The sequence below is a fragment of the Phaenicophaeus curvirostris genome, chromosome 6 (assembly GCF_032191515.1).
Source record: "Phaenicophaeus curvirostris isolate KB17595 chromosome 6, BPBGC_Pcur_1.0, whole genome shotgun sequence".
In the NCBI taxonomy this organism is placed as follows: Eukaryota; Metazoa; Chordata; class Aves; order Cuculiformes; family Cuculidae; genus Phaenicophaeus; species Phaenicophaeus curvirostris.
Window position 1 is genome coordinate 57,753,476 of NC_091397.1, and position 60,948 is coordinate 57,814,423.

Consider the following 60,948-nt stretch of genomic DNA (forward strand, 5'->3'; position numbering starts at 1 on the left):
TTTTTTTAAATTTAGTTTACTGATTACCTACCTATCTGTCTGTCCTAAAAGACTACAATAGCTTGGTGGCACCACTTCTGAGGACATAGCCATGTCGCTTTTAGAGCAAAGCAGAGTTCAGCACCATCCCAAGCTGAAGAAACCAGTCCCAGTCGCCTCCCAGGGAGGCAGGAGTAATCTTTCTCTAGGCAGGTATGAAGGACTAGCCCATAAAACATGATGAGGTGTTTTTCATTTCTTACCTTAACACCTGTTAATTAGAGCTAAACTTATCTCTGTTGCAGTCTCACTGGTTTCCCTCTGCCAGCCCTCATGAGACGTGACCTTTTGCTGCTGCCACAGCTTCTAGATTCATGAATGTTTTTATTCTTCCAGCTACGTGAGTCCAAGTGCTAACCTGACTAGCCTTCCAAGAAAATGAAATAATTTAATGGGAATGATGTAATGCTGTGAAAGTATGTTCAGGCTCTTGCCGCTGTCCTGCAAAAGACTTTCCTCCCAAAGAATAAATTATAGATGACGAAGTCTCCTGCAAACCACCCACCCACACTCAGCCTTTCTCTCCTCTTGTCAACAAAATGGATCAGAAAATAACCCATGTTTTCATTGCTTCAGTCAACCACAGTGTCTGCATTATTACTATGCATGTGAAAAGTAGAGGACATTGCAAGCAGAAAAGCATAAACTTCTAGAGCCAAATATTTGCACACCACTTTAAAGTTATTTTTATCCACAAAATGAGATGCTAAATGTGGTTTACTTAACATATTTTGCTCAAACTTCATTCACCTATAGACCACTATGTTATATGTATAGTAAGTAAAATAAAGATGAGGAAGTGGAATATATGCATGTAATCCTTTTCTTTTTTAGAAGAAACGAGGAAATACTTATGATTTTTCTCAGTATTAGAGCCAACAGTTTAAAAACCCCAAAACATACAGATGTTGAAACAAAAACTGTGATGTTTATGAAGAGTAGTAACTATTGAATGAAGGTAAAAATAGAAGACAGCAATATTTAAAACTTTTGCTGGTTCTTATTTTAGAAGATGACTACACAAAGCAAATCTAAAGAGCGGGATAGGATTTCACGTTTTATTGGCATTTGGGGAAACTTTATACTCTGTCTCTGGAAAATCAGAAAGGGAAGTGGTTGCAAGGAATCCAGATAATAATGTATGGGAAAGCCAGCTAGAATTTACAAGGGAGTGGACTGTGCTGGTAAATCAAAAGGTTGCAGGTCACATGGCTAACAATTAATAATAGTGGGGTGTTCCACCAGCAAGCAGTTTCTCCATTTTCTTTTCCTTTATTACTATTTCATTCCCACTAAGCTACTAAATTATTTTTCTTAACTATTGGTGCAAAATACATGCTGTTAGTAAAAACATATCAAGTATATAATGAGAAGCAAATAAGCCTACTGCAGTTTCATAAAAAGACAGGAAAGTTCCAAACTATAGGGTGTTTTGTTTTTTTCTTGCTGAGAAGTAAGATTTTATGGCCAAATGTTATGAGAAACAAGTATTCACAAGAAGCAGAGTTTCAGTGCTCAGATCGGAGGCTCATTTTTAGCTATATAGTGCAAACCTCGCAGGCTGTGCTCTTGACTTGGTGCCAGTTCTCCAGCTATAGTCTCAGAAACGGATGTTAAGAGACAATTACTGACAGCATCCAACTACAATTTGGAAATAGTTTTGGTTGCATTCCATAACACCAAATATCACAAATGTCACCCTTGTAACCCACCACATGATTCTTGAGGAACTAACTAAGCAGTATCATTAAACAAAACACATTGCCTTATAAAGTGAAAAGGAATACCAGCTGCCTGTGTGATTCCTCTTCCCCAAATGTTTTGCCCTAAACCCAAAGTATTTTGATGTATTAATTTATAGGATCAATATCCACAAGACTTTTAAGCAGAGAAGCAGGTAAAGAGTGCTTTTCAAAGATTGCTCTGGAGTACGTGGGGAGGAAAAGCTCACAAGAAATTGGGTATCCAAGGAACTATCCTTAGAAACAGGCATCCACACCACTACTGAAATTTGTCTGTCACGGGACTCAGGTTTACATGGTTCAAAGTGCCTTCTTATTGACCACAAATAGTGCACATCTATGGGTTTTTGGCCTTAATTTTATGTAACAAGTGAGCTCTAATGAAGCTGTTAAATTCTGCTTTCAGAGTTCCTGATGTAAAGGACTTTCAAACACTCTTGCCAATACTAGTAATGAAAACTTGAAAGCAAACATCAGCAGCAATGGCATTTTGTCTGGGTTGGACTCTGAGTTCACAGCTTAACTCTACAGTGGTTTCATTGTTTGCTTCTAGAAAGGAAATGGTAATTTGTCAGAATTCATCCTAGTTTAAAAAAAAGTTTAGGAAGTGCACTCGAGCAAATTAATTCTGAATGTATTTCTAGTCAAAACTGAGCTAAATCATTCTTAAGGTTTCAGGGGTGAAGTATTTCCACAAAGCTCTCAGAATACTGTCCATAAAGATAAAACTCCTACTGAATTCAATGGAGAAGAGATTGACACTAGACATTTCTGTAAAGATTTACACATACCTTCGTTTCTCTAAAACTTTTTATTCATTGTTTAAAATGACAGCATACCATATGGCATAAGTAATTGGACTGAAGGTAGTCCAAGGTGGGAAATTTATAAAAGAATTTGAGAAGATTTACTGATGCCCTGATTAATATTTTTGTGTAAAGGAGAAACTCAACAATTTTTCATCAGCTAAAGACAGTGTGGTCCTAAGAATGAGTTTGTGTGTTCAGAGCAGAATGGAGAAACAGAATTCCTCATATAACTTTAGAGATGGCTGTTGTTTTATAATAAAAAAACCAGTCATGCTAGTACCTTTTAAGCCCACAGCACCTTTTCTTCCATAGAATTTTAATGTGCTTTTTTCCACTCATCAATTGTTTTATCCATTCTGGAAGGCTCTTTCATTAAGCATAGCCTGTAAGTCATGTTTAAGACTATGTACAACACATGAAACTTCATTATTTCCGTTGCTTTAAAGTATGCCAGATATGCCTAGAGATTTCAAAATTTACAGAAGAAAATGTAAGCTTTAACTTTGGTTTTCACATAGAGTTCAATGGGAATTGTGTATGTCAGAGCAAATATATTGCACAGATAAGGTCCAGAATTAAGGTTTTGGACATATTGGACAAATAATAAAAACATTTCAATATGGATCACAAGCTCACTATGCATATACACAGGGAATAATTGAAACTGGCATGCAGAAACAGAATCGTACAATTATTAAAGAACAGTTCAGAAACTAGGGGCATAAGCTTAATATAACTTAGGAGTCAAGGAAGGCTTGGAGCAGAAATATATCATTCAAAGTACAATAAACTTGTGGAATATGTTGGAAACTATAGATGACTTTGAGACAGCTAGATACTTTTTTTGGGAGAGAGAGATGAATGAAGGATACTGTGTCAAAGTAAAAAGATAAAGATAAAATTGAATAGAAAGATATTAGGTTCTTGTACAGCTCCCTTCCTACTGAAATGTCCAAGATGTGGTGTAATCATGCTATTCAGTCTTGAGAATCTAATCTAAAAAATTACATTATCTATAATGACACGGGAAATTTGCTGATTGTACATAAAGTGTCTTGTCAGAATATGCTAATGGTTGGATTTACAAAAGCACTCAGTAATGCTCTAACTTTGTTCTTATTGAAGATAGTGAAGCAGACTTAGGCTGATGCTTTGTTAAATTCTAAATCTGATGTTCATACTGTTTCATTGCAACCTTTTCCCTGAAATTTAACCCTAACCTTAGCCTTTCCCTCAGCAAATTAACCTTGGCCAGTGTCAGATCTAAACCTAGACAGAAAGTTCTAAGGTCATCAAGCAGAAATCCAGTCCATCATTATCTTCCAGACCCAGCTTTAGCCACTGGACATTGCAAATGAAAACATGATACTTACTCCAAACTTAATCTCTGCCATTTTGCACAATTCTGTGCATTAAACTGGAAAGGTGAATCCCACAAATCTAGGTTGAGAACCAAATTCAAACAACATTCAAAACTAATTAATTCTTTCAAGGTCGAGCATCTGTAACATTTGCATTTGCTTTATTTCATTGTAGAGTTGCTTCCCAGCACCAGACCCAAACCAAACCAACTTTTCCCTTCCAGCACCATTACCAGCTCTTAGCCATTGATGTCTCTTTACTTGACATAGAACCTTAACTTTGTTCTTGACTATAGTCACATCCCTTAGCGCAAGTGGTTTAGGCAAGTCCAACCACGTGACTCTAACAAGACTAGATTGAAAGTTAACAATCTCTCTCCCTAGCCCCTTGTCCCCTGCCATCTCCAGAGGTACCTCAACACCTATTTCTCTTCCAGCAGTTGCTAAACCTGGCAGTATGACTCATTCACAAGCTCTCTGAGTCCATATTCCCATGTGATTTGTCCTGGTATTGATGTTAAACTAATATATACAGATAGCTTCAAACCTGAGTCAAATAGACTGATGCCCACTAGTATGGTCACTAAACTTGGATTTTGCTGGATAATTTAGGTCTAGGGATTGGAATTAAATTACAGTTGTGCTGACTACTCTTAACCTTTCATATATTATGTTCACAGCTAAAGTTGGCAGGAATATACTGAGCTGGTGTGAAGGCTTCATGGATCAGTAAGGCTCCTTGCTTCACAGCCAGATTGGTTTTGAGACTAACACTGGAAAGAAACAAGGAACTATGTTTTGATCCACCAGGACTGAAGAGAGACAAAAATCTTTAGTTTGGGCTGATTTTTCTTTTTTAGGCAGAAAGACTGATCAGCTAAATTTCTGTCCAGTTAGTGTTTGAATTGTCACTTGTAACCCACCTGCATGACTATAGGACTGAGAAATCCAGAATTGCCTTGAGGTAGAGTAGGTTAAGGGTTAAGCTATGGAACACATAGGTGATATGATATTTGCCTTTGTAATACTCTTGGCACTCGAGGAAAGTATTTAGCAAGTAGATTTCTCAAAGAGATAGCTGCAGAGAGAGGAGGAACCTGTGTCCACTTCTTCTCTCTGAGCCTTTCAAAACTTCCTCCAAGACAAGACAGGCTCTTAATGTTATCTCTCCAAGCAGAGGTGATACCGACTTGAATTCCCCAAAGCTTAAGAGATAAAACTGAAAAACTTTGTACTTCTGACAAATACAATGGAAATATTATTTTTTAAAAAGTATGTGAAAAGGAAGCCCAAATTCAGAAGATCTTCAGAAGCCAAAGAAAACCAAATGTAGCCTTTCATTCCTAGGCTAGTCAGAAGTTGGCTTTTTCTAAGTGAATATTTTTTTGTGTCTTCCATCATCGCTTCTTCTGTAATAGGCTTTTGATTGACAGATGAGTGCAGGAATATCCAAGAATATGCCTGCTAACACACAGTTTTGTAAGAGCAGGCTGCAATCAGAGCCTGAGCTCAGCTTGAGTCATTGTTGTTTATGAATGTAAGCCAGAAGCTCTGGAAACCTTATTTAAGAAGAGCTAAAGTTTTTGTGGCATCCTCCTGGCAACAATAGCACATCAGAGGTATAACTTTAAGACTGTGTTGGCAAACGTGTTGTAACATTTGTGGTAGCCACTTGACAATGGAAAACCTTAGGATGTATTTTCAGCTCATAAATAAAACAAGAAGGGCTCATGCTTACATGATCATGGCTGTTGAACCTTGTCGTCTGTATAATGTTCCCACTTGCAATGACATTCCTTAAGATGAGCGGTCCGTCATTACAGAGCAAACACATAATTATGGTTACAGGCTTGTTTTGACAATATTTCCAACATTACAGCAACCTGCTTCAGAATTTCTTTATATCAGCAGATCTCAGGCATTTCACAAGTGACATGCCTTCTAAACGCATACAGCAGCTCCCTCATCTCAGAAATAAGGGTAGTCCAGTGCCATTTACCGGAGTTACTAGAAAATGATAAAAAAAACTATGCAATGTTAGTGGCTGACTTCTAATGGCCTGAAGATTTCTGATCTCTGTCATTTTGAGAATAGAGACAAACCTATGAGAGTGATTAATGTACTAGTGCTGTCACTCAGGATTCTTATTAATCAATTCACAATTTGCCCTAGGAATAGACCATGCATAATTAAGTTCAATATATCTATAAAGATACCCTTTTGAAGTGCAATATTTTGTTGCCTTGTAGCAATAGAAATAAGACATTTACATTGATCTGAGGGGAAAATTCTCATTCCCCATAAAATGCAGTACTAAATTCAGTTCTGGAATGAAACAATGCATTTCAAAATATTATGAAAACTTTCATAAACTTGTATGATATCATATGAGTTCTTTATAACCACTTCCAGTATTTAAGAAAAATTTCAGTAGAAAAATAGCCCCAAGTACATTTATAGCGATGCTTACATATTTGCAAAATATTTTTCTCTAGTGCACATGATATGTAGAGAGTATTCAACAATGTGTTATGGTTTAAAGATCTTTTTGGTACTTGCTAGTGATCAGTCCTGATTTTATTACCTGTGAAGCTATTCCAGACTCACACAGCCGTTCCAAACTCTATCTCTTAGAATGAGAATATTTACTGTTTATACTAGTTTCATATCAGTAATCCCTTGCTCTTTTTATTGTGTGTATTCACATCTGTGTACAAGAAACCTGTGTCTGGGAGATATGTACTTATGCTTGGTGTAAGTACATACATGTCTTTGCACTTTCTTTCTTATATATAAATATGTATATATTTAACAATTTTGTTTAAAAAAAAGCTTTCTACGTCAGAAATTAAATATGAAATATTTAAGACGGTGGAGAAGATCAAAGTTTGAAGATAATACACATGAAGTCTAGGTAATGTAAATGTCAGTATGGGAGCCATTAGTAAGTATTAGCTTTTTTATAGTAACCAGAAATGTATCTGTTTTATTTTCGGTTGTTTCTGTTGTAGTCTTATAGTTTCCATTCATGAATTCTGGATTGTAACACTTTAGGTCATTTCCTTATCATACTGAGGGCCTCCAAATTTATTTCCTGTCATAAAATTCTTGGCGCATTCTTACTATTTTCTAATTTAGCAGCCTTACCAGTTATCAAAGTTTTGGATGACAGTCCACAGTGTGTGAGATTCCAAAATTAAGCACCTTCCTGGTAGAATCAGGAACCATTTGCCAACTGTACTGTCATTTTTCATAATGGGGGAGCAGTTTTTTCAGCAGGAAATAAAACTGCCAGCTCTGTTTAGATCTGATTTTAGCTCACAGCTAGTGATGTGGTTCTATCACCTTGCCAAGACTTCACTTGACCTTCTATCCAATTCCAGGGCAAGTTCCAGCTATTTTAGTTTTTAGTTGTGGCTGCCCCATCCTTCAAGGTGCTCAGGTCCAGGTTGGATGGGGCTTGGGCAGCCTGATCTAGTGGGAGGTGTCCCTGCCAGTGGCAAGGGGGTTGGAAGTAGATGAGCTTTAAGGTCTGTTCCAACCTGAACTATTCTATGATTCTATGATTTGCTAAGCTGGCAAGACTAGTGTGCAATGGGCTAGTGTGAAGTGAAAAAAAATAGGACAGATCCTGGCTCTGAAGGCAAAACAGGAGAGTCTTCTTGGAACTAGACCCCACCCAGCTACCTTGCTCCTGCCCAGTATGTCTTCCCTTTCCTATTATTTTTTATTCACTGTACCACTTGAAAGTCACCTAATCTAAGAAGGATTGAATGTGAAAGTTTGGAAGATCATTGAAGGAAAGATGCAGAATAGGATATGTCCTATTCAACATTACATTGAGAAAATACATACTATGAACTCCATCTGTTCATCAGGAAATAGTATGTGAATATTTTAAGGGTCAGATTGGAAGGAACATAAATGAGAAAAGGAAACAGTGAGGTAGTTGTAAAATGGTGTAGCCAAGGTTCAGTGAACACTTCTGGCCACAGCAGATGGTGGAGTAGAAATTTCTGAAATTTTTCTGTAACATGTGGTGTTTTTCTTACTAGGACATTATCAGAAGCATGTAATAACATAATGCAGCCCTATATAGTCTTGGGGAGGAACAGGGTCTTGCTCAGGGTTGGTACCCTCACATGCTGCCTCACGGTGTTCCATTACAAGAGTGGAAATTCATTAAAACACACGGTGGTCCAAAAATGTGCACAGAAGGCAGTCACAGAAGGAGTTACTTTTATTAGGAGTAAAATTTTCTGTGTAATATAATATTTCCCACCCTCACTACTAAAAGGGCAAGAGGAATCTAAATGGAAAATGTAACTGCACTCAGGGTGCCACATTTGTGTGCACATGCACACACATTCACTCATTACATACTGAGAAAATCAGAGAAAGAGGTTAATGCATGGGAAATATACTATATAAAAGCTTATTAGCAATGGCTACTCAACATCTGCGGAAAAGTTGACAAATTCTGTAATGACAATTCTAATTTTAAAAAATATTTGGGGTTTTTTGCTTTGGTTTTTTTTGGTTTTTTGGGTTTTTTTTTAATTTGCAAGCAGTGCCTTGGGATTAGTTAACAGCATAAAAAAGCCTTTGAGTTGCAGGATATAAATATTTCAAAGCAGTGGCTATAATAGAAGATAAAAGGTTACATCCTGATGCTACTTATTTCAGTATGCACAGTCTTACTGGTTCAGCCACAGCAGTTCTGACTACACAGACAACCATTCCCCACACTGAATCAGTGAGTCCTTTTTTTCTCTAGCTCATTTTACGTCAATGTTGACAAAGTTGGCTCAGGAGGGTCGTGTTATGGGACTGCAATCATGGCAAGCTCCATGCTGTTCCCTGCTGTTCCCTATGACATTACATCCATGGCATTGTTTAAAATAGCCATAAAATTCTGATTACTCCTTACAACACATTTTTACCATTTTTGTATCAATTTCCTAAGTTCAGCAGCTGCACCATTCCACCAGCGATTCCCTGCGCTGTGGATGAATCTTGTTCAGTTTTTTAATTAATAAAAAAAGGATTCAGTAAAATCCATTCAATAAAATGTATTCAATAAAAATTCATTTTATTTAATATAAAATCATTTGGATGGAAAAGTGACAGCGGAATTTGTGATAATCAGTGTTTATAAGGAAGAGACAGTTAATCATGTTTTTCAGTGCTTGCATGCTTAGTTTTATCTTTTTTTTTATAAGTGAGTAGTATGTATACTGATAATTAAAAATCCTGCATAGTCAGATTGCTTGACTTTTATTGCTTTCCAGTATAAGCTACAAGCTCAAAGGCAAATAATTACCCTGAGCAGCAGACCACATAGTTTAAATGCAACTCTGGCACTGCTGGAAAGCAAATTTGGCAGGGTACTGATTCACTGTTTCACAAAGTCCCAGAAGATTCCCCGGTATACATGTGCTTCATTATTCATAGAACTTTGTCAGATTTGAATGGTAAAGCAGTTTTTTGTAGGTTCAGGGTTGCTTTTGAGTTCATGTTTGCAAATCTGCAGTCTGGCTTTTGTGAGTAGATTTATGATAAGTTTTTTGTCCAGCATAAATAAAATATTCAACGTGCACTTTTTTATATACCAATGACTTCACTATTTCAGCAAATAGGTTTTCTTTAGATTTTATCTCTCATTCACTCGTGTACTCCATAATGCTCTGCTTTCCACCAAAATCATGTTTAAGGTTTCATTGAGATACACCTATGTGTTGAAATCTTTGTAACACAGGAGAATTTCAGGCTAGTCATTAGTTAAAGCCCTGCAGAAATATTGCCTGGATGTGTGACATATTTCAGGTTCTTTATCTATAGTGTTCTGTTAGAAAAAGTGATCGTATCTCCTCAGGGGTATGTTTCTGTTTTGTTATCTTCCTGAGGAAAGGATAAAGTTCTTTCATGTTTGCTGGTGGCAAGAAAAGTAGAGGCTGAGCGACTGCAAAATACAATAGCTCAATTTGTACCAACACAGAGACATGGTGGGTTTGAATCAGCAGAGTAAGAAAGCCTGAAGGCTCTTCTTTCAGGTTCCATCAAAGCAGCTGGAAGATAACTAAAACCCAAGACAGATAACTTAACCCAAGACAGTGAAACAGAGAGAAGAATCTACCTTCTGACAAGAGAAAAATATTTTAAATATGAATAGAACTCCTGTCTGCCTTTACAAATAAAGAAAAAAAATTGTGTGCTAAAAGAATTAATACTATGACTATCAGAAATTGTGAAATGAACTCTAGATAGGGGTGTCAAACTTGTCTCTTTTCAAGATGATGTCTTTGTAACGAAGCTTGCAGAGACAGGTAATTACTTTTCAGCCACTGAGATCATTACTTCACAAACTCTATCATTTTTACAAACTTTTTTTTTTTAAAAAAAAAGGCTCTAATCTAACGAAGAGTTTGAGCTTGTGAGTATGAAGTGTCTTGTTGATTTGAAGACAATGGATAGAATAACGATAGCAGTGAAGTCAGTAACAAATATTGCCTCATGCTGAAAGCGTTGGACTGAGCCTTCTGTTGGTGAGGTGTCAAGAACATTTTAAATAAATGACACCAAAAAGCATCTTTGCCATCATAGATAGTCTTCTGGGATTTATGACATTTTTGAAATTTCTGCCAGGATTCAGTTTTCAAGCTACAAGGCATATAAAACATATAACCTTAACATGCCATTTGCTGATTCATATAAAACATGTAATGTTTAATTCCCCACCCCCTAATAGGGGAACCTTTATTGACATATTCATAAGTAGCATTTCGCCACTATATTTATTTGCCATCACTTAGCTTTCCTGACTTCAAAGACAGAGGGGTAGAAGGGTTTTCATCATTCCTTTCTCAGAGCTGAGCACAGGAAATGGGGGATTTGTGTGTTTTATTAACTTGGCATCTGTGTCACTATGGCACATGGGGAGAAAGAAATGTCACAAGATCTAAAACTAAAAGTCCTAGACAAGCAGATGAGCCAGGAAAGGATAACCAAGAATTCATTCTAAAATGAAAGTTTACTTTTCATCATGATTGTGTTGGGGAGAGGGGAGAATTGGTTTGCTGTGAGACTCCAGGCTACAAACTATTACAGCCAGGCATCAGGAGTCTGATTCAGCTGCCACTGAAATTGGTGAAAGGAGTCTTGACTGGCTTTACTGGCCATAGGTTCACCATATTCCTCGGTGGTATTGTCTATCCTACTTAATTGCTATCAGTCCCATCTCACCACGCTTTGTTTTAGTTTTTTAGCCTAAACCAAAATCAATTATCTATTCTCCCACAGCAGCGTACAAAGAAAGACAAGAAAATCCATGGCCATAAAAACAGGCATTTAATATCAGAGAGGAAAATCTTCTGGAAATAGCTATCTTTCTCTGCTAATGACTGAGGAGGATTTGATGACTACCTTTGACCAGGCAGTTAACTTCTAGACAGCTAAAATTAGAGGACATGAAACTAAACCTTAGTGTATATGAGACAACATAATTCAGAGTTGAGTTTACCCATTTCCTGTTTTTCAAGTGATTTATATTACCCACCTAATGCCCCTTTTGCTGTGCTTGACTAGAGCAGTATATTTGCCTAAAGAGGCAAGCCAGTACATTCCAAAATATATCCTGAATAGTGCTTTGCACAAAGTCCTTATTTCCTACTCTAAAATCCTGTATTCCTATATGAATTCTAACTATATTTCTTCTTGTAAGACATTTATACTTTATTAGAAGTCAACTTCTTACCTTAAAAATTTTACAAGATTTGCTTTTGTCGTTTCTTAAAGGATGAAATGAGGCAAGATGTATCTACTTCTTTATGTCACCCACAGGTATGACTAATGCACATGTTAGTTTTTGGTTTCTTATAAACATTTTTTGTCAGATTCCTCTACAAAGAGAGGAATCAGAGACTATTGTCTTTTTCCAAGCATTGCATGAGAAGTGCCATGCTTAGCTCTGACTTACTGATTCATAAATACAGACAATGAAAATGAGCAGTAGACTCAAATCATGTAACACCAAAGGCTTTCAACTGGATCTCATTCTGGGCTTGGCACTAGCTGCCCCACTGAAATGATCTCAGGCTGGTGGTAAATTGTTAATTCCATGAATCTTCAGGTGAAGTTTTGCCATGGAGAGTGGGATGGATCTCACACTGCTGTGGGAGACAACACATGGTGCCAAATCCACAGGGATTGATTTCTCTTGTCCCTCAACAGTGCTATGTTGAATGCAGAGAAGGATCAAGACAGTCTCCTCTCTCCCCTTCTGACCAACCTCATCCAGAGATGGGGTGAACTGTCAAGGGGAGGTACCTTCTCCTCTCTTACTCAGCATGCTAGGGGCTCCTGGTGTGCTGGGGCTCCCAAGGTCAGGTTAGTTTGGCTCTTCCTTATCCAGGTTGTACCTTCACTGCTAACCGTTTGCATTAAGTCTTTGGCTCTGGACAGAAACTTCAATGCAGAGAGGTCAAGACTAAGCCAATTTGAACTTGAAATCAAGTATTTAAATCCTGAAGGGTTGCAAGGATAGGGGGCAGGGAGGTGAAATGACTGCTGTCATATAAATACATGAAACCCCATAAAAATTTTTACAAGACACAGCTAATCTCAAGATAACGTCTTTTGGCCATTGTAAAATTGACTCATCAATATAATGGAGTATTTTTTTGGTTACTTTATTTTAACTTTCTTTTTTACAGTTAATGTTTACCAAGTCTCTGGGGCCTAAAATTACCTCACCCTTTTGCTTCAGGTCTACAGCTGCAGTTTCTTGCCTCACCATAGAAACGCCTGGAATGCAGCGTTTTGTTTCCTTTCCTGTTAGGAAAATGAGGGAAGCTGAAGTAGCAACTGCCACCAAGAGACAGATAAATGCCTTTATAAATGACTAATTAGTAATTTAAAACTACGTTACTGGGTGGAACATAGGTGACTTTTAGATACTTTGATACTCCAAAACGCTACAGTACCTAGGGTATCTTATTGTGTCCTCAGAATATACATTCATCTGGGTTTATCAGATCAACAACATCTAAAATTCATTTTTCATAGTTACTTTGGAGAGGGACTTTTTGTCTTTTCAAAGCAGCCAGTGATTACAGTTTTTTCTTTATTCAGAAGTTCAACATAAAACCTACAGGAGATTTTAATTTCTAGTCAAGTTGAGTCCCCAGAGACTAAGACACTGAAAGTCTTGAGTTCTTTCACAAAATCTTGGCACCTTTTTGTTTAAAGAGATCTTCCGCGCAGTCAGAGTTGCACCTCTTTGCACCAAGAATTATATCTTTTGAGCCACACCAAGAAATGGGGTAGAAAAAGATTAAAAACCTTGTAGCCCCAGATTTGATAGGACCTGTCTTTGAAAAGGCTTCTGTGATTCTTCCCATTACAGCACTATGTGACTGTAAGGATCCATAAATACTGATATCTTTCAGTAGTGGACAATGACATCTTTTTGTTGCCCCTGTTACTCTACATGAAAATCACAGTAACCGCAACTTCATAATCTGTATTTTTGGGATAGAGATTTTTTTTTATACTTTGCATTTGAATGCAAAAGTGTTACTAAGAGCTATTTGTCTTTTGGCAACGTTGCTATAACTTAGGTCTGACAAAGTTATTACTCAGTTATGAAGACAGGACTTGGACACATAGTGAGTGCTGATATTACAGCATAGTAACATGGAAAATTAGTTTCCTAGGAACATAAAACACTGTTCATTATTTACCTAGACTCAGAGTTTAACATGACTGTATAACGCATATTACCATATTAGATGACCTGTAACTGTTATAATAGATGGTTCTTATGACAGTTACTTGAAGAAAAAACTAAGAAAATAATATTATCTATGCATGACATTATTTCAGCCTGGTTAGAACTCTGCCAATGCATCTCTCCTGAGAATACAACCGACAGTCCTCAAAGCTAGAAAGGGTCAGTGTCAGAAGCACCGCAAATGACATCTGCATTTAGAGCTGTATAACTTTAACCAGAGCAGAGTCAACCCCCCTTAGTGTGCAATTGCAGCTGAAGTTTTCCTGCTGTTCTCCTTACCTGCTGGATGGATATTGCTGTCGCTGAACAAAGAACATCTGCTCTTCTTGTAATTCAGTTTTTGAACTATTGTAAATTTCCAAACTAGTATAGAAAGATAAACTAAAGTTGAAGTCAGGCTGGGCTGGAAATTGCAGGGGTCCAAGAACTGATTCACATTCTTGTCTCAAAAGCAGCAGCATCTATCAAAGCAGCAAGACAGACAGCTGCAGGCAGCAAGAGATTCTAAATTTAATCTACTAACTCATGCATGTTAGAGTCTTTTTCTTTTTTTTTCTTTTTTTTCTTTTTTTTTTTTTCTTTTTTTTCTTTTTTTTTTTTCTGCGCAGACCCTATCTTTGGTTTTGCCTTAAATTTGTCTTAATCAAGCACAACTCCAGCAACGCAAATTCTTATTTATTATACTGAGGGTAACCTCAGAAAAACATAATGCCTTGTTACAAAAATTCTGCACCCTGGAAACATTCCAGGTCAGGCTGGACAGGGCTCTGAGCAACCCAATATAGTTGAAGATGTCCCTGCTCATTGCAAGGGGAGGTTTGGACAAGATGATTGTAAAGGTCCCTTCCATCACAAACTATTCTATGATTCTACAAATATCAGGAAAGCTCTTTTCAATAAATATGGATCCTTAGCCACAAATGTCAATGGGACCATACTATTGGCCATTTTAATTTTATCCACCATGAAATGTAGCATGGGACAGTGGTTTCACAGGACAGTTGACTAGACATCAATATTTAATTGACAGAAAGAATACAAAGGAGTCGCTTTAGCATGTAAATCTACTTAACATGTTGTGTCTTTATTCATGTGCCTCGGGCAGGTAGGAGAAGAAGGAAGAACCTGGTCAAATCTACTTACAGTACCAAACCAGGACCTCACATAAGCAGAGCAGCTTTAGGTTTGCAAAATAAATCAGGGCATGGTCAAGGGGGAGGACTTTTTAAATCGACAATGTAATGGTAAGAAATGTCTCATTGCATAAAGACAATATTAAAAAAAGTAGAATCAACATGGTGGAAGATAATTTACTGGTCCTACTGTTCAAAGCATTGAATATTTACATACATGAGCCAACAACTAAAAAGATGAAGCAAGCACTGGTATCAGCTTTTAAGTCAGCTGGATCAGATCACTGTGTTCACTCTGTAATAGACATCTCATGTTGAATTTAATTACCTATGATGCCTACAGTCCAGCCTACTACAGTACACTGTAACTCAATTCACTCCATAGCTTGCTTGCCAAAATTTTTAAAGCATTTCCTTTGTAATGTACCATATTTCAGCCCGGGGGAGGGGGTAAAGCAATCACACTATGTGAAATACTGTATTTTATTTTCACACAGACCTGGACTGGAATATTCTTAATTTGGACATAAGGCATATGATCTTATTTCCACTGGAGCTGAAAGCAAAAACCAAACAAAGCCATTATGATTTCAATTCAAGTAGAACTTAATTCATAATCGGTGGACATGTCCATGGATAAATATCAGCCAACTGAAGCTTTGCCACATATTATTCACAAGCTAATCTTGATCTTCAGAATTCCATACAATCATTCATCCTCATCACGTATCTCTGTGGTATTTTTGCGTAATTACTTTAGATAAAATAAAAGGCAGATAATTGAAAAAAAAATCTAAATAATTCAGAGGAAATGGAAAAGCCTCTGGAGCAATGTGGAGCTGGGTAAAGCAATCACATTGTTCAAGATCTGCAGTGGACTGTGTATTCTTCTCATCACCAGACACAAAATAAAAACATTGCCTGTTTCTTAACTCCCATCTTGCTGTTTGGAAAGCTCAGCACTAACTGCTGTTCATTGAGCTCCTTGATTACATCCTCAGTCCCAAAATGAGTTCTTACATGGTTTTGGCTTTGCTGACTAATGTATAAATAGGCGACTCTTCCCTTGTGCAAACTCTTCTTTTTACTGACAGGTTTAGCTCATGAAAACACACTGCAGGAATAGACCTGAGATGCAAAAAGACTAATCGTGTTTCTTTCTATGGTCCACTTTACATTGGACCCTTATCTTTGTCCCTTGTGCCTCAGAATTATGATAGAGGCTTTGATTACATGACCATTTAGCACTAGGCAATGACCAATGTTTATCTTACAGATATGAGTTAATTAGACCAGAAGTACAGACATGTTTCCTACACTGATTTCAGTAAGTTATCAGATTGCACATGTAAATTGACATCCAGGAATTTCCCTATCATAAAGTCCTATCTTAATTCATATTCACAAGGGACCCAAGATAAGGGTGGTGTGGGAAGAAAGATGCAAGAATACTGTTGAGAGGAGATCAAGGAAGGGGCCTAAGGCTGAAGAAATCTAATCTCTAAATTTCTTGAGCTGGTTTAGATTCCATTCTGAATATTTCATATTTGTAGCATTTGGGCCTTGAATTCCTCCCTTGTTCTTTCTTTTCAATAAAGTAAAATGAAATAAAATAAAAATATTAGAGGAGAAGGGATAAAAAGAGAAGCTAAGCAAGAAAGAGGAAGCAGAAAGATGGTAATGTTCTCCAGGTCCATCTCTAATAGAACCAAGTATCCTAGTTAGATTGCAGTCTCTCTTTTTCTTATCTCCTCTTCAAGAATTATTCAGTTTGTGTGTAAATAGAGCATAATCGATATAAAAGAATAAATGCAGCTCCTACTGAACAGGATTCCCAGGTTGTGACTGATTTCAGTGAGTGCAGTACTGATTTATCCAACACATTATTAAACAAGCCAACCTTTGAAAGTGCAAATATCATGCCTTTGTCTAGCTACTGTTTGAAAAAATTGCATCAAACACAGAATAAGTGAAAACCTACACAATTATAAAGCCACTCAGGTGAGTTATAAGAGTCTGTAGAAAACACAGGACCATGCTGGATGGTCCTTTCCCTGGGACTGATTGGTAGGTTTCCTGCAGGTGAAGCTTAGACCTCATAGCTTCTCCTCTGCCCACAGTCCTTTGGTACAACTTCAGAAAAGTTGTTTTCCAAAGCTGGAGCAATAAATAACCATCAAATCCAGGCTTATTCTTAATACTCAGATGACTACTGTTATGTCTGCAACCACTAAACAGGAGATTCTTCTCCCTCCTTATGTGGTACCTTGTTTCTTGAGGCCAAGGAACACCATCAAGTAGCAGCCATTAAGCAGGGTTGGAGCACACCAACATCAGCTTCCCTTGTGGTTTTTTTTCTAGAGGTTTCCAGAAATCTACCACATTTCTACCATTGCTATGAGTACTATATACATAACCTAGTGTACATAAATATTAGAAAACATGAGTCTTGAAATAGTGAAAAAGTTCGTAATCATCGGTTCTGGAAGTGATGGAAATCCCATTGCTTAAATGAGCACAAACATTGCATGTATCCTTTGCCTATCAGAGCAAAGGTGATCTCCACATATCCTTTTTGCTGTGAAGTGCAAATACATAAGAGCTTACAGGCAGACACTGAAATCAAGACAGCACAAGGCTGTGACAGATATGTTGAAAGAATAGCTGCTTTCCACAGAGCAGAGTATCATCTAATTCTGTCTTATGCACTTGTGTGCTGTGCATTTCAGTCAAAAAGAGATATCTTGTACACTGATCTGTGTGAGTGGACATGTATTTATTTTGTGTCCCTTACAGTGCTAATCACCAAGGGGCACATTCACTACTAATACTTTCTGCCAATGTATTCTGCATACAAATTCTTTAAGACTGTCTTCACTAAGAAAGCATAACCTGGATTTCCTGGTTAAATTGGCTAACCACTGGCATTGTCTCTTGAGTCTCAAAATATGCACTAATTTTCTTAAAGACCCTGTACCTGGCAATACATGAGAATGTGAGAATTTTACTCTTCTAATTTGTGATTCTAGGAAAAAAACTTGACTATCAAACACAAATAACATGTGAAGGCTTTGGTATGCAGAGGCAAATAAAAGAAAACCTAAAATGCATTATGATGTTTCAAGTCTCAGAATTATGAGGAGCTGATTTGGAAACCAGTAACAAGCTTGTCATCTCCAGAAAAGTAAACAAAATCATACTGAAGCAAAACAGAATTAAAAGCTTGTGGATTTTACTGACAACCTATAATTTATCTTGGGAAAAACAGGCTTCAAACTGCTGCTGCTTATGTTTTAGAGAAAAGATTTTATAACCTTATTACTGGGAAACTGTGCTTATTCAAGCAAGTATCTAGTGTTTTATGTGTCTGTTTCCATCTAACTTATAATATTGACATGGTATCTATCCCTTAGAACAGCCCAGTTTGGTGGACTTTACCTCTCATATTTATGAATAAGAAGAAAACACTCTTAAGGCGTGAAATAGGCAAAGCAACAATTTCATCCTTAATGCTTTCCTGCCTTTTCCTTCAGATTTCTAACCAGTAGGCTCACTCTTAGAATTTTCTAAATAATTCAATGAAAGCTTTCAATGTCAATATGAAAGTAATAGTAATCAATTAATGATAATTATTAAAAGTGAAAATGCATTGACATTTTTCCATTATGTGTTACTGTTAAGCACTAGCTGAATATTTGGGTGATTGTTCCTACACCTCTAATTTTTACAAGTGTTTGCATGAATGAAAAAAAAAGCTGTCCCTGTATAAATAATTTTATTTATACTTTATGGAAGTGTACATCTCAAAATATGTCAGTCCATTATTACTCTAGATACCCGACCCAGTATATAGTCTACTTGAAAATATATCGGTCATTGATGCATTTTTTTTTTCTCCTGATAAGGAATGGATTAAAAAAAAGAAGGGAAACAGAGAAATAGTGTCAATGTTGCAAAGAAAATATTCTACATCGGAACGAATAGATTTCTGTTTTGGCGTTTACCTGGGCCTGGAGATAGACCTAACAGAAACAATGAAATGAGCAGTTGGACCATCAATTCTTGAGTTCTACTTCCAATTTGTTAATGCTTTTATTAATTATTTCAGCATGTTTCGTTTAAGTAAAAAGAATAACCTGTTGAATAAGCACTAACCTGAGAGAAAGAAAAGATTGTGACACAGGAAGAATACGCATAGGACAGAACAGTTTATGAAATAGATGTCTTCATTTTCAGATTAAAGCAAAATTTAAGATACCAGAATTTTGTGTGGGATGGCAGAATTCCTGTCTTCAGTTAGCAGTGCTGCCTAGAAAAACTTGCTGCCTCCGGTATTCTCAGGGATTTCTGGTCAAATCACACTATTCATAAGTGTAACCTCCTCACTAATTTTTCAACCAACTTTAATGAGAACAGTTATAATTTACAAGGACACTTTAAGACTAGTGATCAAACTAACTTGAGATAAGTATGTAAGTATGCCTGGTGCTAAAAACAGTGAATATGATTCATCATGTTTAAATCTTTATAAATGACAGTCCAGTGATCCTCTTATTTAGCCATCACTCAGCAAATACAGTCTCCACACATGCAAAAAGCCAAACACAGCTTCATCAATAATGCCAATGGATGAGTTAAAAGTTCCACTGCTTGTTCATGCTGAAGGAAAGCCTCAAAGAATTCAGTACAAATTATAGCTAAATATTCCCATGGCTCACTCTCTCCTAGTGCTTAGCAACAAAAAATATGGTGCTCCATATAGTTACAGGGCCACTGTGCCAATATACATAAAGGTTAAGGGGTGGGAGGGTTAAAGGAAGGATGTCAGTCATATTTTGGGGAAAAAATGACAGTAGTGGCTCACCAGAAAGTGTTATGGCTGACCGTCTCCTTCATTATCTTATTTCTTAGTATTATAGTCTGTAATTAGAGTGCAGCTGACGTGCTGAGAAATATCTTTTCCATTATTTACAGAAATGAGGGAAGCACTTATTCCAAACCTAGTCAGATTTCCAATTGGTTCAAGTCCCATGCTAATTTCCCCAGATATTTTATATAAAGAAAGATGTATAGGCTTCTAAACCAATATTGTTTCTATGTCAGGAACACATTTCAATTTCCAAGTTTATATTTATCAGTCTAAAAAAAAATCATATAGGTGTCTCTTGAAAAGAAGTATGCTCATCTTCTGAAATCCTGATACTGCTGAGGTACAACTATAAATTTGTTTTATGTGGTAGACTATTAAAGATTACTTGCTTGTCTCAGAATTATAATCATGTATTTTATTGCATAACTAGCTAGAAGGTTACATCTTAGATGTGGTCCTTTTGCAAGCACCATTTTTGCTAGCAAACCCCTTTTTATTTACATGGATACAGTGTCATAACGGAAGCAGCAGAAACAGCTAGCCCAAAACACCTCAAAACCCCTTCCATTACAAGAGATGAGATTTATAGTTCCATGGTGAGCTCACATAAACACAATTACCATATGAACTGTCTGAGACATAGATAGCATTGCCTAGGGCAATTATCAAGGGCCTCCTTACCTTTTTTTCATCATGTTCCATACTGTATCATGTCTCACAAATAATGAGACCGCAGCAATCCCTGCAGAGCCATTAAGACAAGAAAATAATAGAAGCAGAAAGGATTGGTTAATCCTTTCTGTTAGTTAAAAGTTTTGCAATTTGGAACAGTCTTTACAAGCAATGATATAATGAATTTTGTACTTGCATGATACATGATCTAAAAGGAAGTCCAAAAGTTAAGAGCACACATCTTTTGGGGGCCAGGTTTAAATTCCCAGGACTTTCAAGACATGAAGAGTGAACAGCCTGACTACTGAAATATGAAACTTAACATTATCATCATGCATATCCATCACTTTTGTTTGTTAACCTATCTGGAATAAGAGAAATTAGAAGGAGAGCTGTGGTGAACATCTGGCATGTACTAGAGTAGCCGAGGCATCTTCAAAAGGACAATATTTTAAAGAGTTCGTACCAGCAAAGATGAACTAGAATGAATTTCTTAAAATATAATTCAATCTTTACATAACTATTTTAACAAAACATGTGGAGTCTATTTATTCCCTTAAGAAGCACTGATTTTATTATTCCAGGCTTTGTATGGAGGTCTGAGCCATGAGGACTCAATATATCAGACCAATAATTCAACAGATGAAAGCTGCCACATGCAAATTTCTATCAGCTGAAGAGTTCATGTAGTACATGTAGGTTTAGTTCCACGAGTTTCTATTCATATCCCAAGAGACAGTTAATGCTCACTGAAGTCACTAGGAACAGGAACACACATACCATGCAGGACCTCACTAATACTCAATAATTCACCAGCACGTTGATACTGTTCATGTACTTCACAATGCTGTTTGAATAGCTACGTAAGCTATTTATTCATTAAGGTCAGTTAATCAAGAGCATTCAAATCACTTTATATTGTAAAGAATCATCTTGCAGATGAGTTAAGCCCAAATTAAATAAATCCCACACAGTCCAACTGACCATGTTTTCTTCTCAATAAACGGCCACATTCCGCATTTTTAAATTGGGCTAAATAACTGCAGAGGAAAAATGAAGATGCATGGGGAAACTTTAATATTGAAGAGTCTTATCCCTTCAGCCCTCAGGGTTTCTTCTGCTTGGGTTCAGCCTTTGAGTAGGAACACAAGCGATCGTGTCTTGACCAAGGAGCCACTTCTAGAGATTCTTCTAACTCTTCCTCCACAAAGATACGAAAGATCCAAACAACTGTACCAGCAACTCACCTATCAAAATTCTTCTTACAGTCTTCTGTAAAAAATCTACTGAGAGCACAATGCATAGAATGAAGTGTTTTAAGCTGCTTTTTTGAGATGACACAGTTGTGTGTGTATTCTTTTATGAACAACTGTTTTTCTTGCTTTATTTCTTTATCTTCCTGACCAGGGATCTCCAAAAAAGTTGCTTTTCAGGATTTAAATTAACCCCAAACCAAAATTTTACAACATTTTCTGTCTTATAAGACAAAAGAAAATATTTAGTATGCGGCTGGGAAAAAAGAACCAAGAATTAAATCATACAGCAGAGTTCTGTTCAATCTCAAATCCTCACTGCATCCAGATCTCTTTAAATAAAAATGCCTGATTGGATCCATTGCTGTTCTTCTTACTCAGTGAAACAGTAATGCTGTGATACCACACTCTTGGAAGATTCACCACCTGAGCAATTGATAGGAAGGGTACAACACAGGTGAGAACATACACTCTTTCTTAGTGTTGGTGAAAAAGAAGTGAAATTGTTAATATTTAAAAATATAATTACTATGAATACAAACATACTTCACCTGCTTTCAAGGCAATTTATGTCAAACTGAAGTTTTAAGTTCTACATTCTCCAAATACAAATACATTTTATTAGTCTCACCAGTATTTTTAGGCAAAGTCATGTTCTTGCCACTACCTGCTGATTTGATTGATAAGGGATGTCACTGCATCTGGTTTTTGAAAATAATTTAATAAAAATAAATAAAATATTTAAGTAAAATTGGAATTGAAATAAAAGGAAATCTTGTAGAATATATTGGCGAGTGTTTACAAAAGGTAGTTTGGACAAAAGCATCAGTGTCCATATGCCTATGATGAGTGAATGAAATCACTTATATTGTAATGAAAAGCGCCTCTGGAGCAGGGAGTAGTGTGCAAATACACTGATGTACAGAACCAGAACCAAGGGAAAGGATAGAGGTGCCAAGTATGCCTGAATGAGCCATACTACCTAGGTCATATAGGGAATATATGGGAGCATGTCAGCTGCAAGGATCCTAAAGAAAGGAATAAGGTCTGCAAGCTGAGAGAAAGACAGAGAGAGAGAGAGAGAGAGAGGAAGAGAGAGAGTGTGTGTGTGTGTGTGTGTTAGAGAGAAAGACAGACAGAGACACAGAGAGAGAGAGAGAGAGAGAGAGAAAAGGCAGAGAGAAACTATGCTGCAGGTGCCTAAGTGCTATTGCCCTTCTGGGGATGCTACTGGGTGGTGAAAATATTTGGCTTTTAATCCTAAAATAATACTTCTCTGATTCACTAGAGCAGGGCAAATATGACATGATTTTTAATGTAACATCTTTATTTTAGCAATGCCTGAAGGCAGACCTTGAGCTTGACTGCTAAGAGGTACTGAACAAACCACATAAAAAATGGCCCTTGTCTCAGGAAACATAAAGCCAGTTAAAGCTTCTTATTCTCCTTGGACAATATTCTGAGGAACGACAAATAGCAATGTGATCAAAATCTGTTTATTTAGAAGTCTGAATGTCCCTTCTGAATCCAGCCAAAGTTTTTACGAAATTCCAGTCCTCCAAAATTACAACCTCTTTTATAAAGAATCCTCACAGAACCACAACCCTTTCAACAGACACACAACTCATCCAAGTACATGCAGACAGAAATGCATACTGGAACAGAATAAATCCCTCAGTAAAGCTCCCTGTATTAACACTGGGACAAGAATTTATTCAAATGCTAGGAGATCATAACCCTACCTCTACAATTTTCTCAACTTAATTAGATATCAAAGTTTCTAGCTTCTTTCTTACAGTTATATGGTAGTACTGAAAGGAAAATCCCAGCCCACACTTAAGTTAAGTTCATCTTCATAAGCCTGCTGAAATTAGGCTTTTGTTCCTAGGCTTCCTCTTTGGCTGCTCTTTAAATTCAGTCCTAAAAGTTTCTAGAGCCCTGATTGTCTTTCCTGGGCTTAATCCAATCCTAATGGATGCAGAGAGGAACCTTTGTCTCCTTCTTCCCCTCTTCTCTTGAGACAATTCTAACCCAAACACAAGCTAAAGCACATCAAATACAAGCCACTGACAAAATTGCTGTAATCACCTGACTATAAGTTATCTGCTCTGCACAGCGTGTCATGATTCACATCTTACAAACATGTCAGGGGGGCAGAGCCAGAGCGATTCCTAGTCTGAAAATGTTAACTCTCGTTGTCTCATCTGGATTAGCAGTACAGAGGAGGATGTAGCTATCTCTCTCTTACATACCAGTTTCTCTCCTCTCTTCTCAAAATAATTAAGCAAAAAGCTTCATCAGTGATGTATGTAAATATAGAATCATAGAATCATAGAATAACCAGGACCCTCCCGCAGATCAACACTTCCACCCAGCTTAGTGTCATCCGCAAACTTGCTCAGGGTGCACTCGATGCCTTCATCCAGGTCATTGATAAAGACATTGAACAGGGCTGGACCCAGCACTGAGCCCTGGGGAACCCAATATATAAACTGTTGGGGAACCAAATATAAACTGTTGGGTAGAAATAAGAACTGATGTGCAGGACTTCATGCTGGCAGCAGGGTTATATCAGGATGGTTTTCTCACATCCTCACAGAAGATGAGCAGAAATTTTTGCAATTTATATGAAGTTCAGTGAATAGGAGCAAAGAGAGTGAGATAATTGAGCTTCAGTGATTATACATACCCATGTAATTTAGATTTTTTAACTGAAATAGATGAAAGACAAAAATCTTGATAAAAAGTCAAGTGTTTGTTCCTGTTTATAGAATATTTTTTGCCTGGAGGTTTATCTTGAACAATAATTCTTCAGTCAAGGTCTGATGTGACTATTCTCTGTGTAATCTAATTATCTTCCTAACAGAGAGAGTAAGAATGTAAATAGAAAAGAATTATGTTTTTTTACTTAGGAACCATGCATTTTTTCACTCCTGTTTCTGAACTCTTGGAGCTAACACAGCCTGTTGTGGACATTAGAATAGAAATTCAACTGGGCAAAACCTTGTTGTATAGTAGTATGAAATCCAGTTCCCATAAACTCAGCTCCTCTAGTCAGTAATCTGCTTTTTAAGGTTGGCAATATGTCTTTCAAGGATAAGCATTTCGAAGTTTAGTTATTTAGTCTATGGGAACAGGCTCTGTAGAGACCTTGCACTTCATGTAGCTGTTCTTCCTGGCAGGATCCTCTTTAATATTTGGTAAGCCAGACACACATTTCTACCTACCTTGCTTACTTAAAGGCAATCCTTAATATCCTGCCTTTCTTGGGTGGATAGTGGATGAAACTATATTTTCACTTGTGCACAGAAAAACCTCCTGTGCCCCTACTAATTCATTTCTTGACTAGATCAATTTACATTGTTTGTGCTTTCTAAACTCTCTGGCTAGTACTTATCATGAATGCTAGTGCCCAGCATCCATATGAGTAGCTTCTGTGGTGTCACTGCTCTAATTCATGGAAATAATGAAAAGCATTTCTGAATTACATTCTCAGCCTATACTAGAAATCTAGTCTACTGTTTTCCATAAACTATCGCAGCTGAAATTATTCCTCCTGTGAAGAAGTAATTTCATTCTTTATTGGTCTTACTTTTCCCCAGAATATTCTTATTAAATTAATATAAGCATCCCTCAATAACGGGCTGATTACAAGGAAAGAACTGCATTTCATCCTGAGCTCATGTGCAAATATTTCCTCAGTTAACACATCTCTCCATTCCCAGTAGGATTAGATCACTGTACATCTAATATTTCACAAGAATTTGCTGCTGGTTTGATAAATTGAAAATACGGCATCTTCTGTACCACAAAGTCCTTTGCCTCACAAAAAAAAAGCCATACTGTAATAAATAATAAATATACAGTACAGCTTCCTTAGACAGATTCCAAGAATTTTATATGCTGTAATTTAATCCTTTGAAAACCAGAGGATATTAAATGAACTAAACTGTCTTAGCCAGAAATCTCTGATTTGGGCTGCCCTTTGATGTTTATGTCTGAAAGTCTTTGATGTCTTAAAATTGTTTCAGAAATTAGAAAAAAATTTTGACTTTGTAAATCATTTTCTGATTACATAAATGACAATATGATGATGAATGGCACAGAGTTTACAAAAATGAATCGTTTTTCTGAATATTAAGTTAATCAAAAAGCCAAGACTGTCTAGTATGAGCTCCTAGTGCCTTAAAGATCCTTTGGCATTCCAGATGCAAAATGAAACAAAAATAGTGTAGCCTTATTATGATCACCTTTCCACATCTGCAATCCTGTTATACAATAAACTCTTGTTCTTTTGTAGCAAGATTGTACTGGTTCTTTTTTTCTTTCTTTTTTATTATTAATTTGAAACATGTGGGGAGAGGGTAATCCAGTAAGCCATAGGCATTTCATATCAGAGCTTTCAGGCAATCACATGTAACGTCAACCATCTGGGTGGAAGGATAGATAGAACTTGTTTTATATCAATAGACTGTGAACAATAGCGAGCAGCAGAAACATTAGAGTTCAAACAAATATCATATATATATTCAAGTCTATGATCATAATACTAGCAGTATCCACTTGAATATTGAAGGAATAAACTGATTTTTGTATTAAATACAATAGCAAGCACTATACAATAAGAATGTTTGTTGTGTTTACAACACTTTGAATGTACAGCATTGCCTGTAAGTGGATGCAAATGACAAATATGAAACATAAAAGAGAACAAATGGTATAAACATACATGTGCAAAAAAAAGATATTTCCGTCAGCAACGTATTTTTCTGATTGGTAAATAAATGCCATTTTGAAATCCTACAAAACTAACAATTAGGTAGACAATTCAAAGATAATAATTTTGAAACCAGATGTCTGCTTTTATTTTCAGCAAAAAGAAAGCATTATCTCTGAAAATACATTAATTCATTGCTTATTTTCAAAGCGAACTTTAAAATTAAATTACAGTATCTGGAAGAAAAAAAAGTAAATAGCCATCTGAAAGAAATAGAATCAATTTATAATTTCACCTTTTTGATGTCAAAAGATATGACAGAGGAAAGCCTCAAGGATATAAATTCTTCTCAGACTTATCATAAAGGCATGCAATTTTTTAAGATGCATAATCTTGTACAAAAGCTTTGTGAAAAACAGACAAAAATGCAAGAGCTGATGCATCTAAAAGATTAAAAACAGCAACACAAACACTTAGAATTATTTACAGTCCTGTGAAATCCAAACTGTGTGCATTTGGATTGCTCTGTATGTTGTAAAAACTGCAGTTCAGTCAGGAATTCTGTGCAACAGAAATAAAGAGAAAAATACATGCCGAAATATTTTCTCCTGTACATTACAAATCAGTGAGTTTTCACTCTACGTTTATGTAATGTATCATCTAGTCATTAGGACAATTCTACGCTGATTTTTCTTTGAATGCAGCATTCCAGATGTTTGGTCTCTGTTTTCTGTGACTGAATAGACACAAATTCCAATATGACAATCCAAATACTGAAATTATATTCTGATCAGCTGAATAGTTTTGTAAACAAGCCATTAAAGAGATACTATATTCCAGATTAGGTTTTTAGGTAGTTAATGGTTTGGCTGATTGATTTTATTTTTTTTTAAGTTGCTTGCTTGTTAGCAGTGAACACTCTACACAGCCCCCTGCCTTTTACATTCATTACTTCATTTTAAAAATGAACCAGAGCTACAAGCCAATAAATCACTTAAGTGCTTTATAACATCAAGTTCTCATCACACTTGAATTGAATGACGCTGCTTCTGTATGAGTACCTACGAACACAAAAAAGTATTTTACCTTACATTGCTTTAATAGACTCTAACAAATCATCATCCTCTCAATTCACTTTTGCTGCCAGCTAATATCTGTGAAATCTTCTGGCAAAATATGCCCTCTTCAGTTTCTGATGGCAGATGGAGGGATAACATTTGACTTTATAGGTTCAAAGGCAGCAAAGTAGCATGTTGGATCTAAAGGTTTCAGCCTTGCCACAGGCACATTTGGGGATAATGTGATGCAACATAAGACAGAGCTTTCATTTTGCAGTTGACTAAAAAAAAACTAGCAAATAACAACAAAACTGGTATTTATTTTTAAAATTACATTTGCACAATTGATCTGTTTAAGTTAGTGAGCAACCAAAGCTGTCTTCATCTTGTTAACAAAAAACTGTTCCAGACATGCATTAATAAACTACTTGATTAGCATTCATTACATACAACTCATACAAAAATCATATACCTTTATGGAGGGGCCAAGTGTTCAGAGCTGAGTAGTTTCATGGGATCTTCTTAAGGTTAGAAGACTACATAATACTAGAGCTCCCCTAAATTAAATTCTACGTAACTCAAATTGGACCTCTCAATTCCATTTCACCATATTGTTCTATTTTCCATTAATGTTCTGTTTCTATATGCCATATTGTTCTATTTCTACTTTCCTTCTATAAACAGAAACAATACTTACTCAGTCCACATCTATAAAGAACATTGAAATGACAGCTGATAAAGCATAAGAGATATTTTCAAAAAGCACACATGAAATTATTAATCCTGTCTTTAAATCATGGTTTATATATCATAGAAAGAAAAAAAAAAAGTGAATCACTGAGCAACAAGAAGGAAGGAAAACAGCATTCATCATATTAGCAGCTTTTAATATGTTCAATGGGAATGAAATGGAAAATCAGAGGGAAAGATGTTAAGTCATACTGAAATTGGAAGCTATTGTCATAAATCTGCACAAAACCACAAACTCTTAAGGGGATATTCAGGACTAGCAAGGAAAGAAATTACATATTCTTAAGTGTGTATCAAACCCTACATGAGCATCAAGAATCATATCACAGGTATTTCTGAAGAAAAATAATTATCTGCAGAGTGGCTTGAAGTGCTCAGCATCTCTAAGCATCTTGTAAGCAATTTTTGTGTGTGTGTGTGGTAAAATTGTGAAATGAAGAGGTAGGATAAGAGGTGAGTGAAAGAAGTTAAACCATCATAGAGCAAACTGTATTCTTAGTTAAGAAAATCTAGAACACACATTTGAATATGTAATATCTTCTAAGAGGATTTCAGAATCTAAAGCAAATTCTCATAAGAGTTTGTCCTGCGCCCCCTTTGTTATTGCATTGTCTATGCACTGAAAACCTGTCCCCTGCAGCACTGAATATTCATTACACATTTCCTCAGCTTCATACTTTCCTAAATGTGATAAAAATCACCAAATATGAAAAAATGTTCAAAAATATACTTCAAATCACAGTTCATGTAGCTTATTATAAAAAATTAAAAATAGTTAATATAAGACAAAATCAGTAGTTTAGCACACTCCTCCATTCATTTCTTTCATTAGCTGAAGTATTTCTATTTTCCTGATAATTTTGCACCCTGCAGTTACATGTCTTTGCTGGTGTCTGTCCTTAATTTATACCTCCATGACTTTAAACAAACTATTTGGCACCTCACCTAAAGGGAGTTCAAATAATTTCTATTCCTTTGTGGATCGATCAGAAATATTTATCTGGCCTTTCATTCACCAATTGTTGTCATGTGACACTTAACATTTAGAGCTCGTCTACTTACAGGTATGTTTCGATGGTCTGTATTCAGCTCTCCTCTTAACAGGTGTTTTCCAGCTCCTCATTGTCATATTAGTTTGTTCACCAGGCGTTTCAATCATAGAATCATAGAATCACCAGTTTGGAAAAGACCCACCAGATCATCGAGTCCAACCATTCCCATCAATCACTAAACCATGTCCCTCAGCACCTCATCCACCCGTCCCTTAAACCCCTCCAGGGAAGGTGACTCAACCCCCTCCCTGGGCAGCCTCTGCCAGAGACCAATGACCCTTTCCATGAAAAAGTTTTTCCTAATGTCTGTTCTCCAGCCCCTCACCAGCTTTGTTGCTCTTCTCTGGACTCGCTCCAGAGCCTCAACATCCTTCTTGTGGTGAGGGGCCAGAACTGAACACAGGATTCGAGGAGCGGTCTCACCAGTGCCGAGTACAGAGGGAGAAGAACCTCCCTGGCCCTGCTGGTCACGCCGTTTCTGATCCAAGCCAAGATGCCATTGGCCTTCTTGGCCCCCAGGTCCCTCTCCTCCAGGCAGCTCTCCAGCCAGACTTCTCCTAGAAACCTCTTGGTGCGAGGAAGAATGGCAGCATGCCCCGGCTCTTTGCTCTCAGCCATGCTATTACCCAGTGACCTGCTGCGGAGCTGCCAGGGGACAGGGGCTGGTTGTGGGTTCGCGGGGGGAGGCTTGGGGGGGGGTGGCCTCTCCCACTGGCCCCGCGCGGAGCTGTCCAAGGTACCTGCGCCCCGCTCACCTCACGCCCTCCCGCAGAGGGGCCGGAGGATTTGGAGGGTGAGGAGGGGGATCCCATCGGCATCTCTCCCAGGAAAAGGGGACGCGTGGTTCGCTCGCTGTGGTGTAAATGACAGGCACATCCCAGTCCACGGTGGGAAGTGTTTGCGGTCCTGTAGGTAAACAGGAAGGATTTTCGCGGAGAGGGATCCGTCAGCTGCCCCCAACCCTCCTCCTTTGATCTGATGGGCTTTTAAATCCCCTGAGAAGTCAGAGGCTAGTTGGCCCCAAAGCGAGAGTGGCGACTGCATGACAAAGGAGAAGATCAGGCTTTAAGGAGGAGGCAGAGCAAGAGCAATGGCCGGGCGCTTCTGAACGAGCTGTGCACGCAACTCGTGCCAAAGCAAATCGATCAATTCAAGCAGGGTGTGTCCAACACTGCTAGGGATCGCCAGAGGCCAAGCTGTTTATTTAGAGACAGTCTGTGGCGTGGGAGGGTGAAGACACAATCCCCAACCTCTTCCAGCCTCCCAATACAAAAGCAAAACAGTCCCCAGTGTCCGTCCCCAAGGAAACCTTGATCAAGGAAAGGTATTCAGTGGTGTCGGGTGCGTTTATACACGTTTCACAGTATTTTGCGGTGTGTATCGAGCGTTATCCGTGCGTGCAGTCAAGTTGATGCCTCTGGGCACCAGCAGTGGCTCTGCCAAAGGTGTAAGAGTGACCGCTGCCCCAACTAGGACCTGCTTATCCTTGTCCCATGTGCAGAAGGAAAAAGTTTCAAAGCAGGTGCTTTGAGACTGCCTGAACCAAAATGAGCTTTACGAAGCAGGCTTTTACTGCCATGCTGGAAAAATGTTTGAACTCTAGTTGGAGGGGACTTAGGGGTGATGGAGAGGCGATTCCAACAGTTACTCCTGAGAATGCAATATCGGGTCCCCTACAATGCTTACTTAGGCTAATGGAGGTCCTGTCTTTCAGCTCCCAGTGCGCTGGGATACAGGGTAAACATTCCCCGGTGACCCTCTGCGTGCAGGTCCTCTCTTCAGGACATCATTAAAAGCATACAGGCACTTGCCTGACATCAATTGTCAGGCTGGCTCTCAGGGTTCAGAGATCCCGACAGAAACCAGGAAAACAAGCCCAGCAGAGACCCAGCTCTGCCGCTGCGGGCTTTAAAGAGGCTGAAAATCCTTTGGTTGCGGGTGTGTAAGAAGAGACAAAAGTGCTCAGCAGGTAAGAGCGGAGGGTTTTGCCAAGAAGGAACTGTCCTTGATCGCTGTGACGGGATTGACTCGCTGAGGACTCCTCTCTCGGGAGCATCCACGCGTCCCTGAGGGGGCTGCCTGTCTCCTCTCATCAGCATCACGGCGAGAAATTTCACAACTGCTCTTTCTAGTCCTGCTAATCCTGTTATCTGGAGGGTTATAAATATTAACGCCGCTGGGGCTGGGGATGGGGGACCAGTTTAAGCCCTCTCTGAAGTAAGATGTCAGCCAGCCTCTTCCCAGCCCAGCAGCACCCGGGGCTGCTGGATGAGCTGCAGGGCAGAGCCCTGCAAGCGCCCTGCCCGGAGGGGCTACTGGGCGCCTCTGTGCTGGATTTCATGGCCGATCTCTCTCTGGGAGCTCCCCAGGGTCCCCCTCTGGCCGGGACAAGCCTGGGGCTCTGTGCGATCACCTCTGGGCCTTCCTTTGGGGACAGAGACCTGTCGCTCCGGGAGGGGATGGCCCGGGGGCTGCCTCTGGCTGACTTCAGAGACGGAGATCCTGAAGACGACGAGGAGGAGGAAGAGAGGATGCAGAGTATTTCCCTCCTGGACAGACCCAGGAGAAAGCGGATTATCACCTATGCCCAGCGCCAGGCTGCCAACGTACGGGAGAGGAAGAGGATGTTCAACCTCAACGAGGCGTTTGACCGGCTGAGGAAGAAGGTTCCCACCTTCGCCTACGAGAAGAGGCTCTCCCGAATAGAGACACTGCGCCTGGCCATAGTCTACATTTCCTTCATGACTGAGCTCCTGGATGGCTGGAGGCAGGAGGCAAGCTAGGGAGCCCCGGGAGCGGGAGGGGACCGGGCAGCACCCTCAGCACCGAGCAGGTGGCCCTGGACGCCTCCCTCCTTGGGAAGCTCCTGCCTTGGCTCCTCACGCCGCAGCTGGGACTGTATTAGGTGTAGGATGCAAAACGAGGAGCGTTTGGAGAAGCATGCGGTGGGGGCGGGGGAGAGGGGGGAGAAGAGGAGGGATGGAGAGGTTCGCTGTGCCTATGTCCAGGGAGTTATTCAGTTTGATGTTACTGCTTATGCCTGTTCTTGAGATTTCTTTTCCCCCTGTAAAAATTATAAACTTTCTGGATTGCATTAACAGGGCTGTGTTGATTTGCATGTTAGAGGTTATGTAGGTGGATACAGTCGGGGCAAGATTCTGTGAGTAATAAAGCACGGGTACAGAAAGTGAGAGTAATATAAATAGAAGTAGAAATCGCAGCTAACAGAAGAGAGAGAAGGAATTGCATCTCAGTTCTTTAAAAGCTCTTGCCTCCTTCTCTCAAAATCTTTTGGATGGGAACTCTTGTGTGGACTTCTCCTTTAGGAAAGAAAGAAAAGTCAGGTGAGAATTGCAGCAAAGGTAGTCTGGATCAGATGAAAGGAGTAAGCTCCATAACTCTTGGAAATGTTGGAAAACACTACTTGGGAAAGTTAATGGCCTCAGGCTCTGCCAGGGGAGGTTCAGGCTGAACATTAGGAAAAAAATTTTCACGGAAAGGGTCATTGGTCCCTGGCAGAGGCTGCCCAGGGAGGGGGTTGAGTCCCCTTCCCTGGAGGGGTTTAAGGGGCGGGTGGACGAGGCGCTGAGGGACATGGGTTAGCGATTGATGGGAATGGTTGGACTCGATGATCCGGTGGGACCTTTCCAACCTGGAGATTCTATGATTCTATGATTTGCTTATATACTTGTTGTGAAGGAAAGGGGCGGGAAGGGAAGCTTCGGGGCCTTTTGGTTGTTGTTGCGTCACCTACTTGCTTTAAAAGTTTTTAATCTCTTGCCTTGGCCGGGCAGCAGAGCCGGCCTGATTTGCAAAGTGGGTTTGCAGCGGATGCAGTTGCCTGCCCAGCTGCCAGCCAGGGACTGTGAAAATCTCAGTGTGTGCATTTTTCCCTAGCGCTTTCTGCTTTAAAAAAAAATAATGATAGTAATAAACAAGTCCCTTTTCTTTGCAATCCAGACTGCCGAGTCCATGACGTGTGTCACAGGGCCAGTAAAGCATCGGGCATACCTGGCTCCCTAGGGCCATACCCTAGGGATGGGGACAGAGTCCATTGAGGGATCGGGGTTGTGGTTTTCTTGTAGCATCATCTACTAATGCAGCAGCTCGCTAACAGGATAGCTTTTATCTCCACTACATTAAATTGTCGTTATATTAGAGAAATCAAGATTTACCTTGGATTAGGGCTAGGATGGCTAAAATGTGAACCCCACTCTAATCTCTCCTTGATTTCTCATCTCGTGTTTTGTCATCTCTGGTGGTGATTCATCTTTTTCTCATTCCATTCACTTTAATATTATAATGAGTGATCTAATCCCCTGCATTAATACCCTAATATTCTTTTTCTTTTCACTTGTTTTCTTTGTTTCTTTTTCCACTTGTTTTTGTTGACCTCCTTGACTCCACACATTGCATCTGCTCTCCAGTTGTCAGGACGCTTTTTTTTCCAGGAGACAGCTGGATAGTTAATGCAGCTGGATTCTCTCTAGAAACTCGGGTGTTTCACCTCTTCAGATGGTTTTGTTGTGGGGTGGAGGGTTTTACTAAAAATAAAATGAGAAAAGGAACTAAGAATGAACAATGTTCCAAAATCAACAACTGTTCACATGACCCAGATGCATTTTACTGTTACAACTGTCTCAAGCAAAACCATGAAGACAAATCCTTTAAGGGCAATGAAAGATGCAATTCAATTCACTCCTTAGTGCTATTTCTCTATGATCTCTACACAGCTGTGCTTTCCAAGGCATGGTTATGTATCTTTTCCTACTTTTTATTGCTCACGTTGCTGGATAAAATTAGAACTCTACAGCACGCAGAGTCTTCAGTTAAGAGATTCATAATGTAAACATGCCTGTAACAGATAATTCAAAAATCATTGGTTTTCTCTCCTTGGTTTAATAACAAAATATTGGAATTTGTTCAAGATTCCAGGTTTTTCCATACTTACGTTAAAGACTAGAGAGAAGCGGAAGAAATGTTACACTTTATTTTTAAATACAAATCAAAATCTGGATCTTGCATCATGAATCCTGATTTTTAGCAGATCACTGAAAAAATTTCAGCAGCAGCAGTATAGAACAGTAGTAACATTCTTATACGAGCCATTGATTCTAAAAATAACATTAGATTTTCGAAATGCAGTTGCAGTGTAAGCCAATGTACACAATATGCAAACAGTGCAGATAAAGTATTGAAATACACTTCGTGTTGCATCAAAGATGTCGGAGGAGCCTCTTGGCCACACATTGATTTATAGAAGCTGAGAACCTGATGAAGGGGGCTTTAAATCTTTATATTCCATGCCTTTGCAAAAGGCAAAGATTTACTGGAATGGTAGCCTAGGTGCACATTTTTCTTAGACATTTGTGTTAAAACTAAAGTATACCCTTATACCCATGAAGAGATCAATGAAACAAGTTACCGTACCAACCCATCACTTGGCTCATGTGGATGTCTTGAAGTCCTGGAAGCTCTGTCTGTTAAGACTATAAACAAGCCCTTTTCTGGAGAGCAGTCCCATATCCTTGAAATAACAAGGCTGTGGGGTCCCTTCTGCCCTCACCCCTGCCTCAACCCAAGGTTGCTGCATCTTAGTCTGCGCAGTTACAGTGCAATAAATCAGCACGTCAGGCTTGGGAAGCCAGTGAAACCGTGGCCCTAATGAAGTAAGTGCAGAACTACTGCTGGCTTCAGTGAAATATTATTCAGTGAGACTAGGATTTCACCCACTGTGCCTTTCCCTTGCTCAGAAACCCTGAGCTGCCACCGAGGCTGAGGCCAACCCCGCTCTTTGGTCTCCCCAAAGCACCACACCATTATCACTGCATTAAGAACAAAAACTGACAGTGTCAATTACTTCTGGGAAAAGATAATAAGGGATTTTTTTAAAGCCTTAGAGCTGTTTGATCATAGCCCATTTTTAGATCCTGCTCTGAGGCAGTTTGTTTATATTCTCTTTGCCCACTGAAGGAGGTCTTTTGGTAGAAAGCTGAGTTCCTTTGAAGCTATCATATTACGATTAGTATTCAGACATGTAAACCAAAAAATAAGTCTAAATGAAATCATATTTGAGAGACATTTCCAGGCTTTCTAAGGGAAGTATAAATAATCAAATGGTTTTTCAATCTGAAGTAAGACTGATCTTGTTTTACAGCTGCTCAACCTTAAAGCAGGTTTGAGCAAATTAGTGCTGGAAACAGAACAAAATATTATGATAGCACTGCAAACTCCTGCATCCACATTCTGACCAGCTACTATGGCCTCATGATTAGTGTTTATTATCGCATTTGTCAGCATTTCCATTATAAACATTCTAGTGTCAAGGGTTTATAACTCAGCTATAAAAATTCCCTCCAGGATGAAATTTGATAAGTGAAATCTTAGTTCCACAACACTTCTTTTTTTCTTTTACAAACTTCAAAATAAATTTGGTTTTGAAGTAATGGGGGTACTAAACAAAAGTGATAGAAAAGAGTATTTATTTACTTTTCTTCTCCTTCTGTTCAGTGATGCTTCTCAGAGAGATTTTCTACATAGCCCTTTTGGTCCTTTCAATGAACATGGACCTTTCGGTGGTTTTTAAATAAAAGATAGCCAAAATACTGAGGCTTAAAATGCAACTGCTGTGCATGCTGAGTCCCCGTTTTCACAGGAATTTGTTGTTGTTAGTAGGTTTGAATACTACCAATCTGCAACGCTGACAGCTAAGCTTTTCCTATTATATATATACCAGAAAAGTTATGGGGATGGATAAATATGCTAACTATAATCTTAGTGCATTAAAAATCATCTTCCCTAAAGAAGTTGCTTAATATAATCAGTTGAGTGTTCTCTTAAACTTCACTCCAAAAAAGCATGCTTGTTTGGATATTGAAATGAGTTTTCATCAAAACAGTGTAGCCAAAATAAAATAACTGACCAAGTAAAAATATACAATGGGAATTGCCTGAAAAAGTAGTGGTTTAAGAATTGCAGTTCAGATACTACTTTTGAATTTGCCTGTATTTCATCCACATTTTACTTCTACCCTTCTACATCCTTGTTTCAGGGTTAATGTTTGGTCTGTTTGGCACTAAATTTTAAGCTCCAAAAGTTTTTCACAGCTACTGATCACCAGTCACAGCCCAATTCAGTGGGCTCTACACACCTGAAATTCCTATTCCTTAAAAAAAGTCAAGGTAGGAGAACAGTCCTGTAATCTCTATTTTTGAGTCCTGGGGGCTCAGTTTTCACATGAATATATGCTGTAACATTCAAATTTTTGTGTGCCTCACATTATCTTAGTGTGGCTTGCACTGCTCTCAAAGGCTTCAGTGCCACAATTGTGACTCAAACTATCTTCTCCTAAACTGAATGATTTTAAATTATTCCCACACAGAGTTATTGGAGTGCAGGAGGATGGGCTTTGCTGCTGTCACATACAGCTTTATTTCAAACCAAAGTGGTCAGGCACCCTGGCTAGGCCTGCTTATGCTTGTCTTCTCTCTGCCATAATTTCAAAAAGACAGATAAAGAGCTTGCTGGTGATTTAACTGTCTCTCATTAGCTCTGAAAACAGAAGAAAGATAATAGTTGTCCATGCTACTTCCAGTTCCATCTTCCACCATGCCTTATAGAGCTTCAAGGGAAGGTTGTGCATGTTATGATTTTCTACACAGCAAAGAGGAAATCTGTGCATGAAGGGTCTTCACCACAAATAAATAAACTGAAGGAGAAGAAATTAATTCACATGTTGATGCTTCCTTTTCCTTAATAGCACTGTTTACCTTCTGTACAGTGTTTAATTTTGTTAATGAATTCTGACCTTCGAAATGTACGCTGTTATCAGAGAACAAAGCGATGAATATCGCACAAAGGATCCAGGAATACATGTAACACCAAATATCATTACTGCGTGAACACTTCAGGTTCACGTGGGATGGATGATGACTCTGGTCTAGATAAAAGAGAGCTTAAAGTTTTTCAAAACAGCCAGTGATTTAGGATCATTTTCTTCTTATATGACAAAGATGAGACACCATATAAAGGTCCTGATTTTTTTGGAGGTCACTGCTGAAAGTAAGGGCATTAAAAAGTTGTGACCTGTAGCCTTTACTTTGGTCTCTGATGGTGAAACGAAGGCGTGCAGCTCCAGTAGCCCTTTTTTCTTCAGCAGGGAGTAGTGATTACAGCGTGTTTACTGCTCATATCCAGTATTGCTGGAAAACTACGCTGCATTTTTCAGTGCCCTGGGATACCTACTCAGCATCTTAGGAGCTTGACAGGCTGCTTGTCTGTGGTAATCTGGACTTGCTCCCAGAGCCCTGCAGCAGGAAGGAGCCACGCTGTCTCCACAAGGTGTTTCTGGTTAAAATACAAAAATCACCCATCCTAATAAATACTTGGAGACTGGAAATATAAAGAAAATTTTCGATGCACAGACAACACAGAAACGGTGGTCCTTTGAATTTGCTTTTAACCCCTCCACTGCTCTGCTCCTCTCTCTTCTGGCAAAGAGAGAGCCCTTGCAATACAAAGAATGTCTGCTTTGAAAAACATTTGCTTGAAAAATGAACGCAAAATCCTGTGGAACTAGATCCAGCCACAGCACATCAGATTTCATGTTACAACAGTGTGTTACATTTTCTATTAAAGCTGGCGCCAGTGATCACATTCTGCCATTCAGTCCACTCTTGGTAGTTGTATATTTTCTTAATGAGGATCTGAAATCAGCCCCCTTCACTTAACTGACAGCCTGCCAGAATTATGCCATCTTTCCAAACGCAGAGATCATATGATCCATCTGTTGTCTGCAGCCATAAAGAGGAAACACTTTCCAAAGAGAAATGTGGGTTGGCCCCCAAAGTACCTAATTATCCAAATTCTGAAATGTTTCAGATGTTTCAAGGTGCTCTTGGACCTGATTTTGGCCATTTAAGCTTCCATGAATAATGTACATAACTAAGCCATTGAACTGGCAAGGAATTTCCAGAGTACAGGAATAATTTTTAAATTATTCTTAAATAACTTCGAACTGAATCAGAGATTTAGGGCTCAGAAACATCATCTGAGACATTTGGAAGTGCTTACACTTTTAAGTAGTTCACATTTTTGTTGTTAATATTATCACATCGGAAACAAAAAAAAACCCAAAGAGAATTCAGTGACCATGCAGAAGGATGTTTTAATCTATTTTTAAAAATATTTTAATAATACAGCAGAATACTGCAGTAACTCTGCAACATCCTTGACTCTTATAACTCTGCAAACCACCACATGCAAGCAAAGTTCAAGGATGATGAATAATAGTCGTGGAAAAAAAAAGGAAAAAATAAAGGAAAAAAATGTAAAATATGACTGAGAGACTGTGAAATGAAGGGCTATCTCAGTTCTTTCCGTGCCTTACTTGAAGATGTGTGGAATTCATTTCAGACTACATCTAAGCCAGATATCTTGATGTTGCCAAATATGATTAAACTGATAGTTGAGGTCCTCATCAGGTGTCACCTCCTTGACATTGAGAACCCAAATTTTAATCGTAAGCAAATGGAGCTTTCACTGAAGTGCTGATAACTGTGCTTGAACTACTAAAGCAAGCTTTGGCAAGATGGAGTTCAAGTCCTGTTGCTGAAAACACCTTTACCAACCCCAAGATATTAAATGTGGAGATACACACATGCCCATTTCTTTACTCTGTCAACCATGCGTGGGTTTGTGACAGCATAACTCCGTTCTCACGGTTATACGTTCCACACATCCAGGAACTGAATGATTACAGTATCTCCTCCCAGACCACAACGGCCATTCCAATAGACTGAACTACAAAATACTGAGGAAGTTCTGTGATGTTAAAAGCATGGGGTTTGCCCTTGGAGAAAAATGATTCTACCAGAGGTATGTTGAGTAAATATGGTACTCCTCATATTCAAAATATACAAGCATGTTTCCTGGGGAAAAAAAAAAAAAAAAGAGATTTCTCATAGTCTCCATGAGAGCAGTGAAAACATGAATCTTCACTGTCTCAGTAGGCAAATACTTTGATGATTCCAGTGCACAAGCCAAATCTTTGACTGGAGAGGATTCTGGAGTTTAAAGTCAGTGGGTTTTGCCTCTAAGCTAAAAAGACATAATGGATAGTTGAGATCTGCATGCAAAGTGAAAATTTCTGATAACGCCTATTTCAATTTTGCCTTTCCTCCCAAAACACACTTCTCATGAAGGTATGGGTTACTAGCATTATTTATCGAGAGGCTTCCTGTATCACTTCCATACTACAGAACACCCACTATCACCCCAAAGATGGACTGTGATCTCAGAGGTGGAAAGAGGAGACCTTATTCCAAAAGTCTTTTCTTTTGCTGAAAATATCCAATGACAACTTTTCAAATGACAAGTAGTCTATATGGAAATTGGTAATGTTTGCCTTACAGCAGCATGGTGGAAATAGTGGCAGCACTGTGCAGGTTTCCTAGTCAGTGAAAATCTGGGGAAAACACAAGCTACATTTGCTGTGATTTCTTTCTTCTTTATGCATAACGCTACTACTATATGTATGGCATTCGTCCCTGCATCTGTCCTGCGAATGGGATGATGTTATCTGCATCACTGGTGCCACAGCTGCTATTGGAGAGCCCCTAATCCGTTCCCTTCCCTTTTGGTGCCCCTGCAGTAGCACCTATTCCAGTGTGGATTTCAGATACCATTTTCAAATGCTCTTCAGCAAAATTTAATGGCAATTTTTTGTCATGCAATATTTTGCTAACCTGTATGACATAAAGTGTAGTGGAAATCCTTTTTTTACCTCAATGAACAATTTAAGAGGGGTGTATGTGAAGAAATACAAGAGCTCCCATAACCACAAGGAATGAAAAAGCATCTTCTATCTTTTTTATAGCAATATAGCTTGCTTCTGATATACACTAGGTCTGTGAGAATATAAAACCATAGAATCACAGAATGCAAGGTTGGAGGGGACCTCAGGAATTATCTGGTCCAAACTTCTTAGTTGATACATAGATTATATGAGATGGCCCAGAACTCTGTCAAGCTGAGCCTTTAAAGTGTCCAGTGTAGAGGAATCCACCACTTCCCTATGGAGATTATTCCAATGTTAAACTGTTCTAATAGTGAAAAATTTTCTTCTGGAACCCAATCGGAATTTCCCCAGGAGCAACTTATACCCATTACCCCCCGTCTTTTCCATGTAGCTCCTCATAAAAAGGGAATCTCCATCTTCTTGGTAGACACCCTTTATGTATTGGCACACATAATAAGTTCTTCTCTAAGTCTTCTCCCCTCAAGGCTGAACAAACCCAGTTCTCTCAGCCTTACTTTGTATGGTACATTTTCTAGCCCTGTGATCCTCCTAGTGGCCCTTCTCTGGACCTTCTGCAGCCTGGCGACCAAAATTAAATGCAGTACTCCAGGTGCAGCCTGACAAGCGCTGGGTAGAGCAGGATAATGACTTCTTTATCTCTGCTGTTAATGCCCTTCTTGATGCACCCCAGCGACCTGTTGACCTTCTTTGCTGCTGCAGCATGCTGGTTACTCATGTTGAGTCTGTTGTCCACCAAGACCCCCAGGTCCTTCTCCAACAGAGCTGCTCTCCAGCCAGGTGGAACCCAATCTGAGGTGCACTGTGAAGGACTGTTCTTGTAGTGATAGCTGAGTGATTGCATCACCTTTTTCCCTCTTGTCTTCATGCCTTTGAGTAGAACCCTTATGCCAGATGTGAGCAATTATGAAGCACCTCCCATTATACATCAAATTTCACGTTAAAAACTTAATTTCCCAACAGTGCGTCTAATCTTTAAACGTAGTTATTTTTCTTCTTTTTTTGGATGAAATTTACTACCCACAGTGAATACTGTGCAGAAATGGTAAGACTTAGACAGTTAACCTGCCAGCTACACCAACAAATCAGCTAGTTTGACATCTAGACCAGACAATTAGTTCCTGCAATGAACTAACTACATGAAACCACAGATGGAAGGATTTGGTGTCGCAAAACTAGAAGCTACATTGTCCTCTCAAAAGAGACAGCCCATTCTGGGATGTGTCTTTGAGAAGGAGAATGTAGCAGCTGTTTCACTTTGTACAGCAACATGACAGAGTGTTACAAGAAAGAAAATACAGAAAATTATCTTACTTGATTGAAATTAAGCCAAATGACAGCACGCCACACCACAGCCACTCAATTACATTCGTTGAACTCAGATAAAGTTGTAGTTACCCATAATGGAATCTGGCCAGAAGACAACTTCATGAGTCTTTCCAAGACACTAAAGGTTCTCCACTGACCAAATGTTTAACATATTGGCTGATAATAACTAGGTTGAGGCCATCTGGGGATAACCAAAATAGATCATAAATGTCATTGTTGATAGCGTATGGCTGTAAGTCATTGCAATGTGATTGATCAATGTGATTGAGGGAATGGCCTCAAGCTCCGCCCAGGGAGATTTAGGCTGGACATTAGGAAAAAATTTTTCACAGAAAGGGTCATTGGGCACTGGAACAGGCTGCCCAGGGAGGGGGTTGAGTCACCTTCCCTGGAGGGGTTTAAAGGATGGGTGGATGAGGTGCTAAGGGACATGGTTTAGTGCTTGATAGGAAGGGCTGGACTCGATGATCCGGTGGGTCTCTTCCAACCTGGTTATTCTATGATTCTATGATTCTATGAAAGGAATGATGGTCATTTTACTCTCAAATAATCCCCATTCAGCAAAAATTCCTGCAGACATACATCATTCAAACTACCCAAACCTCTGATACAATGCATACAAGGAAGCAGCGCAGTAAACACTGTGAAACTGCAGCTTGTTTTTATATTGTCTGCTTTTTTATTTAAAAAGTATGCTGTTAAATACTACGTAGTGTTATAGAGAAAAGAATTACCAATTGAAGGTGTAAACTTCAGTGTTTTGGTGTTTAAGGGACGGGTGGATGAGGTGCTGAGGGACATGGGTTAGAGTTTGATAGGAATGGTTGGACTCGATGATCCAGTGGGTCTCTTCCAACCTGGTTATTCTATGATTCTGTGATTCTATGCAAGTCCTCCCTATATTCCACCACACATCCTCTCCTTTAAATAAATTATATCTGCTGTCACCAAGAGCTGCATTAGCCCATTTGCAAAGCATGTAGCAGCAAAGAATGACATTAGAACAGATATTAGAAAATTTCATAAACTTCTTGAATATGAATTGAGGCATAAACCTGAGCTTACTGTGGTCAGGAGAGTTATTTTGCAATTAAGCCTCTGCTCTGATTTTGAAAATCTGGGCCATATCTTACTGCTTAGGGTCCAGCCCACAGATACACCACGTAGCTCAAACCATCTTTGTGCTTCCTAGGTCATCATACTTTAACAACAATTCTACCACGAAGCAATGGATGCTTTGAAGACTGAAAACAAATTCCAACCTTCATGCAAAGGATTATTTCTTTATTATGGAAAATTCCACAAAGGAATTAATTAAGGAACAATGACTGACCCTTTACTCTAAAGGCAGCCTCTCTTAAATATTTCTTTTTATTCATCAATATTCTCAAGCTGGACCTGTTTTCATCTTTATTTTATTTAAAATTTAATTGACCAATTTTAAGGCTTGATCCAAAGCCCACTGAAACTTTCCCTTAACATCAAAGGATTTTGGACCAAATCCTTAATGAATGAAAGAACAAATGTTCTAAAATGAGAAATTAATATTTCTCTGCTTCTGACATGAACTATTTTTAGTGCTGCAAGGTCAGATAGTAGATTTTGGCACGAGAATATGTTTGTGTAAGATATTTTTTGAGACAGAAGCAATATGGTATTTTACAGTACAGCATAGATACAGATGCTTGTCTAGAGGTCAGAGTACATAGACAGACAGACGCATGCATATATGTATGAGAGGTGAATATGTGGTGATTTACTTTAACATATTAATAAACTATTAAATCTTCTGGAAAACTGCCCTAGGAGTTTGGTAACAAAGATTCGTGCTCTAGATCAGCTTTATTGTGTGATCTTCTGCATGACATTTGGTCAGAAATTAAAACTAGCATGTGGACCTATAGACAGATAAATCTCTGGTAAGCAAAGTGCCCCGACTAATCATCATGACAATTTCTAGAGGTAAGCAAATTAAATTTGGGCTGTAAAATGAGAGGTAATTGTGTACACTAGATCTTTAGCATCATAACAGATAGTCCATAGCACAAAATAATTGTAATCTCCCCACTGAGAAAGAATACGTAGATTTTGATTACACCCTGACCTCCTTTTCTGAAACGAAATGCAACCTGGTAGAGATGGAAATAAAACCCTGTTTCCTCAAAAATTCTTCTACTTCTAGGTTGGTATTCTTAGAGGTAAGGTAACTGTGAAAAGAATGAGTGTTCACCTCTGTGAACCTTCCTCCTCCAGGCTCCCCTCCTCTGCATCATTAAGGTCAGCCTCGGTGTGGTCTGACAGTGGGAGGAGGAGGAGGTGGATGGGTTCTCACTTGTAGACCTGGCATCCAGACAGCTGCCAACCAAAAAAAAAAAAAAACAATTTCCATTTGTCTAGGAGAGCATATGTTTACATTAGGACAACCTTACAGGCCCTTTCCCTCACACCAGGCTTTTCTGCCTACCTCAGTGGTAAAGGAGAGCCTATTACACTCTCTGATGAACTCCTATGGGGCTCTTGTGAGTCATGGTTGTTTCTTACACGACTCTTATTTTTATCTTCTCTGAGATTCCAGGAACAGCTGTAAGTCTAAAGGAGACCACAATGAATAGAAAGTGCAGGGGACTCTTCCCCAGGTTGCAGACATGGCTAATGGGGGAAAAGCCTACTTCCATTCTGAAATTCTGACTCCAGGATTCTGACTGAAGTTGCATGAGCTGCAGAGAGACTTTGAGTCCTCTCCTAGGAAGAAGGCTTTGTGGAACACTTTATCCATCATCTGTGCCCAAGATGTGCCCTCCCCCACCTTGGAAGAAAAGGCAGAGTTTGTGGTTAAAAGGCCTGAAGTTTTATGGAGTTTCCATTGGCCAAGTATACTGAAAGATTGGATATATAGATTCGAGTAATGTGTGGGAGCCAGAAAAGGACAGAAAAAGATATATTTACATAGTTCAGGAAAGATGGAAGAGATGGAAAAGTAAAAAAAAAAAAAAAAAAAATCAAAGGAGCTGAAATAGTAAATAAACTCCATTATTAATATAAATAGCTATTATCCCCTGGAGTGTAGATAAGCTTGTTTTACTAAGCAGTCTTTTCAGATTTAGACATGAAACCACATAAACAAGACCCAGAGCCACAATTAGGGGCAGAGCTCCACCACAGCATTAGATATGTTGATCTCTTGCAATGGGAAGGACTGGTCTTCTCTAGGGTGAAGAGAATACCACACAGGCTTCCACTGAGGCACTCATGTTTTGCTTAAAAAGCTCCATCCACTGGCATGAATTATTTTTGGAGCTGAATAAAACGCATACAAATAAAATATATGTGTATATATATATTAAAATGTGTTGCAAATAATTTCAGATCATAGAATCATAGAATCATAGAATCATAGAATCATAGAATCATAGAATCATAGAATCACAGAATAGTTTGGGTTGGAAAGGACCTTAAAGTTCATCCAGTTCCAACCCCTCTGCCATGGGCAGGGACTCCTCCCACTAGCTCAAGGCCACCCTGTCCCTGAACACCCCCAGGGATGGAGCAGCCACAGCTTCCCTGGGCAACCTGTGCCAGGGCCTCACCGCTCTCATAGTGAAGAAATTCTTCCTTATGTCTAGTCTAATCTGCTCCTTTCCAGTTTACACCCATCGTCTCTAGTCCTATCACTACAAGCCTTTGTCAACGGTCTGTCTTAATTTACTGTGGTGCCTGTCTCCTGTGTAGTATGGCTGGTTTGATAACATGGCATAGAATCATAGAATCATAGAATCAACAGTTTGGAAAAGACTCACTGGATCATTCAGTCCAACCATTCCCATCAATCACTAACCCATGTCCCTTAGCACCTCGTCCACCCGTCCCTCAAACCCCTCCAGGGAAGGTGACTCAACCCCCTCCCTGGGCAGCCTCTGCCAGTGCCCAATGACCCTTTCCGTGAAAAATTTTTTCCTAATGTCCAGCCTAAACCTCCCCTGGTGGAGCTTGAGGCCATTCCCTCTCGTCCTGTCCCCTGTCACTTGGGAGAAGAGGCCAGCTCCCTCCTCTCTACAACCTCCTTTCAGGTAGTTGCAGAGAGCAATGAGGTCTCCCCTCAGCCTCCTCTTCTCCAGGCTAAACCCCCCCAGCTCTCTCAGCCGCTCCTCATAAGGCCTGTTCTCCAGCCCCCTCACCAGCTTTGTTGCTCTTCTCTGGACTCGCTCCAGAGCCTCAACATCCTTCTTGTGGTGAGGGGCCCAGAACTGAACACAGGATTCGAGGAGCGGTCTCACCAGTGCCGAGTACAGAGGGAGAAGAACCTCCCTGGCCCTGCTGGTCACGCCGTTTCTGATCCAAGCCAAGATGCCCTTGGCCTTCTTGGCCACCTGGGCCACTGCTGGCTCATGTTCAGTCGCTGTCAACCAACACCCCCAGGTCCCTCTCCTCCAGGCAGTTTCCAGCCAGACTTCTCCTAGTCTGTAGCTGCACAGGGTTGTTGTGCCCCAAGTGCAGGACCCGGCATTTGGCCTTGTTAAACCTCCTGCCATTGGTCTCAGCCCAGCGGTCCAGCCTGTTCAGATCCCTTTGGAGCCTCCCGACCCTCCAGCAGATCCAGCTTCCACTCAGCTTAGTGTTGTCCGCAAACTTGCTCAGGGTGCACTCGGTGCCTTCATCCAGGTCATTGATAAAGACATTGAACAGGGCTGGACCCAGCACTGAGCCCTGGGCGACACTCAGCAGGGGCTGCCGATGCGGGGGAACCAAGCGATTTCTTGAAGGGTTCCCGTGTTACCCTTCCGTTTTGCAGAGCTTCCAAATGAAGAGGGGGGGGAAGCTCGCAATCCCCCCTTGCCACATCCCCGCTTCCCCGGCTGAGCCCGGGAGAAGTGAAAACACGGAGTTTTTAAAGGCATGTGTGCAGCCAGCCCCGGGAGCGGGCAGGTGGCGTCTCTCGCCCGTGGGGCTCGGGTGAAGGGGCCGGCGCTGCCGCAGGAGCCGAGCCCCCCCCCGGCCGAGCGGGGACCGGGGGAATCGTGCCCCCCGGTGGCCGCCCGGCAGCTCCGCACACACCGCCCGGGGCGCCGGCTTCCTCACCGGGAGGAAGAAGCGAAAAAACGGGCCCTTTAGAAGTCAACCAGACTCTCCCCTAGCGTCTGTAGGAATCAAACTACCCAGCCATGGGAAATTAGTGGGGAAACTTCAGCTGACTTCAGTGGGCTTTGAAACAGAAGGTACAGTTGCTGAGGGAACGCTGGGCTGAATCATAGAATCATAGAATCACCAGGATGGAAGAGACCCACCGGATCATCGAGTCCAACCATTCCCATCAAACACTAACCCATGTCCCTCAGCACCTCATCCACCCGTGCCTTAAACCCCTCCAGGGAAGGGGACTCAACCTCCTCCCTGGGCAGCCTCTGCCAGGGACCAATGACCCTTTCCGTGAAAAAGTTTTTCCTAATGTCCAGCCTAAACCTCCCCTGGCAGAGCTTGAGGCCATTCCCTCTTGTCCTGTCCCCTGTCCCTTGGGAGAAGAGCCCAGCTCCCTCCTCTCCACAACCTCCTTTCAGGCAGTTGTAGAGAGCAATGAGGTCTCCCCTCAGCCTCCTCTTCTCCAGGCTAAACACCCCCAGCTCTCTCAGCCGCTCCTCATAAGGCAACCAGGCAGCCTTTCTCTGAGTGTGCACATATGTAATAGTTACATTGCTGAATATCCTAAGAAATTCCCACCCATGAGAGAATTTTCTGTTTTGCCACAGTGAATGCCTTTAAGAGCTGAACTACAATGTATGTATGTGCACATTGTATGGGAAATACTGAACAGCCTATTGCAAGCCAGTTGTACCTTGTGTGTACGCACACAATACATCAGTGGGCAACGCTGTAGTTGTAACCACTAGATCAAGTGCACATTAGTTCTTAAACTTCTGCACTGACTGATAAACAGGCAGACAAACTGAGACCTTTCATTCATTCTTAAAAAAAAAAATCAAAGAAAGAATCAAACTGTTGCCCTACTCCCCTCAAAAGCTTCAACATTTCTGCCTGGCTGAGGCAGACCCTGCCTGTCCTAGCCTGGAGTGCCTACACAAGGACCAGCATGTAGTTGAGGGCACCTCTTCCAACCATTTCCCTGTGATCAGTCGTGGTCACAGCGATCATCACAGCCCGACTTGTTCTGTCTGCTAAACTTTCTCCTCATTTCATCTTCCTAGGAGCTCACCATTTATTTAGTTCCATGTTCACATCTACATCTGTAGTCTAGGTGGTTACTTTAATAGTTACACATTACTGCACAGATGACAAAATGCTGGAGTTCTCTGTGTCCTGGTAGTGCTGATCCCACAGCACACACTTTCCTGAGCTGAGGCCCAGGGAAGCCTGCAGGAATAGACCCAGAAATATCCCTAGAAAGGCCCTAGAGCCGCTTGTAGCTTTGCTTATCGCCTTCAAAGAGCAAAGCAGGGTAGAGAACCTGTCTAAGGAATCAGAGGAATCCTCACCCAAGCCATGCCTATGCGTAACAGGGCACGGCATCCTTCATCCCATGCTCCAGAGGGATCTGCAGGTCTACCTTAGTGGCTTTTGGAGATTCAAAACAGATGGCTTCGCATTTTATGAACCGCATGATGATTACTGTTTTAATGTGGAATACAAAGCCTCCACCTCTATCCCAACCAGAACTGTGCATTTCAAAATAAACCAGAGCTGATATGATTTTCTTTCAACTCCGCACAGCAGGCTTGGGGGACCTGGGCAGACGCCCACAGCCAGCCCAGTGACGGGTCCACCAGGCCAGACTGCTATCACAACAGCTCGCCTCTCCTCCGCACCTCTGTGGTGGGTCTTGGCAGTAACAGCATCGTCTGAGTTTCCTTTGCTCCAGACCACGTGAGCTACGAGTCAGAGACAGATCAAAAACCAAACCAAAAATGATCAGGTTGTCTGTGTAGCCATAGCTCATACAGCCATATGCATGTCCCAACAGCACCACATGTGTTCTGCTAGCTACTGCTGGTTGCTTTTCCTGCGGGTTCCACGGAGAGTTACTGACCTTAAACTCAACTATCTACCACAGTCAGCCCCTCTCCTCAAGAGAGGAGAGAGGTTACATGGTTTTCCATTTTTTTTTTTGAATGGTTGGACTCGATGATCCGGTGGGTCTCTTCCAACCTGGTTATTCTATGATTCTATGATTCCCCCTCCACCTGTCCTTGCCTCTGCCACCCACTCTCCTCTGCCCCCTGGCAGCAGCGCTGTCCTGAATCCCACTCAAAGTTCAGCTGACCCAGAAAAATCATGCCTCCTGCCATAGCACCAAAACCTCCGGAGAGACGGCTCCTCCCTCCTTTCAGACAGTAGATCACTTTCCTTGATTTTGGATATGGTGCTCCACCATCCAGGCACGGCCCCAGCAAGGTGGCAAGGTAACCGTTCTTCAGGGTTGGTTTGGCACTTCAGTGTGTTTTCCTTAAGAAGAATGATAGGGGAAAGAAGGGAGGAAGGGAGGGAGGGAGGAAGGGAGGGAGGGAGGGAGGGAGGGAGGAAGGGAGGAGGGAGGAAGGGAGGGAGGGAGGGAGGGAGGGAGGGAGGAAGGAAGGAAGGAAGGAAGGAAGGAAGGAAGGAAGGAAGGAAGGAAGGAAGGAAGGAAGGAAGGAAGGAAGGAAGGAAGGAAGGAAGGAAGGAAGGAAGGAAGGAAGGAAGGAAGGAAGGAAGGAAGGAAGGAAGGAAGGAAGGAAGGAAGGAAGGAAGGAAGGAAGGAAGGAAGGAAGGAAGGAAGGAAAATCCACAGAGCTGCCTACAGATGCTCAGCGTCACTCTTTCAAACCTGTGCTGTGTAATGACATTGCTCAACAACCTAGAGGAGCACCGGGGCTCTGAGCAAAGCCAAAATTATTGGTGAGAGGAGGTGAAGGAAGAGCCGGTTCTTACCCTGGAGGCAGAAACTGCTGCCAGCACAAGGGAACCCCTGAAGCTCCCCACATGAGCCGTGGTGTCAAGGTGAGAGGAGAGGCCTGCGGGTCACGTCACACACAGCAGGGGCAAGCTGAAAGCTGGAGGTCTGTGTGCCTCCCCTCTCCTGCTGGGTCAGTCACGGTTTCCTCCCCTGGTCCTGTTCCTGCCTGTATCCCCAAAGAGAAGGTTTAGAGGGCAGCAGACTGCTGTTTTCTCTCAGTGTGGGGTGGAAGACCCAAGGAGGGAAGCTCAGCAGGGGTGGCAGAGGAGCAGCACTTGGAGCATCCTGGCCCTCGAAGTGCCCTGGCTGGGAAGCCTCTGCCGGAGGCCAGGGAATCTCCAGGCCAGTGGGAGAGAGGACTCTTATCCCCGAAGCAGCACTTTTCCAGAAGCCTCATCTTTTTCATCCTGGGGATTTATCGCTCCTCCACTGTCCCGTTCCCCCTCTCCGCCCCGGCCGAGCGGCCGCTCGCAGGGAGCAGCGAAAGGGCATTGCCCCGTTTATTAATTAACGGATGGCAATTCCAGCTTTCCCTCTCAGACGTTCCCCCCTTGAATCTGAGCTGCTGTTAAGAAGACACACCACCTGCTCTGTGCTGCCAGCGAGGGGGGATGGAGGCACAAAGGCAGGGGACGGGGAGAAACAGCTTGGGCTGCGAACATAAAAGATAATTTAAAATAAATAAGCACGGTCCCCAGAAAGCGCTGGACTCGGGCTCCTTGAGGGAGGGCGAACTGAAGGGTGGGTGCACGGGGTGAGGGCAGAGAGGGTCTGCACAGCCTCCCCTCTCCCGCAACGCCGGGCTGGGGGCTGCAGGGCGTGGATGCTTCCCGGCTTTCTCTAAAGGCGAGCTCAAGGACTGATAGGCATGGATGAAGCCGGCGCTTGGCTTCCCCCTCTGGAGATGGTTTTCTTGGAGCGCAGCCCTCCAGCCTGGCAGGACGAGCTGCTCCGTCCCCCTCCTCCAGCCCGGAGATGCGCGGCTCCCGCGGAAAAGCCGAACCCCGAGCGCGTTCGGTGACGGCAGCGGGACAGAGTTAGGATGTCCCTGGATGCTGCCTTGCGGGTAACTTCCCCTCCCTCCCTTTCGCCGCGGCGGGGGAAGCCCGAGAGATGGGGTCCCCCCCCCACCCCACCCCGTCCCCGGCTGCTCCGGGGTAGCCGCTCCCCAGCGCAGGCTCTGAGCGCCCCGCTCGGCCCCTCCGTGAGAGCGCAGGGGGAGCGCGGAGACCCCCCAAAACCTCCCGCTCCGGCCCCCTCTGCAGCACCTCCAAACCGAGTTGGAACCGAAGGAGCCTGAGGAAGAAACCGCAGAGAAGGAAGCCGAGAGAGAGGTTGGGGTAAGGATGCATGGGACGGGGACGGGGGCGGGGGGGAAGAGGCCAGATCACTTGTGAATGGCTTGAAAAAAATAATTGGGGGAGGGCGTGGAGGGGGGAAGCGGAAACTTTCCTATAAAACTCAGCAAAAGTCCCTCCTCTCCACGTCAGGCCAATGACACTGCTGCCCCCAAACTTTCCGCCAGCAGGAGCTATAAGAACCTCCAAGTCTTCAACTTTCTCCCAATCCCAGACACCTCGAAGGGCTCCAAGGAGGGATCGGGAGGGATTTTTTTTTTCTTCTTTTTTTGGTTGGCGTTTTGGTTTGGTCTTTTTTTTTCTTTTCCTCTTGGATCCTAATGCCATCCCCCCTCCTCCCAAAGTGAGGTCCTCCCTCCTTCCCTCCCTCCTCCTCCTCCTCCCTCTCCACGCAGGCCAGCGAAGCAGCCGACCGAGGGGGAGCTGGCGGGTTAGGTGCCCCCCTCTTCTCCCTGCCCTCCCCCCCCCCTTTTCCCGGCCCGCTTCTCTCGTCTCCCCCCCAGAGATGATGCAGCAGGACGAGTCGAACTCGCCAGTCTCCCCCGCCGACGACAGTTTGAGCAACAGCGAAGAGGAGCCGGACCGGCAGCAGCCGCCGGGCAAGCGCGGGGGGCGCAAGCGCCGCTCCAGCCGGCGCAGCGCGGGCGGAGCCGTCGGGGCGGCGGACGAGCCGTGCAGCCCCGCGCAGGGCAAGCGGGGCAAGAAGTGCGGGGGGGGCGGCGGCGGCGGCGGCGGGGGAGGCGGCGGCAGCAGCAGCGGCGGCGGCAGCCCCCAGTCCTACGAGGAGCTGCAGACCCAGCGCGTCATGGCCAACGTGCGGGAGCGGCAGCGCACGCAGTCGCTGAACGAAGCCTTCGCCGCCCTGCGGAAGATCATCCCCACGCTGCCCTCGGACAAGCTGAGCAAGATCCAGACCCTCAAGCTGGCGGCCAGGTACATCGACTTCCTCTACCAGGTCCTACAGAGCGACGAGCTGGACTCCAAGATGGCAAGCTGCAGCTATGTGGCCCACGAGCGGCTCAGCTACGCCTTCTCCGTCTGGAGGATGGAGGGCGCCTGGTCCATGTCCGCGTCCCACTAGCAGGCGGCGTCCCCCACCCGCAGCCCCTCGGCAGGAGCGCTAGGTAAGGCGGGGGGGGGGGGGAACCCAAAACGGGACGGGAGGGGGCCGAGGGGGCCGCGCCGCGGGGGCGGAGAGCGCCCCCCGAGCCCCCGCGCCCCCCGAGCCCCGGGGATGGGGATGGGGATGAGGATGGGGGGGAGGCCGAGAGCGCTTCTTCCCCGAGCGCCGCGGGGCCAGCGCCGCTGCTGGGACGCTCCCCGCTTCTGCTGCTCCGCGCAGCCCGAAGCGCATCCGCGTCCGCCTACGCGCTTCCCCGCCAGCGTTTCCGACCCTCGGCGGCCGCGGTCCTCCCTCCTCCTCCTCCCCCCGCGGTCGGTGTCCGCGTTTCCAGAGGCAGAGAAGTGGAGGTAGCTCCGTGGCTTTCGCTCCAGTAACGAGTTTTCCGCCCTCTCCGGGTTTTTGCAGATGGCATTGCTCCCACACAAGGAGAAAATGGACAATCTAGAGACTCTGAAGTCGGATACGATTTTTTTTTTATCTTGTCTAAAACCAAAAAATGTACCTAGGATTTCTTGGAAATTCGAAGAGCGATACCCAGATTGAAAGCAGGGCGTGGGGAGCACTTAAGGAATGAGAAAGAGACAAGGGCTTTGGACAGTGATTATCCTTTGGGCGTCGGTACAATCCACACATCTCTGCATTCTGATAGAAGTCTGAATCGATCGATTTTTTTTTTTTTATTTTGACGAAGAATGTTGGAATTTAACTTTTTTTTTTTTTTAATTTTAATTTGCCTTCTTTTTTGCATGCGTTCCCAAGAGGTCGTGCCTATGAGCCACTGATGAAAGGAATTATTGTGGACTTTCTTCATTCTTGAATGAAACCAACCAACCAACCAAAAATATCCCTGTAGAGATGAAAACCTTTTTTTTATTTTTTTTTTTAGGGGGGAATAAGCTGGGCTCAAGCTTTATATACCCAGTTCCTAACTTTTTTATTATTATTATTTTTCCTCTGAGAAAAAATAAACATTTTATTTATTTATTGATGACCCATGTTAAAATGCAAATAGATCCGGTGTCTAAATGCATTACTATTTTTATGATCGTTTTGTAAATATCATTGTATATTATTTTTCTGCAATAAATAAATATGACTGAAATTTTAATAACTTTAGAGTTTGGTGTCTCTGAGAACTCAGGGTTAGAACTGGATATAAATACCTGCTTGTTGAGCTGTAAAGACACCCAAGAGAGAGGGGGCACTAGTATAAACAAACCAGGCGAAAAAAGCAAATAAACTAGCTACTGACAGACACAGACATGTTATTTATTGAGACAGGTTTATTATTCTGCTCTGAAGCTCACTGCATTTGTGGGGGAAGATATTCTCTCTCCCTCTCCCCCTTTAATCTGGCTTTTGCTGGGGGTCCCCGGCTCTGTGCTGCGATTTGCCCCTCAGATGAAAGGCAGAAGCCCCCGGAGCAGGTAGATTTGTTGATATCCCCGAGAAAAAAGCATCCGATTTAAACAGGGATCCATCCATCCACAGGCAAAGCGAGAGAAAGTGAGATGGAAACAGGGAAGTGTCCAGCGAGTGGGGTTTTCCGGTGGAAGTGATGTTTGGCTGCCCTGCTCTCTAGGGTTTTATGTAAGATACAGACTTGCGATCGCATTTTCGTTGTGCAAAATACGGAGGGACAGGCTAACGCGCCCTCTTCTCCTTTTTCAGCGCGTAGGGCGCACGTCGCCTCCGTTTCTTCTCACCAAACCCTCCCCGGGGTCCCATGGTGAGGCGAGACCGCAGCTGGAAGAGACAAGGAGCCTCTAGCTCCGAGGGCTCGGAAGGAAGGTGGGAAGGGAAGTTACTCAAACGGGAAAAAAAAAAAATAAAGAAAGAAAAAAGAAAGAAAAAAAAAGAAAGAAAGAAAAGAAAGAAAAAAAAAGGAAGAAAAAAAAAGAAAGAAGAAAAAAAAACCAAAAGCAACCCGAAAGAAACCCTTATAGCCTCAACCTAACGGGACAGCTGATTCCACCTCTGCTGTCACTTCTCGCAGGGCTCCGCGCCCCGGGAGCGGCGCCTCCTGCCCCTCCGCGGCCGCCGAGGATGCGCGGGGGGGTGCGGAGCCGAGCGGAACCCAGCGCGGAGACAGGGACCCTGCTGCTGGGATTTAGCCAGTGCCCGGGGTAAATGGCAGAGCGGTTTTTATTCAAAATAGAGGCTGTTTGCGCCGCCCAGGTTGAGTTGATTTTATTGCCTGAACGGTTTTGTTTCCGTGTGCACATATTATCGTCTGTTGCTGAGATAACGGTGTAATGAATTTAATATCGTGCGTATTTTAGGCCGGGGTGCGGTGTTTACAGCAGAGAGCCCGCAGAGCTTGTTTGCGCTGCCGGCTTAGCGAGGACTTGGAGATTGGATGGGGGCTCTGGTGGTCGCGGTGATGGAGAGGAGGGGGAGCAGCCCTGAGCCCCCAGAAGGTCTCTGCCCCCCTCCTCCAGCGCTCCGGACCTGGAATTCCTCGCTTAACAGCTCAAACCTCTCGAAAAACTCCGCTTCGAGGCGACCCGGAGACCGAGGAGGAGGAGGTAACGTGTGTCCGCGCTGGGGCTGGGGCTGAGGGGGTTGGAGGGGCTGGGGGGGGGCTCCGTGGTTCCTTTGGTGGGGAAAATCACACTGGGGGAAGGGGGGGGAACGCTCAAGGAAACAGGTTCGGAAAAAAAACTAGATGAGCTGCTGGGTGCTGAGGGGAAGGCGCGTTTCGTGAACGGGGATGGATACCTGCGAAACGTAAACGAAGAATTTAAAAAAAAATCCTCTGCTCGTCCTTAGAAATAGGCAGAAAAATCCGGAGCGACTCCACTTGCTGAAGGCAAAGCGGATTGACTCTGCTGCGACCAGCGAGCGGCCTCTGGCCCGGGCTGCGCTGGCTCTTTACAGCGAATCTGAGAGACCGGGGTGGGACAAGTCCCCAGGTCCCCTCTCTGGGGTTCATGCCACCCTGAATCTCCCCATCCCATCCCTGAGCCCCTCCAGCCGGCGCTGCAGCCCTCCCCGAGCAACCGGTGCCACCCTCCCGGCTACCTTTGCTTCTTAAAATAATAATGATAAATAATAATAATAATAAAATTAAAATCCTGATTTAAAAAATACAAACTTGCACTTTCCTAGGTTGGAACTGGGGACTGCAGAGGCCTAGAACCAAACGCGATTAAGTCAACGTCAGGCTTACTGAAAGAAAAAAAAAAATACATAGGTATATTATTTGTTTTCTGGGAATTTTAATCACTCTTGCAATCAGAAAGCGAGCTCTGCCTTTGGAAGCCCTGACTGAGTTTGCTTTTTCTCCGGGGCACGGATCCATCCTGTTTACCCGGGGCCGAGAGGAGCGGCTCCTGCATCCCCCGCCGCGGGTACCGGGGATGCGGATACCGGGGATCCGGGTACCGGGGATGCGGGTACCGGGGCTGCGGGTACCAGGGCTGCGGGTACCGGGGATGCGGGTACCGGGGATGCGGGTACCAGCGCTGCGGGTACCGGGGATGCGGGTACCGGGGATGCGGGTACAGGGGCTGCGGGTCCCCAGGGCAGCAGGCGGGGGGCACATTCCTCGGTTTGGCAGGGGCCGCCCCGCTGCTTTCTCCAGGCCGGTATCGAATTCCTTCCAGGCGTACGATTTCACTTGAAGTCCTGCCCGGGAGCCCTTCAAAGCGCGAGCCCGTCCTTCTCCCGTGATGTCAGGCGGTTTCCCCCCTGCATCTGTAATTTTAAGCAAAACAAACAAACGTGCGGCGCGGGAGGGGGAGGGAGGAGAACGGGGGTGACTCAAAAGTCACGGCAAACGCAGCGCGGGGGGAGAGGGACTCACCTGCGGCGCTGGCAGCGACCGCACCTGCCGGCGCGGGGCTCCTCGTCTCCGGGAGCGCATCCCGGGAAGGGGCTCCGATCGCTCCCCGGCCCGGGGCTGCTCCCCGCCGCAGCACACGGCCCCCCCTTCACCTGGGAGGCTCCGCCAAGCAATTAGCGTCTTTGGGAGGAGAGCGGTGCGGGTAAGTCCAATCCACGCCGTAGTGGGACCCGGGTGGCTAAGGAGAAGGAAAGAGGCGCGCGCACCCACATCATCCACATCCCCATACACACTCCCATCCCCATCCCTATCCCCATCCCCATCCCCATACACACTCACATCCCCATCCCCATCCCCATCCCCACTCACATCCCCATCCCCACTCCCATCCCCATCCGCATCCACACTCCCATCCCCATCCGCATCCCCATCCCCATACACACTCACATCCCCATCCCCATCCCCATCCCCATCCCCATCCCCATCCCCATCCCCATCCCCATCCCCATCCCCATCCCCATCCCCATCCCCATCCCCACTCACATCCCCATCCCCATCCCCACTCACATCCCCATCCCCTCCCCATCCCCATACACACTCACATCCCCATCCCCATCCACACCCACATCCACATCCCACCGGGGCTCGTTTTATTTGCTGCACAACATAACCTGCCCGCAGTAAACATGGCACGGGATGTATTTTACATTAACTTCTGCACCAGCTTCTTTCGGCTTCAGTCCGCTTAATGTTCTTGGCGAATCAAAGCACGTGTCCTTTGAAGAAGGTGTGTAATTGGAGTTTGAGGCATGTATGGAATTCCCAGATGTCTATAAAGCAAGAAGGAGCATTTGGCAGGTCACTTGAAGGTGGAGCAGGTTAAAATCACTCGTACAAAAGTCCCCCCTTCTTTTTTTTTTTTTTTAAAGCAAACAGCCGGTCGTTTATAAGGACCGAGTGATCCCGATTGCGGCAGGTTTAGAGCGGTTTTACAGAGCAGGAACATTAAAGCTCCGGAAACATAATGATGATGATAACACCCGCCTGAAAATCCGAGATGAAACGCAAAACAAAACCGAACAGGGAAAAGCTGTCTGTCCTCTCAATAATTCCCTGTCTCCTGTACCCTCTTTTTTTTTTTTGGGGTAGATCTCTTGTCCCGTAGCCGACACTTCCCCGTTCTTTTCATAAAGAAGTGGGATTAAATTTGTGGAAACTTTAAAAAAAATTCTCTTGTTCGCGTTTCACTCCAAAACAAGCCCGACAAGCCGCACTGAAATCAACACGGCTACAGCGATAACAGCAGCGACTTAGAGCTGCAGGAATCGGAACCGGTTTGGGACAATTAAGCGCTGACCATGTAGCCTTGGGAGCTTTGCCGGGGTTGGTGTGAAACATCAACCCGAGCAGCAAATCCCCTTCCCCTCGATGCAGAATTCCCTCTGCTCAATATTGCGAGGGAACCGGCTCTGCCCTCCCAATGTGGGGGAATCTGGAGGTGGGAGGGGGCGAGGATAGGAGGGGGAGGATGCTCTTGGGAAGGGTCGGGGTCACCCCCTCACGTTTAGGGTAGCTTTGTTCTTTTTTGGGGCGAGGCAAAGTCGTTAACTAAGCAGCCCAGAAAGGAGCAGTAACGCGCGGCTGCAGGCGTGGAAAAAAGGGGAGCTTCAGAGAAGAAGGGATTTTGACATGCGAAAAGTTAAGCAGGTACCTGAAGGAGGTTTATTTTGACCAGATGTTAGAGCTTTTATGAAAACGTCACGTGAAGCGAACAGATGTGCAACTCGCAAACGGAGCCCCGCCTTGTAAATACTTGGGAGAGAAAGGCTCGCGGAAAACCGGGCATCAATCATTCCTGCCGTTCGCGATATATGTGTATTTATGCACAGATATAGAGATCTGGGTTACAGCTAAATATTGCTTTCTACTTGTTTGTTTGTTTGCGGAAAACTCAACGGTTTCGTTCAAACTTGTCACCCTCCTCCACTGCGCCGAGTCAAATTCACTTTCTCGCTTCCTCCCTTTTCTCCCTTCCTTCCTTCCTTGTCTTTCTTCCCTCCTTGTCTTTCTTCTTTTTATCTCTTTTTCTCCCGTATTTTCCCGTCGTTCTTGTTCTTGCTTTCTCTCTTTTTCTTGCTCTTTCTCTCTCGCTTTCTCATGCTCTCGCTCTTTTACTCTCTCTGCCCCTTTTCTTTCTTTCTTTCTCTCTCTCTTTCTTTCTTTCCTTCTTTCCTCCTTTTTTCTTTTCTTTTTTGTTTTCTTCTTTCTCCCTTTCTCTCTTTTTCTTTCTTTCTTTCTTTCTTTCTTTCTTTCTTTCTTTCTTTCTTTCTTTCTTTCTTTCTTTCTTTCTTTCTTTCTTTCTTTCTTTCTTTCTTTCTTTCTTTCTTTCTTTCTTTCTTTCTTTCTTTCTTTCTTTCTTTCTTTCTTTCTTTCTTTCTTTCCTTCTTTCCTTCTTTCCTTCTTTCCTTCTTTCCTTCTTTCCTTCTTTCCTTCCTTCTTTCCTTCCTTCTTTCCTTCCTTCTTTCCTTCCTTCTTTCCTTCCTTCTTTCCTTCCTTCTTTCCTTTCTTATTTCCTTCCTTCTTTCTTTCCTTCTTTCCTTCTTTCCTTCTTTCTTTCCTTCTTTCCTTCCTTCCTTCCTTCCTTCCTTCCTTCCTTCCTTCCTTCCTTCCTTCCTTCCTTCCTTCCTTCCTTCCTTCCTTCCTTCCTTCCTTCCTTCCTTCCTTCCTTCCCTTCCTTCCTTCCTTCCTTCCTTCCTTCCTTCCTTCCTTCCTTCCCTCCTTCCCTCCTTCCTTCCTTCCTTCCTTCCTTCCTTCCTTCCTTCCTTCCTTCCTTCCTTCCTTCCTTCCTTCCTTCCTTCCTTCCTTCCTTCCTTTTCTCCTCTTTTTTTTTTTTTTTCCCACCCCCTTCTTTTTTTCCTGTCCCTCAACCCCCTCCTTTAGTCTCGGGTCCGTTTGATCCCAAGGAAAGTATCGAATCTCTACCGGGAGGAGAAACTGAGACTAATCAATTCCCTTCTGTTTGAAGGTGGGTAGAGCCTGCTCAGAGGAGCAAATAGAACCTGGGCTGGCAGCGCCGAGGATCCCCTGCCTGAAGCGCCTCTTCAGGAAATTAAAAGCTGTCCTCCGTTTGGGTGGGTTTTATTCTCTTTCGCACAGTTTTTGCTGGTTTCCAGGGGGTTCTTCTGGTGCTTTTGTTAAAAAAAAACTCTGGCTGGTGCTCTGCCCACGGGGCTGTGCTGTCAGGGTCGTGGCTCGCTGGCAGGTGGAGGGGATGGAGGGGATGGATTCTTATTTTAATTTTTTGCAAAAGTTTTCAAAGGTAAAAAGACTGACATTAAGCAGATTACTTTTAAGAATGGCAATGCAGGCGTATATAATGCAGATAAATAGACTGAGGTGCAGCTCATAATCTACAGCATCAGTCTAAAAATCCCTAGGGATTCTTAATCTAGATTTATTGCCTTTGAGTCCCAATCCCATGATCTTGTAAAAACGTTTAAAGTGAACCCAAATGGAGGTATTTTAAAATAAAAGACTAACTCTGGAGTCCTTTTCTCCCCTTTCTTATCCAGTAAATGACACACTCAGAATATTCTGCTGATAGCACAGTTTTCAGTAAAATTCTATGTATCTTCTTTAATGCAGTTTAGAAAACAATGGGAGAACGGTTTTTATATTTGTCTCAGAATGTGAAGAGGAGTCAGGCTCTTCTTTGCATGTGAAACTGTACGTGTTCCAGACCCAGTGACACGTACACACACAGAGGTACATTCCCTTCTGAACCCTGGAGCTATCAAACATGTTTAGTGACTGAGTGAGATGCTGTCTACGGAGGGGTTGTTGATGTAGGAGCCAAATTAGTGTTAATTTCAAACAGGCGGCTAATTCCTCCACGGAACCTCAGCACTTTCAAAGTGCTTAGCTGTACTTCATATTTCATTACATGCGATGGAAAATAGATTGCTTTCCCACGTAGAAAGATTAGTTAATTAATTAGGTTTCTCTTTTCTTTTCTTTTCTTTTCTTTTCTTTTCTTTTCTTTTCTTTTCTTTTCTTTTCTTTTCTTTTCTTTTCTTTTCTTTTCTTTTCTTTTCTTTTCTTTTCTTTTCTTTTCTTTTCTTTTCTTTTCTTTTCTTTTCTTTTCTTTTCTTTTCTTTTCTTTTCTTTTCTTTTCTTTTCTTTTCTTTTCTTTTCTTTTCTTTTCTTTTCTCCCAGTTTCTCTCTCTTTCTCCCTCTCCAAGTATCCTGGAACACCTTTCAACTTCAAGGTTTTTATATCAATATAAACCAGATCCAGAACAGACTCCCTTCCCCCTTCCCCTCAGATCTGAACTTAAAACATATATCATAGATCAGTTTTCATCCAGCGAATCTAGGCATAGCTCTCGACCTGTATTTTCAAAGGCTCCTGGGCTGGAATCTGCAATATTTAATCCAGTCGGCTATTAAATATTCTCCGACTTGAATAAAAAGTTTAAACAGGCATCTGTGCTGGGGGTAGTGACAGTTAGAGCAGTTCGGGGTCCAGTGTGTGTGGCAGAGAGAGGGGAAACGGACAGAACGGCGGTTGTGCCTTTGATTCAAAAAATTCCTGGGTTTTAGGAGTTCAATCAGAGTATTGGTGGGGAGAACGTGAAAAAACCCAAACTTTGCTCAAAGGCGTGGCTTTAACGGGGAGAAATAATTCTATTAATACCTGACAGAGCCTGTCCCACTTCTTTTTTCTGCCCGGCCGGCAGTTACGCGGTCCCCGCTGCCCCAGCGCTGCCCGGCGAGCATCCCTGCATCCCTCTCCCCGCGGGGAGCCCGCATGCCGCGGACCGGGCGCCGCCGGGAGGGCTCCCCGGGGTCTGTCCCCGCCGGGAGGGCTCCTCGGGGTCTGTCCCCGCCGGGAGCGCTTCCACCTTCACCTTCCCGGGGCCTCTTCTTGAGACCTTGGGGTGTATTGGCTGCGGAAACAGACGGTGCTTCAGGCTAACAAGATTTTCTTTCTTTTTTTTTTCTTTTTTTTTGTTCTTTTTCTCCCTTTGTCAACTCCTGAGCCGATGGCCGGTTAGATTGAAAGGTGGGGTTAGAGATTGGGTGGATTCCTAAAATCCTACAGGGCTTGGATCCAAGGAAAAGAAGAGAAGAGTAGGGCGGGGGGGAGGAGGAGGCTCAGCTTTTGACTTGATGAAGCACGTGTCAGATTCTGCAGTTCAGGCAATTAAAACTTGCTTCTGATCAAAGGGCTTCATAAATCACCAGGAGAAGTGAACTGGTCAGAGACAGCTGTCTGTGGGAGCAAGTGGGGGGAGCTGCCGATCCCCACCTTTCGGACACTGTCATCCACTCCCACTGCCTCCAAGGA

The 60,948-nt window shown here is 42.4% G+C and overlaps 2 protein-coding genes across 3 annotated transcripts; both read left to right on the plus strand.

Annotated features, from left to right (window-relative positions):
• Positions 1 to 31,468: 31,468 nt before the first annotated feature.
• Positions 31,469 to 32,029, plus strand: FERD3L (Fer3 like bHLH transcription factor). The gene has a single exon (XM_069859084.1). The coding sequence runs from the start codon at positions 31,469 to 31,471 to the stop codon at positions 32,027 to 32,029; it is 561 nt and encodes a 186-aa protein (XP_069715185.1).
• Positions 32,030 to 50,576: 18,547 nt separating this feature from the next.
• TWIST1 (twist family bHLH transcription factor 1) lies at positions 50,577 to 52,888 on the plus strand. 2 transcript variants are annotated; one of them, XM_069859085.1, is made up of 3 exons: positions 50,577 to 50,670; positions 51,192 to 51,812; positions 52,217 to 52,888. In XM_069859085.1, the coding sequence occupies exon 2, from the start codon at positions 51,194 to 51,196 to the stop codon at positions 51,767 to 51,769; it is 576 nt and encodes a 191-aa protein (XP_069715186.1). In that variant the 5' UTR covers positions 50,577 to 50,670; positions 51,192 to 51,193; the 3' UTR covers positions 51,770 to 51,812; positions 52,217 to 52,888. The 2 variants fall into 2 exon arrangements, with proteins under 2 accessions (XP_069715186.1, XP_069715187.1); XM_069859086.1 differs by lacking the exon at positions 50,577 to 50,670 and having other exon boundaries at positions 50,869 to 51,812; positions 52,571 to 52,888.
• The last annotated feature ends 8,060 nt before the right edge of the window (positions 52,889 to 60,948 follow it).

What these genes read in the sequence shown, in the direction of transcription:
- FERD3L (XM_069859084.1), top strand. Translation starts at nt 31,469, where the DNA reads ATGTCAGCCAGCCTCTTCCCAGCCCAGCAGCACCCGGGGCTGCTGGAT.
- TWIST1 (XM_069859085.1), top strand. Translation starts at nt 51,194, where the DNA reads ATGATGCAGCAGGACGAGTCGAACTCGCCAGTCTCCCCCGCCGACGAC.